We start from the raw sequence: 65,942 nt of genomic DNA, 5'->3' as shown, positions 1-65,942 counted from the left end.
ATGGTTAAATGACAATATTACACTTACATTCATTCACACTCCATGCAAACAAGCTTGTAATTTTTGCCAAATACAGTATTATTGACATTACATCTTGCATGAGAAACAGTATTTAGCGGTATTTAGCAGACAGAAAATGTAATCAATGTGCTTGTTCACTGATAATAGAGTGAGTGATGTAGTGAGTTAGCAGTTATTCCAGGATTAAAGGTGCACTATGAGTTTCTGCATGGTTTCAGCGCGATTTCATTTTTGTCTCAAATCGATGTCATCTCTCAACTTGATCCGCTAGCTGCCTGCCCCCTGAATTCACAGTGAAAAAGCCCGGTCTCGGGAGACAACACGGGTCGTAAACACTAGAGGCACAGGCTGTGCACCAAAATACAACAAACCATGTTCCAGCCAATCACAACAAGATGGTTGGGGGAGGGGGTGGGAGTTAGTGGCAGTCAGTTAGTCATGACAGTTACGGAAACATGAGGGGAGGGGTTTTGTTTGGTATTTACTTGGAACGTCAACAGAAGTGACGTCATGCAGGAACTCATAGTGCACCTTTAAAGCATTTAAGGTGAAGTCGAAGAATGTCAAGTGTTAGAATCCCTATAACTGTGGCTGTAGTCATTTTGAGGAAACCAAGCCTGGAACCTTGAAAGTGGGAATCAGAAATTAGAAACCATGCCATTATCAGTGTTTATTGTTGTTTTCAGTGTTCATTGTCCGTATTTATCAGCTTTGAAGATCCTCTCGCAGAGATAAAGGCAAATTTTTTTGGGTAGTTGGTGGGAGTGTTTTTCCCTCACTGAGGCCCGTACTCAAAGTAGATTGATCAGAAATACATTTTGACTGACTTTGTAACATCCTTCTGAAGACTGTGGGTGAGATAAGAGAGAACATTTTGGTGCGATTCAGTCTTCTGCTGGCAGTCATTTAATTCCAGATATCAGCGTTTTTATAAGTCAACATCCAAGTAAAAGACCCTCTCTCCATTCCTGTTAGGCACACGGAAAGTATAAGATATCATTTTTTCAATTCAACATATCACGTAACCGTCATTTCAAATTCTGTAAAGTTGTCAGAGGTGTTTTTGACTGAACTCCTGACAAACAAATCAACTTTACTAAGATTCATTTTCACAGTTTTATCGCAACAGCAGCAGTAGAAGGATTAATCTCAGACGCCAGCCAACGTCATGAGGAGGATCCCACACTGCAAATGTCCTGAGCCCAGATCAGGTCTTGGTCTGTTGTCCATTCCCTGATATGTTCAAAAAGGCCCGATGAGCTCATTTTAACTGGAAGCATCTTTTCTGTTGTTGGACCTTGTGGTGCCTGGAAGTCATTTTAAACATTTTAATTATTAAGGCTTTTTGAAACACATTCAAAATATGTTATTCTTTCCAATTTGCAGTTTTATAAGTGCACAATTTTACAGTCTGATAAATGTTTACACACACTGAGCCACTACAGTATGTATGTATTCAAATCAAACCGAAGTCATTTGTATTTGGTATGTGATCCTCAACCATGTTGTCATTTTGTGTGTGTGCTTTATTGTATGTTAGTACCTTTTTTTAATTCCTGTGCGATCCTTGTGACTGGAACATTTGCAAGAAATAAAATGGCATTTGTCGGGAAAAAAAAGTGTACTGTTGTTATTGATAAACAGCTTTAAGTGTGTTTGTGGGGTGTTTTTCTTTTTAGAAGTTGTTTAACTTATGATATCAACAAATGGAGTGAGAGGTCTGAAAGCAAGCAAAAGATTTTTCTGACATATTTCCCATCTCCAAAACTTTAGGGCGCTAACTAAGGAATATTTTCATTATTGATGAATCTGTTTGTCATTTTAAACACCAACATTCATTGATATTGAGTCTCTCTCATTTCACGGCAAGTCTAACTATAATGGAAGAAGTATCTGTCTGTCCTTTGATTTTCTTGGTAACTGTTTATCCAATCGACTTCACACTTGGCGAGTGTATTGCTGAGAACTCAAGGAAGTGCAGTGTGGAGTGTGAAGTTGTTTGGATGAGCGGTTCTCTAGAAAGCTGCAAGCAGCAACACCTGAGGCCAAGCAGTCGGCCCGTTCTGAACAGACACATTTTGAACAGGCATTGCACTGCTTGAATTGAATGAGTAATAATGTCTAACACTCCTTTTTGTGTGAGATAGAGATAACTGCTTTAGGCTGCACCTTTGGTGTCCCTCTCAGGAATTGCTTTTGAGAAAGTTTTGTGTTTATAAAACTACCTGCTGGTATTACCATCATACACTGCGAATGTAATAATGTGTAATGGTGAAAAACCCCACTTTCCCTCATCCACTTAAACCAAAAAAAGTTACAAAAACTACAACTCACAAGTGATGATGACATAACTTTAGGATAATCACAGACTGATGACGTCTGTGTGTAAAGTCTAGAGGAGGATCTCCCCACCCCTTCCGGATAAATGAACAACAGAATGGAGAAGTCGTGCATGTAATGCTCGCCTGAGTTTAAACTACTTGTGGCTCCGAGCCAGAAATTACGATTCTTACCGGAGTTTCCCGAGGACCGCCGACCTCAATGGTCCACGTAGCCTACCCGACATTAACCGAAACTCTTCAGCTCTGGACCCTATTGAAGTCTGTTGTTGTCGGGTAGCGGGTGATGGGGTCGACGAGATTAACGAAAAAAAAAATAAAAAAAAGATTTCCAGAGAGCCATCAGTCCTCGAGCCCCTCCCAGTTCTGTGATTTTCGGATTCGAGGACTGACGAAGGTAATTACCGTCATCCATTTATAATTATACATTACAACAATTGATGGGAAGGTAGTGGGTTAAGTAAGTTCTGCAGTTTTTCCTTCGCTGTTTGACTGTTGTAGTGTATGTGTTGAGCGGTCCCTTAAACGGCAGTAACGGTTGATTTAGGGCGTGTAGGCCTAACCAAAAGCAACAAAGCGAAGGCATGCAGGATGGCAGTAATCACACAAGAATAAAACAGTTAACGGTTTCTCAGCATTCCTGAATTTCTCGGCAAAAATTATGCAATTCGTTTTCAGACAGGAATCCAAACATTTCTCAGACGAGACATTAGTTAGGCAATAATTCCGTAAATTCATTAAAGGGGCGATAGAGTGCAAACCCGATTTTACCTTGTCATAGTTGAATAATGACAGTTTAGTGGGTAACTAGGACATACATAGAACCTCAAAATCCCATTGACACCTCTTTCCTCTGCAAATCTTACAATTTGAAACTGCCTCTGAAAATGGGCAAATCTCAATGAGCCAGCCTAGTTGAGTCAACTCGGCGTCTCCTCCTCATTTGGCTCTAGTCTCTCTCTTTGTCACGCCCCAACATTTACATAGGCTACACAACTGACCTGAGATCAGGTAGTCTTCTGAATCTAGGTTGTGCAGATCTCAGAAATTGTATACATTGTTCATCTGCTATTTTACCATTAAATTCACTTCTGAGACTTTTTTTATGCAAGAAATCAACAATGTAGAGGTCAAATATGGGCTGTTTTACAAAAATGTAGGCCTATGTCTAATTGCAAATTTTGTCCGACTGTGTGTCGGAGTTCAGCAGCCAGTGCTGCCTGTGTTGCTGCCTCGCCGCCCGGCCTGCCTTCCTTCACAGACCCCGGCCTGCTGTGAGGTAGATGGAGCTCCGTCACGGCTGTCAGCCCACGGCACTCCATACCCGCGCAAAGTCACTGTTTTTTGGGATAATGGACTACCAAACGCCGCTGCCCTGACAGAGCTCCAGGGCCTGCAGCTCCCCTCTTCCTGCTAAATGGCCGGTGTATGTGAGTGAGAGCGCGGTCAGCGAGCTTGTTACACCAGCAATCTCTTACCATAGGTTCCAGTTAATCTTATAATGTGTGTAATTATAATGTGTTGAGTTATTTAAACAAACGATCGGGGAAATAAACACCTCTTGTCCGCGAGTCTCATTGATAGAGCCTGCGGCTGGATGTAGCTCTATAAATGAGAGCTAGCTAGCTAGCCTCCTCTTAGAATTCCTCTGGAATTCACAACAAGTTAGATGTTATCTATATGGCGTGACAAAATTCAAACTGTAAATATATTCTAATTATGCCGAAAATGAAGCTAACTAGCCGCGATCTGTACACATAGGATTGAAGGGACAGTCGCAGCTAACAAAACCCCTAATGTTCACAAAAATTCATTAAATTGAAATCTGACACCATTGTTAGCTTTATAAGACCTTGGGGTAGATGTTACATAAGTGGTGTGACGAAATTCAAACTGTAAATATAGCTACTCTAGTTATGCCGGCAGCTGGCAGCCATCCAAATGTGTTTTAAGTTTGGTAGGCTACATAAGTTAACTTTCTTACTTAATGTTCCTAACGTAACATTCTTCACTACACTAATGTTAGCACTTTAACCCAAATACATTTTTTTACTAAACCGAACCAAGTCGTTTTGCTGCTTAAAACCTAAGTAATGTTCGTTTTGTTTGATTTCTCAACGGGGCCCTGATCAAGCTAACACAGTGGAAACACGAAGAGCCAAAACCATACTTAAAAGATTGTAACTTTGTAAGATACAGTAGGCTACATGTGAGTACTGTATTATATATGTACATGAAAAACAAGTTTTGTGGCAGAGAAAAGTATCTACTTGCAAAAGATACAATAGAGAAAATGTAGGAATGTCATTCTTGTGGCAAATAGTCATTTTGTTGTGGTCTTGTTGTTGTATTGGGAAATGCATCCATTGTCCATAATCCATAGTTTCTGCTCTGTAATTTCACACTTTCAGAACTAGTTGACCACGTTTTGGCAAGGATCCTTGTGTTGTTAGTAATGCTGTTTCCCATTCAAATCTCCTCTGTCCAGCTGTTTCTTTCTGTCTCTCCCACTATCTATCCATCTAATTATCCCACCTTAATAACTCTGTGCTACTGCTGTTTAGTCTAATCCAGTGCAGTAGACATGAAAGGTCAGAGTCACGGTCAGTGCCCAGGATGGGAACTGGCACCCCTCCAGCTACCAGTCCACACTCCATAACATGGTCCCCACCCTCCGGTTCCCAAGCCAAATCCCTACGGACGGAGCTGCATGCATATCACTCCTAGTCAGGGGTGTCGGACTGGGGGTTAAAAGCAGACTGAGTACCCAGGGTCCAAACAAATGAAAATGAATGCCAGAATGAATAGCTGTTGATGCGGAGAGGGGCCCATAGAGAATGCCTTTCTACAAGGCCCAGAATTTTGTGCTACGCCCCTGCTCCTACTCTCTCTGTACTCTCTGGTCTCTTCCATCACTGTTTCTGTTTTCTTCTTTCCTCTCTTTACCGCTCCTCTTCCTGCTTAATGTCTCTCTCTGGTTTGTGGTCATGTGTCGTGAGTGGAGATCTGATCGACAGGAGACGAAGAAAGCTGCTCTTCAGCTCACACACACAGGGCAGGGCCATGTCTCTGACTCACACACACATGACTCTCTTTGCTTTGAAGAGACTTTATAAAACTTGGCTCAATAGTTTTATTTTACTTTAAAGCAGCGCTATAGCTTTTCTTGTCATGGACTTTTTACAGTGCTCTCCCTTAGTATTTCATTTGTAGTAGGTAGTAATTTGGGAAATGCTATAAAGTGTAGCCAGGTGGTGCAGAGCAGGAGGCTGGAGGGGACTTCTCTTCCATTTTTTGGACACAGATTGAAATTGGCATATTCCTACTTCGCCGAGGTGTTTTTCAATTAAACACCCAAATTAGCAACACATCTTTACCTTAAGTAAGTTAACCTATTCTTAAGTCAAATAAAAATAATGATTATTACGGCAGATATATCTCTTTCTAGAAAGCCGTGATCATGCCATAATCATGCTATGAAATGCTTTTTTAATTTGATCTGTAATGTGTGTGGGTTCCTTTTTTCTTCCAGAGACCGACCATTCAAGATGAAAGTAATCAGCGCTGCAGTGCTTAGCGCCCTGTTCTGCACCGGTAAGCACATACTTAATCAGTCACTTGGGGGAGTGGGTTTGGATAAATGAATGGCTGAAACGAACGTCCTGCAAAGCTTGTTTCAACTGAATGATTAGCACAGATCCTGTGAAAACCACACCAAAGGAAGCTGTTTCAATTATTTTTGTGATCTATTAATTTCCACTAATTTGCTTTTCTTTCCTGTCTGATGAGAACCTCCGATTGTATTTACATATGGTCTATTTCTATCTGCATTTAGCGCTTTCATACTTTTTTGGGGAAGTGTTTTTTAATAAGAACAAAGTAACTGATTTATTAAGATCTTTGTTTTTTTACAAATCAGCTGACACAAAAAGATGTATTTTAAAATAAACTCCTATCTTTTATTTCACAGTTGTGTCAGCATCTTTGAAAGGTAAAATGGCATGCTTGTTTGGATTTCAATGCATGTCTAGGAATGCTTTTTGAGAATTAACAGATTAATAGATAGATAACAGTACAGGCCAAAAGTTTGGACACACCTTCTCATTCAATGCGTTTCCTTCATTTTCATGACTATTTACATTGTAGATTCTCACTGAAGGCATCAAAACTATGAATGAACACATATGGAATTATGTATTTAACAAAAAAGTGTGAAATAACTGAAAACATGTCTTATATTTTAGATTCTTCAAAGTAGCCACCCTTTGCTTTTTTATTAATAAGGGAAATCATTCCACTAATTAACCCTGACAAAGCACACCTGTGAAGTGAAAACCATTTCAGGTGACTACCTCATGAAGCTCATTGAGAGAACACCAAGGGTTTGCAGAGTTGTCAAAAAAAGCAAAGGGTGGCTACTTTGAACTATAGGGCACTTAACATCTACAACAGGTCTACACTTAGAACGGACCCACCGAGGTGACGTTTTTGGTGGAGCTGTTCGTTTAATAGTCGACTCGGAAGAAAGCGAACGTTTTGACAATAAACTACATCAACGCAACAGTATGTGGCGTTAAACTGGACGGGCCCAATAACCTCTGAATAGTTCTACTCGTTAAATTGCAATGTGAGGTAATAATGGAGGATAATTTAAAAGGCAACCGCGACAACATTTTTTGTACAGTCCTATTTCTGATACCGTGGTGGCAGAAATTTTGCCATGGTGGGCCGCCACTACAAAATCAACATAGAGGAAACACTGGTAGCTATAGCAACTGAATGCTTAGCAAATATGCTGTAGCAAATGGAATATTTACGACACACAAAGGACTACAAGAATGTTAAATAACGTGTTACTGTATATCAGGGGGGTCAAACTCATTTTCACTAAGGGCCACACTGGAAAAAGAGAATCACACCAAGGGCCAGACATGTATAGAGTTTATTGACGTGCTTTTGTTACTGCATGTCCCTTTTTTTAACATTTTGGTAGTTTTTTTTCCTCATTTTTGTTGTATTTGTTCTGACTTTTTTGTGGCTTTTTCAGACATTTGTCACCTTTTTGTAAATTTGTTGCTTGACATTTTTGTACGCTTTTTGTCGCATTTTTGTTGGCATGAAGTCCTACAAAAGTCAGCAAAAGAGTTCCTCAGCCATCATAGAATTTAGCAAATCAAGCAAAGCAGCCTTTTTCACAGCCTGAATATGAAAACTCTCTGCTTCTGGGGGAATTTCTGATTCTCAGAGTCGGCAAATCTGCCATATTCTGCTTTGAATGACAGGTAATTGCAGTTTAAAAAACACTTTCCTGTGTTTTTGGTTTGGCGCACAACTAGGCGGGCCAAAATCTATGGGGAACCCAAATTGACATACGGGCCGGATGTAAATCTGCAACGGGCCGGATTTGGCCCGCGGGCCTTGAGTTTGACACGTGCTGTATATTGTCATTAAAAAAAGTTAGCTATTTGCTATATCACAAAAGTCACGTATAATTGAGCAAATCGTATGTTGTTTAAGGGTTAGTATTTGTATCACACAAGTTATCAAATATTAGATTCTCTTAAGGTCTGAAGATAAGGAACAAAACAACCAACCATAAAAACCATTTCACCATTGATACTCTGCTCAACAAGTCAAGGTCAAGGTAAACTTTATTATCCCAAAATACAGAAATTCAGGTGGTCAAGGTGCATAACAAATAATATAATAATAATAAAAACAGATACAAATATAAATAATTATATAAATAAAAATAAATATTCCATATGCCATTCCCCCCCTTTCATCCACCTAACACACACATACCCATATACACACTTACACAGGGAGAGAATTTTCAAATACCCTCACTCTGACAAACTGTACACTCCCACACACACACACACACACACACACACACACACACACACACACACACACACACACACACACACACACACACACACACACACACACACACACACACACACACAGAGCACTTCCAGCTACCCTCAGCACACACACACACACACACACACACACACACACACACACACACACACACACACACACACACACACACACACACACACACACACAGAGCACTTCCAGCTACCCTCAGCACACACACACACACACACACACACACACACACACGCTCACACATTGACTTTCATCACATGATGACAAAGTTGCAGGCTCTTTGACAGATGTCCTGCTTATTTCCTCTGGTGTGTTGATCAGATTGCTCAAGTGGTGAAGTACGGAGAAACTTACTACATCCATCTCAACCAGGTGGAAGGCCCCATCACTCTGGAGTTCAGGTACTGTCAGTTAAACAGAAAAAAGTAATCTTTATTCATTATTATATTAAATATAATCAATATTCAACATGGAGTCATTTTTATTACAGATTACTTAGCTGTTTTGATTGAAATGTAAAGCCAAGACGCCCTATATTCAATACATCTGTTGCATTGTAATGTAACAATATTTTTATGTGTGGTCTTAGGACAGACAAATGCTGTTGCTCTGCTGACAATTCAGACCTCTGACCACACCCCAATCAGTGATGTCACAACAGGCGTTTTCAATCAGCAATTAGAGGTAAAACACCTGCTGTGACTCACTGTCACTGATTGGGTTTAATAGGATGTACACTCTCTGCTAATGTGTTAGTTTAAGTAACATTTTATTCTCTTCTCTTGTATTCTAAGGCCCGGTCTGGTTCAGGCCAATCACAGTGAGATACATGGTACAACAGAGCCTCCGCCCATGGTGCTGTACAACCAGACGGCGGTGCTGCCAGATTACGTGGGCCGTCTCAGCGTGTCAGAGAAGCGGGTGACGCTGCACTCAGTCAGGATGACGGACGAGGGGAGCTTTACAGTGCTGGACCGTGAGGGCAAAGTCAAGAGGAGGAACTGTCTGAATGTCAGAGGTGACGAGAGATTTGAGCTTTGCTGCCACCTCTCCACTTTAATTGACTGAATTGTCTGTGTATGCTGGTGTTTGATGCATCTGAGAGGGACTGATTTAAGTGCAGTGTTGATGTACTTAAATTAGAAAGAAAATGTCCCTTTGATATAAGCCTACACAGTTGTCACTAAGTGTTAGTTGTTTATACCTTTGTCATCAAAATGCAAACAGCGTTAGGCTTTTTGAGTTTCTCACATTGCACATTTATTATCTTGGCCTAGTGTTACTACCTACATTATTGATTCTTGAGTGTATTACCTTTTAAATATATTAATGCTTTAATCTCAGAGAAGGTCATACGGCTTTATTTCATGTATTTAAAATGAGGTTAAACCTGCCTGCAGGTATACTTGGCCACTGCAGCATAAAAGATAAAAATATATCAAAAACACATTTCCTTTAATGGAGGTTAGGCAACACAATATTATCACTAATACTGATAACTGAGATACAATGGTTTCTGTAAGCTAAAAAATAACTTGACTTTAAACAAGACTTGTGGCGGTGGTTTAAACTAAATGTTATATTCAATAGAACCAACATGCCTAAATATGGTACATATGGACCTAATTAATAATACATCTGCAAGGTGTGAAAATGCGCATCATGACCTGTCCACATTATTAGGGTGGCGGTGCAACTTTATGTGGATTTTTCGAGCAATTTATGCTATTGTCGCTAAAACTCGGATATTTTGCTATTAGCTGTTTACTGTAACCGTTACTCATGTGCCACACTCTGGGAAATAAGGGTTCAAAAAGGCTTAAATCAAAGGAAACCCTAGAAACATGTCAACATTAGCATAACCACATTGCTAGGCTAGCTATTGTATACTGTGTACATCTGTTTCTATTTCTCTCCGCAGAACACCAGAACTTCCTGCATCCCTCCCATGGAGAAAACCTGAAGGTGAAACTCTACCGGCCCCATGCCAATGTTAACATTGTCTACAGGCCCAAATCAGGCAATCAGGACCGGGTCATCCTGGACCAGGGGTTCTGTGGGACGCCGCTGGACCCTCTGCTGGAGGGCAGGCTGACTGTGGAGGGATCGGAGCTCAGCATAAAGAAGGTCCAAGTGGCAGACTCAGGTGTCTTCAAAGTGACAGACCTGGATGGGTTTCCCGTGGCTCATGTCTACATCGAGGTAGAAGGTAGGAATCAAATACACATTTAATTGATCGACGTACTGTATTTAGTTCTGATCTTGCTTTATTATGAGCTAATGCATTGTATGTTCTCATGCCTTTTTAACCCAACAACCGTCTAACAACTGTTACACAAACTAACCTACATCAGCTGCATTTCTCATGTAAAGAGCCTCTAATCAGCTGTAGATTGTTTAATAAAGGTGTTTCTATCAAAAGGAACATGTGGTGCCAGTCAGAGTATTGCACCTGCAATAAAGCATGTAATAAAGTACAGCTACATTCAGGCTGGAACATCCTGTGTGAGTGCCAACCAGAGCTTATGTACATTCAGAGCCTTTCTGAGGCAAATGAGATCACGAGTGTCGGTGAACAAAGAGCAGAAACATCTTTTAGCTTTTCACTCATATAAAATTGTTGGATAATAGACAATATCAAAATCAATGCAGCAGAACCAGATATATTGTCTTAACTTTTAACTCCACACCCAACCAAAGGCTTTATACAACTTAGTGGCAATTACTTGATATAATATGTAACAAAAGATGGAGCAATGTACACAGTTTAGTGCTTTACGATATTGCTTTTTTTTATAGAGTGATTTATTTGAACTTTGCAGCTAAACTTTACGGTAGTCATAAATGGAAATAATGAAACTGTGCCATGATGGCAATAGCACACTGAAGGATTTTGACTGACTTTGTCACATCCTTCTGAAGACTGTGGGTGAGATCAGAGAGAACATTCTGGTGCGATTCAGTCTTCTGCTGGCAGTCATTTAATTCCAGATATCAGGGTTTTTATAAGGAAACATCCAAGTAAAAGACCCTCTCTCCATTCCTGTTAGACACACGGAAAGAGAGTTCATTCATGACATTAACTTTTATGGAGAAGAAGAAAATGTGTCTCAATCAGCTGAAGGCACCTATCACAACTTCACATTATCTGTGTCATAGATATAATTAAGACAAGTTTTTTTCTGTTGCAGAGCCTGCAGCCTGTAGCCCATTCAACATATTGTGGTGGATGTTTTCTTGTTAGCAGCAGGAGTGCGTGTCAAAAAACACAAGATAAAACTAATAAAGACTATTTGAGAAATAAACCAAAGTTTGGTCTTTGAGTATTTATTTACATTTGCAAATGCAGGAAAATAATTTCACAGGTACCAAAGCACAACTGAAAGAGTCTTCTCCAAAAATAAAGTTCAGCACCTCTTTATAGTAGAAAACCCAGTTAAAGCCACCCCTCTTTAGGATGTCTTTAGCAGGGACAATTAGTTGCATCAACATAAACAGTCAAATCATTTTACAACCTTCCCTTCTGGTCCTGTTCCTAACATTAGTCACAACACCTCTTAATCTCAGCTGCCAGGAACAGGATGGATCCATCTTAAGAGACACAGTTCACATTTGTTTATGGCCTATTTCACCCTTATCTGCTAAAATTAAAATAGAATGAGAGACGGAGGTCCTCTAATGAAAATAACTTCAAATGGGCTCAAGGTTTACGATTTCAGCTGTTTCACTTGGAGACTCTGAGTCTACCAAAATGTAGGAATATAAAGGAAATCAAGTATAATAATCATGTTAAAATAACCTTTTGCCATTACAATATCACGCAACCGTAATTTCGAATTCTGTAAAGTTGTCAGAGGTGTGTTTGATTGAACTCCTGACAAACAAATCAACTTTACCAAGATGCATTTTCAAAGTTTTATCGCAACAGCAGCAGGAGAAGGATTAATCTCAGACGCCAGCCAACGTCATGAGGAGGATCCCACACTGCAAATGTCCTGAGCCCAGATCAGGTCTTGGTCTGTTGCCCATTCCCTGATATGTTCGACTCAAAAAGGCCCGATGAGCTCATCTTCACTAGAAGCATCTTTTTCTTTCTAATTATTAAGGCTTTTTGAAACACATTCCAAAAATAAAAATGCTGGGTGCTTTTATTCCTTCCAATTTGCAGTTTTATAAGTGCACAATTTAACAGTCTGATAAATGTTTACACACATTGAGCCACTACAGTATGTATGTATTCAAATCAAACCAAAGTCATTTGTGTTTAGTATGTGATCCTCAACCATGTTGTCATTTTGTGTGTGTGCTTTATTCTATGTTAGTTCCTTTTTTAATTCCTGTGCGATCCTTGTGACTATGAAACATTTGCAAGAAATAAAATGTCATTTGTCGGAAAAAAATACACGTGTACTGTTATTGATAAACAGCTTTAAGTGTGTTTTTTTTTTTTTTAGTATGAGCTTACAAAGAAGTCGCTAAACTTCTTATGATATCAACAAATGGAGTGAGAGGTCTGAAAGCAAGCAAAAGATTTTTCTGACATATTTCCCATCTCCAAAACTTTAGGGCGCTAACTAAGGATTATTTTCATTATTGATGAATCTGTTTGGCATTTTAAACACCAACATTCATTGATATTGAGTCTCTCTCATTTCATGGCAAGTCTAACTATAATGGAAGAAGTATCTGTCTGTCCTTTGATTTTCTTGGTAACTGTTTATCCAATCGACTTCACACTTGGCGAGTGTATTGCTGAGAACTCAAGGAAGTGCAGTGTGGAGTGTGAAGTTGTTTGGATGAGCGGTTCTCTAGAAAGCTGCAAGTAGCAAACACCTCAGGCCAAGCAGTCGTCCCGTTCTGAACAGACACATTTTGAACAGGCATTGCACTGCTTGAATTGAATGAGTAATAATGTCTAAGACTCCTTTTTGTGTGAGATAGAGATAACTGCTTTAGGCTGCACCTTTGGTGTCCCTCTCAGGAATTGCTTTTGAGAAAGTTTTGTGTTTATTGAGGAGGAGGAGGAGGGAAGAAGAGGAAGAAGGAAAGCCATCTCTGACACCCGCCCCGACACACAAGCACGCACAAACACACACACACACACACACACACACACTCTCTCTCTCTCTCTCTCTCTCTCTCTCTCTCTCTCTCTCTCTTTACAGTTTTTTCCAACTACTTACACACAAAATATTTTCATGTCACACGATTTTTGAAACCTCTCACTCAACGTGCAAAACTACACAGCAAATCTCCAAAACTATAAGCTATTTCTCAGCCTTTCACTCAGTTTTCGATTGCAAACACTTTTTCAACACTACTATTTCAGCATTACAAATCAATCAGACTTTGTTTTGCCCAAAGTGCACGTGCACGCACACACACACACACACACACACACACACACACACACACACACACACACACACATATTCTTTATTCTAAAAATGATACCTTTGGTTTACACATGCTATTCTTACAAACTTAATGTTTTGCCCAATCAATATTTTCTGTTTTACTGTAACATTACATTATTTTTTACAGTGCACTTTTCAACCACTTTAAGCAGATGACTTTCTCTCTAGAACATTGTAAATGTAGATATAAGCCTATGAAAGACAAAAGAGCTTTAGATTTAGAACAACCGTGTATACATGGTATATCCAAAAATTTACTATTATGAAAAAAGTGTTTGCCATTTGATGCAAATGCTTCATTTTGACATGTGTTTATGGTATTTTGAAGGAGATGTGAGGTATTTAGCATTTTGTGTGTGCAGTTTTGGGAATTGTGTGTAGAGTTTTGAAAAAAAGGAGACATAGTTTTGAAAGCGTGTGTAAGCAGTTGGAAAAAAAACTGTGGCGGAGACCTTGACCTTGGACAGCGTCAGCAGCACAAACTGAGAAGTAGGACTGAAAGTGTAAAAGAAATCAGGACCTTGGACAGCAGCCATAAAGGGCAGGGAAAGATTAGGACCTCGGTTATAAGTAGGAAAACTACCTGCTGATATTGCCATCATACACTGCGGATGTAAAAATATGTAATGGTGCAAAAAAACGGACCGGTCACTTTCCCTCATCCACTTTAACAAAAAAAAGTTACAAAAACTACAACTCACAAGTGATGATGACACAACTCTGGGATAATCACAGACTAATGACGTCCGTGTGTAAAGTCTAGAGGGGGACACCGTCACCCCCCCTCCCTCTGTTTCACCGGATAAATGTAGCCTACAACAGAATGGAGGAGTCGTGCATATGTAATGCTCGTCTGAGTTTCAACTGCAGAGCGGCTACTTGTGGCTCCGAGCCAGAAATGACGATTCTTACCGGAGCTTCCCGAGGACCGCCGAAACTACTCCCGATCTGGACCCTATTGAAGTCTGTTGTTGTCGGGTAGGGGGGTGATGGGGTGGACGACATTAGCGAAATAAAGAAGAAGAAAAAAAGGAGATTTCCAGAGAGCCATCAGTCCTGAGCCCCTCCCAGTTCTGTGATTTTCGGATTCGAGGACTGACGAAGGTAATTACCATCATCCAATTATAATTATATATTACAACAACTGATCTTTTTTTTTTCTCAATATTTCGTTCAAGCGGGGAAGGTAGTGGGTTAAGTTCTGCAGTTTTTCCATTGCTGTTTGACTGTTGTAGTGCTTGTGTTGAGCGGTCCCTTAAACGGCAGTAACGGCTGATTTAGGGCGTGTAACCAACAGCAACGAAGCGAAGGCATGCAGGATGGCAGCAATCACACAAGAATAAAACAGTTAACGGTTTCTCAGCATTCCTGAATTGCTCGGCAAAAATGATGCAATTCACAGTTTTCAGACAGGAATCCAAGCATTGCTCAGACGAGACATTAGTTAATGAGGTATTTGTGGACCGCATGGCCTCCTTCCTTCTCCCAATTGTGTTAATTCCGTAAATCCATTCATCTTTCTGCTGCTATGTAGGAGACGACTCACATTAACACAGTATTTGCAATCTGATGCTGTTAATCGCATCACCAAGTGGTTTTAAAGCACGATATTGAAATGATTGCATGAATGTTCCCCAGGCTGTGGTGCATTATCACGTCTTGTGTTCGGGATATACCCGTCTGACTTGAGGGCTATTTTCTGGTCCATCCCATTGGAAATGGTTACGCAATGTACTGGCACACATTAGAGCTGCTGACTAAGTATTTGTCACCTAAGAGTCTTAAGAGAGTATTGAATGAGGGCGGTTCCTGATATCTTATGACAAATTAATAAACCAAGTCATCTCAGAGGGAAAGATAGGTAAGATAATATGCCATTTGTTTTGTAACATATCTCGTCCACCTCGATATGTAATGTTTTTTTGTTTAATCTTCAGCTAAAACTGCATTTTGTAGGCTGGTGGTATGGCAAGTGTCCAAACCGTCACAACTGATGTCTGTGAAAGCATGAAACAAAGACAGAGAGAGAACACATGCTTTATTCCTAGACGTAAAAACCAAGTATGTTATGCTCAGACTGTGGCATTAGAGTGTCGGACTGTGGTTATAAATCCACAGTCAACTTCTCTTTCATTCTTCATTCATTCACTCTCATTTCCCCCCCATCTATCATCTGGACATCCCCACTGGGACAGTCCCCATTCATGCCAGTCGTGACACACCCTGGGCTGCACCAGCAGCTGCTCCTGGCTTTATGGGCTGCGTAAAAAGGTGGGGAGGGGGAGTGGGGGTGGAGCATATGCATGGCCTGGGTGAAGGGGCAGAAGAGGAAAGGGCAGGGGACAAGCAGGTCTAGGGAGGGGACCCACTTTTAAGGTGCATTGATCTCAGTATAAGTATTTTAGATACTATCTAAAATACTGATACTATCAGTATTTAGATTAGGTTCTATTGAAATAGCCTAAGTTCATTTGACTATTTTCTTGTTAAAAATGGATAAATAGACACATGAGAGAGCCTCTGAATTAGCATTTTTAACTAGACACAAGGCTCTTAAACTCTGGCTAATGAAGTTAGTCGATAGCAGCAATGGTGGAGAGAGCTTTTGAATAATAAAAGCTCAAGAACAAGGAGAAACCATCATATACATTTGAAGGATATTTAAGGAGAATATAATAAAGGGAAGACAAGGCAGAACAAGACAGAAGTGTTTCAAAGGAGAGAAAGGAGAGCAGAGACACTTTCTTGAAACTTGAGCAAATGAAGTACACGGTTAGAGCAAACACTGACAAGTGTTTTCATATATGGCAGCCTTTTCTATCATATTTCGCAGACTTGTGTGGTGTATTTTGTCAAGTCTTACCAGACTAAGTTCTGTTATATTTTGTATATATGCATATGATTCCAACTAAGCCAGGGTGGGGTGGGTGGTTTGTGTGCTTTTTTTTCGTTCGTATGATTTGTTGTGCTCTGTCATTTTGTGTACAGTACAAAATGTCTATTTTCAAAACTTGATTCTGTTTTCAATACAATATGTTTAAAAAAAGAGAGCGGCACAGGGAAGCAGAAAGCTAAGAGAGATAATACTGTAACAAGAGGAGGATGGAGGCATGATGCTACCGCCTTCCTGGCTTGTGTGGGAGAGGAGAGATGAGGACAAAAAAAAAGGCTCTTTAAAGTCCGTCAGGCAGGATGGATGTCAGGCTGATGAGATCAGCCTGAAAGATGTAACCTCCGCTCGTCTCACTACGGGGAGGCTGCTGGATGAGTCACACACAGTTCAGTCAGCGCTGTGACTCCTACAGGAAGATTGATCTAACTGGTTAGAACAGGTGACAGGAGAGCAGTGACCCCATTTAGAGTCCGTCAGACTTTTAAAATGGACATCACACCCTCAGACAAAGGACAATGTTTACATCCTTATCTCGGGCTTCCTAGCAGACGCTTTCAGTTAGGACACCCAGTGGCGTAACATTAGTGACTCAGAATGGTCTTCTTTAATTACAGCCTGTGTAATGTTTATGAATACGAAAACACTTAATCATCGTCATCAACCCTTCAGTTTTGATCAAATTCAAAAAATCAAATCATGTCTTAATTTGTGTTGTGTTTACTCATAGTAACCCCCCCCCCCCACCTCCCCATAGGGACAGCAGAACTTTTCTTCTTGGGTTGTAATGGGGGAAAGTTTGTCAATGATAGGCCAACTCATGGCTTTCAGTTGTATTCTTTAAATACATACTATCGCTAACTCTGATCTACACTTAATCCATTTTTCACATGGCAGTTTATGAATATATGCGTGCAGTATGACCTTTCCTGTATATAATCAGCAGCACCCTCTAATTTTCTCATCCAATGTACGGTATAGTTCTTAGTATTAAAAGAAAAAAACTCTGCATGAGGGTTCTGAGTGGTGGATAAGTCAAACAAACAGGACTTTAACCCTGGGGACTGAGTTTGTGTCACGTGTGAAACCAAATGTCAACATTATAAGTTTTTAAAGTTTCCCATAGGGACAGCAGAACTTTTCTTCTTGGGTTGTAATGGGGGAAAGTTTGTCAATGATAGGCCAACTCATGGCTTTCAGTTGTATTCTTTAAATACATAATCGCTACTCTGACTGCACTTTGCTCAATCCATTTTTCACATGTCAGTTTTTGTGACTCATGTGTGCAGTATGACCTTTCGTGTATATAATCAGCAGCAACCTCTAATTTTCTCACCAGATGTATATTTCTCTCCATCAGTGAATCCAACCTGTGATTTATTTCTTCCTAGCACTCCGGCATGAACACTCACACATATATATAGGCGGATGGCACTGTAGGAGGGGTTTGAAACCGGCTTCATAGGGCACCGATTAGAAAATATGCTGTGATTACTGTGTTCTGCTAAGGGACTGGAAGTCTCTGGTGCAGTTTTTCTGCCAACTTTAATGCTAGGGCGTCGTTTGGAAAGTCACTTTGCGTCTGATAGCAGTGGGAGTACATGGGCTTTCTTCTTTAAATAGCACTCTAATCCCCCATCTGAAGAAGCTGGCAGAAATTCAATGGCTTTTTGATATTGTTCTCTCTTTCAGTCTAAAGATGCAGTGATTCACTCTATTCTATAATGCTGAAGTGAATACAATCAGGAAAATAACTCATATTCATTTGCTAACTTTCTTGCAGGATGAAATCTATAATACAGCACATATTAAGATGGAGGTGATCTCATTTTAGTGAAAACATATAATCAACAGGCCTTTGGTAGCCTATATATACTATATATAAAAGGTTCAGAAAATCTAAGCATTAAAAAGGGTTGTTTCGCTCAGTCGCTCATGACTCTTCCCTAAATTGCTTAACAGGCTTTTTGAATTTAGTCCAATCAGCTGTATAGTTGTCGTTGAGACTGCAATGATGTCGGAAAACTCTGATTTGTTAGTTTTCACCCAAGTGGCAGTCTTATACTAAGAGTAGTATCAGAGATGGCTTAGAACATAATCATTTGTCATACTAAATATGGCTTTTAGCTGTGTAAATAATGTAGCAAAAGAAAATGTGAAACACATTATGCAAATACAGCATAACTATTGATCCATACACATGATGTTCATTACACTTACAAATAAGGTCGCGCCCACTTAGGAGACAGGAAGGGTGTACTGTTTCATACCGTTTTATACAGTTGGGGCAGCGTGTAATGCGCTATCTTTAGTTATAGAACATCTTAGTATTAAAAGAAAAAAAAACCTGCATGAGGGTTCTGAGTGGTGGATAAGTCAAACAAACAGGACTTTAACCCTGGGGACTGTAGTTTGTGTCACGTGCCAAACCAAATGTCAACCAAATGTGTTTTAAGTTTGGTAGGCTACATAAGTTAACTTTCTTACTTAACGTTCCTAACGTAACATTCTTCACTACACTAATGTTAGCACTTTAACCCAAATCACGTCTTTTACTAAACCGATAATATTACATGAAAAACAAGTTTTGTTGCAGAGAAAAGTATCTACTTGCAAAAGATACAATAGAGAAAATGTAGGAATGTCATTCTTGTGGCAAATAGTCATTTTGTTGTGGTCTTGTTGTTGTATTGGGAAATGCATCCATTGTCCATAATCCATAGTTTCTGCTCTGTAATTTCACACTTTCAGAACTAGTTGACCACGTTTGGCAAGGATCCTTGTGTTGTTAGTAATGCTGTTTCCCATTCAAATCTTCTCTCTTTCTTTCTGTCTCTCCCACTATCTATCCATCTAATTATCCCACCTTAATAACTCTGTGCTACTGCTGTTTAGTCTAATCCAGTGCAGTAGACATGAAAGGTCAGAGTCACTTCATGTCAGCTGGCCGCTGTCCATCTCATCGTCCCAATGGGATTACCGTGCACTCTTAGGGAGAAAGACTTTATTAATCCTTCTTGGGGATATTCAATGTTTTCATTCCGTTAATACAAAACACACATGCACATGCATTGGAGAGATACCAGAGCGATCGGACTGCTGTAATCTGCGCTCCAAGCAGTTGGGGCTTCAGTGTCTTGCTCAAAGCCCCCTTGGCAGTGCCCAGGAGGTGAACTGGCACCCCTCCAGCTACCAGTCCACACTCCATAACATGGTCCCCACCCTCCGCTTCCCAAGCCGAATCCCTACGGACGGAGCTGCATGCATATCACTCCTAGTCAGGGGTGTCGGACTGGGGGTGAAAAGCAGACTGAGTACCCAGGGTCCAAACAAATGAGAATGAATGCCAGAATGAATAGCTGTTGATGCGGAGAGGGGCCCATAGAGAATGCCTTTCTACAGGGCCCAGAATTTTGTGCTACGCCCCTGCTCCTACTCTCTCTTGTACTCTCTGGTGCACAGTCTCTTCCATCACTGTTTCTGTTTTCTTCTTTCCTCTCTTTACCGCTCCTCTTCCTGCTTAATGTCTCTCTCTGGTTTGTGGTCATGTGTCGTGAGTGGAGATCTGATCGACAGGAGACGAAGAAAGCTGCTCTTCAGCTCACACACACAGGGCAGGGCCATGTCTCTGACTCACACACACATGACTCTCTTTGCTTTGAAGAGACTTTATAAAACTTGGCTTAATAGTTTTATTTTATAGCTTTTCTTGTCATTGACTTTTTACAGTGCTCTCCCTTAGTATTTCATTTGTAGTAGGTAGTTCATTTGGGAAATATATGCTATAAAGTGTAGCCAGGTGGTGCAGAGCAGGAGGCTGGAGGGGACTTCTCTTCCATTTTTTGGACACAGATTGAAATTGGCATATTCCTACTTCGCCGAGGTGTTTTTCAATTAAACACCCAAATTAGCAACACATCTTTACCTTAAGTAAGTTAACCTATTCTTAAGTCAAATAAAAATAATGATTATTACGGCAGATATATCTCTTTCTAGAAAGCCGTGATCATGCCATAATCATGCTATGAAATGCTTTTTTAATTTGATCTGTAATGTGTGTGGGTTCCTTTTTTCTTCCAGAGACCGACCATTCAAGATGAAAGTAATCAGCGCTGCAGTGCTTAGCGCCCTGTTCTGCACCGGTAAGCACATACTTAATCAGTCACTTGGGGGAGCGGGTTTGGATAAATGAATGGCTGAAACAAACGTCCTGCAAAGCTTGTTTCAACTGAATGATTAGCACAGATCCTGTGAAAACCACACCAAAGGAAGCTGTTTCAATTATTTTTGTGATCTATTAATTTCCACTAATTTGCTTTTCTTTCCTGTCTGATGAGAACCTCCGATTGTATTTACATATGGTCTATTTTTATCGGCATTTACATTTCAAATGCTTTCATACTTTTTTGGGGAAGGGGTTTTTAATAAGAACTGATTTATTAAGATCTTTGTTTTTTTTACAAATCAGCTGACACTTACAAAAAGATGTATTTTAAAATAAACTCCTATCTTTTATTTCACAGTTGTGTCAGCATCTTTGAAAGGTAAAATGGCATGCTTGTTTGGATTTCAATGCATGTCTAGGAATGCTTTTTGAGAATTAACAGATTAATAGATAGATTATATGCATCTGGAAAGATAGCGATAATGTGATCAGGTTCAAATCCGGCCAGAGAAAGCGAATAAGGAAGAGCAGGCCGTCTGTGGTATCTAATGAAACATTTCTATCAGTTAAAAAGGAAGAAAAGACAGCCTTCTTCGGAGAGGACATTCACATCGACGTCCCGCCTGGGAACCTCGGTGAGGTTGTGTTCATACCCAGGACCAACCGGTCGTCTGAGGTGGTTCTGCTGCGAGCGGGCGTGGTGGTGACCCCCCGGGGCCATCTCAACTCTCTGGGCCACCTGGTGCTGGAGGACATGCAGGAGGAGGACGAGGGGGAGTACATCATTAAGAACACCAACAACCCCAACGCAGCCAAGCACCTCACCCTCGTTGTCAGGGGTAAGACGTCTGCTGTACTTTTATCCAGAGGTGGGGCGAGCGTTAGAAAGTGTGGTTACACTTTACTTGAAGGTATCTACATAAGAGTGACATGACACTGTCATGAACGTGTCATAAACATTATAAACAAGTCATAAACGCTTATGACATAACGCTTCTTTTAGTGTCATTCGGTTTTTGTCATGACAGTGTCATGTCACTCTTATGTAGATACCTTCAAGCAAAGTGTTACCCAAAGTGTTTTCCCCACCTAGCGGTTGTCTGTCAGTTCAATTTAATCCCATTTTATTTATAGTGTCATATTTTTTGTATCAGAAAAATTGGTTTCTTTCAGCCAAATGGCCCAAAAAATTACATGGATGCATGCATGTATGTTTCACATTCTTCGCAGGTAACATTAATGATTACTTTCATTCAATTTTGGGTGTTTTATTCCATTTTATAGCATTTATATCAAACAAATGGTTTCAAAACAGTATCCTGACTAAACTTAGAAAATGAACCAGTCTGTGATCCACTCAACATCCTCTGATCTTAACTATTAGTCGAATTAGTGTTTTTAACTCAAAAACTAGGTATAATGTAATTTAAATGAGGCTTATTGACCATGAATTTTGACCCGGAAGGACAAGTTCTAGACAGGAAGACAACACGATGGTTAACCGATAGAGTCGGTCTAGACCACACTCTATAATTTACAGAGACTCAACAATTCACAGTCACAGTTTTGGCACTGGATAGTAGTACATCTTTAAAAAAAACTGCTCTGGTGGGGGAGGGACAACATGTACAAAGACTTTGGTGTCTTCTCTGGAGAAATACCGAAAAGAAAGGTATACAGAACTGTGGAAAGAATTACAAACCTATTTATCATAAATTTTGTATGTACTAATTTGATGAACTGGCCCTAATCTTAGCTATGGAAAATACAGTAACATGCTAGTTAGTAAACTAGCTTAATTCTGTTCTGGATCAACAGCATGAAGTCTACTTAGCCTAGCAATAGCAACTGAATGCTTAGCAAATATGCTGTATCAAATGGAATATTCAGGACACACAAAGGACTACAAGAATGTCATGTAACGTGTTACTGAAAAAGTTAGCTATTTGCTATATCGCAAAAGTCACGTATAATTGAGCAAATCATTTGTTGTCAAGGGTTAGTTTTTGTCACACAAGTTATCAAAGATTAGATTCTGTTAAAAAGGTCTGAAGATAAGGAACAAAACAACCAACCATAAAAACCATTTCACCATTGATACTCTGCAAAAACACAAAACAGTTATAAAAACAGATACAAATATAAATAGTGATATACATGAAAATAAACATGCCGCCACACACACACACACACACACACACACACACACACACACACACACACACACACACACACACACACACACACACACACACACACACGCAGCACTTCCAGGTACCCTAAGCACACACACACACACACACACACACACACACAGACACAAACACACACACACACACACACACAGACACACACACACAGACACACACACACACACACACACACACACACACACACACACACACACACACACACACACACACACACACACAATGTGTACACATTGACTTTCATCACATGATGACAAAGTTGCAGGCTCTTTGACAGATGTCCCGCTTATTTCCTCTGGTGTGTTGATCAGATTGCTCTTTGGAGCAAGTGGTGAAGTACGGAGAAACTTACTACATCCATCTCAACCAGGTGGAAGGCCCCATCACTCTGGAGTTCAGGTACTGTCCGTTAAACAGAAAAAAGTAATCTTTATTCATTATTATATTAAATATAATATATAATGTATAATTCTTTAATTGAAATGTAAAGCCAAGATGCCCTATATTCAATACATCTGTTGCATTGTAATGTAACAATATTTTTATGTGTGGTCTTAAAATGAATAAATAGGACAGACAAATGCTGTTGCTCTGCTGACAATTCAGACCTCTGACCACACCCCAATCAGTGATGTCACAACAGGCGTTTTCAATCAGCAATTAGAGGTAAAACACCTGCTGTGACTCACTGTCACTGATTGGGTTTAATAGGATGTACACTCTCTGCTAATGTGTTAGTTTAAGTAACATTTTATTCTCTTCTCTTGTATTCTAAGGCCCGGTCTGGTTCAGGCCAATCACAGTGAGATACATGGTACAACAGAGCCTCCGCCCGTGGTGCTGTACAACCAGACGGCGGTGCTGCCAGATTACGCGGGCCGTCTCAGCGTGTCAGAGAAGCGGGTGACGCTGCACTCGGTCAGGATGACGGACGAGGGGAGCTTTACAGTGCTGGACCGTGAGGGCAAAGTCAAGAGGAGGAACTGTCTGAATGTCAGAGGTGACAAGAGATTTGAGCTTTGCTGCCACCTCTCCACTTTAAAGTGCCCATATTATGCTCATTTTCGGGTTCATAATTGTATTTAGAGGTTGTACCAGAATAGGTTTACATGGTTTAATTTTCAAAAAACACCATATTTATGTGTTGTACTGCACAATGCTTTTAGGTCCTCTTTTCACCCTGTGTGTTCAGGTCTCTATTTCAGCTACAGAGTGAGACATCCTACTTCTGTAGTATTTTTGTTGGGATTCGCACATGCTCAGTAGCTAGGCAAGGCTCACATCAGCTAGCTAGCTGTTTCTCCAACTTCGGTCAGGGCAAGGCAGGATTAGCCAGGAGACTTCTTCTAAATGAGGGCGCACTTCCAACTTTCAGGAATACCTGCAGAACAGGGACATGGAAGTAGTTCTTTTGTAGATTATGGTGAACTTGTATGTGTTGTAGCAGTGTTTTGCCATTGAGAACGAGGGTTTTGGCTAGTGACGTAGAAAACCGTGCCGATTTTAAACAGCTCACCCGGAGACTGAAGGCAGGTTACATTCAGAAACCCGTATCTCACTCAAAACAGCCTGGATGTTTTTTTTTTTTCAAGTTTGTATGCGTGTGGAAGCACCAGAGACACAAAATAACACCCCAAATCCCAGAAAAAGTGATTTTTTTTTTCATAATATGGGCACTTTAATTGTGACTGAATTGTCTGTGTATGCTGGTGTTTGATGCATCTGAGAGTGACTGATTTAAGTGCAGTGTTGATGTACTTACATTTGAAAGAAAATGTCCCTTTGATATAAGCCTACACAGTTCTCACTAAGTGTTAGTTGTCTATACCTTTATCATCAAAATGCAAACAGCGTTAGGCTTTTTGTGTTTCTCACATTGCACATTTATTATCTTGGCCTAGTGTTACTGCCTACATGATTGATTATGCTTAATTATCTTAATGCTTTAATCTAAGAGAAGGTCATACGGCTTTATTTCATTTATTTAAAATGAGGTTACACCTGCCTGCAGGCATACTTGGCCACTGCAGCATAAAAGATAAAAACATATCAAGAACACATTTACTTTAATGGAGGTTAGGCAACACAATATTATCACTAATACTGATAACTGAGATACAATGGTTTCTGTAAGCTAAAAAATAACTTGGCATTAAACAAGACTCAGGCTTACGGCAGTGGTTTAAACTAAATGTTATATTCAATACAACCAACGTGCCTAAAAATGGTACATATGGACCTAATTAATAATACATCTGCAAGGTGTGAAAATGCGCATCATGACCTGTCCACATTATTAGGGTGGCGGTGCAACTTTATGTGGATTTTTCGAGCAATTATTGTCGCTAAAACTCGGATATTTTGCTATTAGCTGTTTACTGTAACCGTTACACATGTGCCACACTCTGGGAAATAAGGGTTCAAAAAGGCTTAAATCAAAGGAAACCATATAAACATGTCAACATTAGCATAACCACATTGCTAGGCTAGCTATTGTATACTGTGTACATCTGTTTCTATTTCTCTCCGCAGAACACCAGAACTTCCTGCATCCCTCCCATGGAGAAAACCTGAAGGTGAAACTCTACCGGCCCCATGCCAATGTTAACATTGTCTACAGGCCCAAATCAGGCAATCAGGACCGGGTCATCCTGGACCAGGGGGTTCTGGCGACGCCGCTGGACCCTCTGCTGGAGGGCAGGCTGACTGTGGAGGGATCGGAGCTCAGCATAAAGAAGGTCCAAGTGGCAGACTCAGGTGTCTTCAAAGTGACAGACCTGGATGGGTTTCCCGTGGCTCATGTCTACATCGAGGTAGAAGGTAGGAATCAAATACACATTTAATTGATCGACGTACTGTATTTAGTTCTGATCTTGCTTTATTGAGCTAATGCATTGTATGTTCTCATGCCTTTTTAACCCAACAACCGTCTAACAACTGCTACACAAACTAACCTACATCAGCTGCATTTCTCATGTAAAGAGCCTCTAATCAGCTGTAGATTGTTTAATAAAGGTGTTTCTATCAAAAGGAACATGTGGTGCCAGTCAGAGTAATGCACCTGCAATAAAGCATGTAATAAAGTACAGCTACATTCAGGCTGGAACATCCTGTGTGAGTGCCAACCAGAGCTTATGTACATTCAGAGCCTTTCTGAGGCAAATGAGATAATGAGTATTGGTGAACAAAGAGCAGAAACATCTTTTAAAATGGTACTCCACTGATTTAGCTTTTCACTCATATAAAATTGTTGGACAATAGACGATATCAAAATCTATGCAGCAGAACCAGATATATTGTCTTTTAACTTTTAACTCCACACCCAACCAAAGGCTTTATACAACTTAGTGGCAATTACTTGATATAATATGTAACAAAAGATGGAGCAATGTACAGTGCTTTACAATATTGCCTTTTTTATAGAGCGATTTATTTGAACTAAACTTTAAGGTAGTCATAAATGAAAATAATGAAACCATGTGCCATTATAGCAATAACACACTGAAGGATGTGCAACACCATGAGATGTTGACACGTAATGTGCTGTGTGCCATAGAGCTGTTTCTATTTTTACCTTTGCCATGTAAAAGAAAAAAAAAAAATCTGCAAGAATTGAACTCATTTAAATACAAAAATTATATACCCAACCTTAGAAATACACACAAGTAAAAGCCATAGTTCTGCTTTATATTTTAAATGGTTGGCATCAGGCTGCCAATGAATGAGGGTTAACAAAATAAAAGGGACTTAAACCAGTGGTTCCCAAACTCTTTCATGTCAAGGAACCGTAAACTGACAAAAAAATGTGATAAGATTTCATCCCATGGTCCCTCATATGATAGGATTATTTGCTTTTAGATGTTTTATTACAGAAAGTGTATGAAACCCATGACCAAAATAGCCATACATTCTGTCATTGATTTACTTATGGATGGTATTATAGTTAAAATATATTATTCCCCTTTTTGCTGGGGACCCCTGGAACCCCTGGAACCCCTGGAACCCCTTAGGAACCCTTAAGGGTCCCTGAACCCCACTTTGGAAACCACTGACTTAGACAATGGAATCGGTCTAATGTAAGATTGTCATGCTATAGATATCTTTGGAGCTGCACGGGGAAAAAAACGTAGTCTTTAACTAGATAATAACCAATATTTTAATGCAAATTAACATTAACTATGAAACTACTAATTTAAACAAGATTCAGTCTTAACAAGAAACGTAGATAAAACATGGGTTCTGCAGTCACAGAAGGCTTATTATGTGTCTCTGTTTGTCTCTGTCTCAGCCTATAAGCTGCCTCCCCTGACAGTAGCCATCCTCTCCCTGCTGAGCGTGATCGCCTTCATGCTGCTGGTGTGCCTGCTGTCCTGTGTCTATAGAATGCACAAGAGGAACGAGAAGAACAAGAAGCTGATCCTCATTGCTCAGCAGGCCGGCAAGGGAGACGGCGAGGCTTTCAGACAGGTAACATCCACTTATAGGGCACTGCCATCATTTCTCATTTCTCTGTGATGGGGGAATATTGTAGAGTCACTGCGCTAGGAATAGGAAAAGGCTCTGGTGGAACGGTGGGCTTGTAGGCAAAATTAGTAGATGTGACTCATGGGAAGAGTGAGGTGTGTGTTTGGTGGCTTGGAAATGATCAAAAGGGCGAGGAGGGTTATGTTCCTGCTGTGGTCATCTGCTCCACTTCCTTCCTTACAGTGCTGGACCTGACACACATAGTTACAGCCAAAATAAAGAGAGCAACATGGCAGAGGATCATTATTTTTATTAGGTCACTACGTGGTGTTATGGCCAAAAGCTTCTATCCCGATATACAGTAGGTAATTTCATGTCTTGGTAACGATATATATATGTATATATATATATATATATATATATATATATATATATATATATATATATATATATATATATATATATATTTATATATATATATATATATAAATAAAACACGCTATATTGTGATATATATATATCACAATATAGCGTGTTTTCTCGTAATTTAATATATAGTCTATATAAAATGACCACATGCATGTGTGAATGAAATACTTGACAAATAAAAAAGTATTAAATCATTTTTTCATTTTATTAAGCTCTTTAGTGCAAAATGAACCCAACGTGCGAGGATCAGAATGTAAAGCGTTCTCCAAATGATGTAAATATTGCCGTAGCGCAGTTCTGTTCCGTTTTTCGACATTGCAATAAAAAGAAAAAAGAAAAATATATACCCCATCGCCAAGCCCTACATTGCGTTAGTTAAGTAAGTCAAAGTTGACTTTTGCTTTCAGACGGGACACGAACAGCGGCCTCCTGGGTCAACGCATTCTCACAAACGGGTCTGTATGATATGATGATTACAGTGCTTAACTTCTCGTAGCTTTTTGAACGAATGGTTCATGAGGACAGGCTGGTTTTGTTTGACCATCCCTCCTCCCTCACAGATCTTTTGAGCCCTGCTCGTCCTGGCTCACGATGACGTGGTTTATATACAAATACTAGGAGTGCATTACGTACAAACAGTGAATGAGAGCAGCCTGATTAAAGTAAACCACTATAACTCTTGCACTGCTTATTAACATGACTGTATGCTGGATACATAAGCCTGTAACATAAGGCCACAAGTGTGGAAGCTTTGAGCTACAGTAAGCAATTTTCACACATTTTGACCTTGTCACATTTTTCATTTTTTAATAAAGTATAAGCGCAAGTTACAGTCTCAAGCCCGGCAGTGAGGGATGCTATCTGTCGCAGACAATAACAAGATTTTGGTACCAGATATGTTTGAGACTGACATTGCAGTGTGCCTTTACACAGGAAACTCATGAGTAGTTGACAAATGAAAATGCGTCTTATCAATTTGTGTAATACAAATCACTGAATGTTTCTAGAATATAGAGCAGCACCCTGTGTTGTCACACAAAGACTCATGATTTATTGTAATTTTTTAAATGGTTGATTTACTACAAAAGCCTTTTGAAGAGCCATCATTACCATTTCTCTCATTCTTACAATGTCAATTTTGAATACTCTTCATTAAGAATGAATTGTGACGGCCCTCAAAGGTTGTTCTGAGCATAAGATGAAATGAAAAAAACTTTGATCGTTTTTTAATTTGCAATTTAAAATCATTGCTCTCCCTCTATTCACCTGCTCAATACTGGCTGATTAACTGGCCGAGTGGATGATTTAGAGGAGATGACTGTTCACCCTTCTGTCAACACAACCCTCCACTCTGCATCCCCAGTTGGGGATTTGTTAACCAACTGAATTTATGGACCAATTAAAAACCCATTACAAACAGATGACTCACCTATAGAAAACACCTAAACATCAGGCTCTGAAATGGATCGCTTCACCCAGGGATAGTTATTTAATACAAGCACCAAATGGTGTAAGAAATATGTCCAGATCAATTGCATGAGGGTTTAATAAAAACACCGTCTGTCAGGTCTGTCGTATCTTATCAAAGAAATCATTTTGATGTAATTAAATGGTGGGACTGATTTATCAATGGTTATTTTAGACTTCTTTAATTTGGAATCAGATTAGACAAACTCCATTATCTTTTATATTGCTTTTGCTAAACTAATAATCAGAGCATTGTTTCCCAAAGGAATGACTTGATGAATTATTGGATCCTTTAAAATAGCTGACAGCATCCACAGTAAATAATCTTTAAAACCGGTTTAATGAAAAACCCACTGCAGATAGATGAGTCACTCATTGCAAATAACCCAGAGACTGATTGCATTGCAGAGACTCAACGTGTTTAGACATTATGTCATGTTACTAACTTAGAATATTAAAGCTCTCTTTGAGTCCAGAGTTGTTGAAAGGCCATTCGCAGTATTACGAACTGGGTGTCTGTGGCGACATTCCACGAAAAAAACAAGCGGAGCTCCCTTTAGTGACGTGTTTTCTGTCAGCCAGCAGTGGTTGGTCCGCCAGAAAGGGTAGGCGGAGCTAACTCACTTTTCAACTCACTTGTGTGTGTAAAGTGGCGTACTGTTTCTTTCCGTTCTCTGCTAGCGTTGCAAGTTACCGGTCACTATGGCCGACTAAACAAAGAAAGGGCGACGACCACAAACGACAAAAAACACACCCTGCAATTATCGCTTATCGTCACAGGTGCTGCCAAAGAAGACAAAACAGAGATCGTCGTGATTGTCACTTTAAGGTTTTGAACAAATTTGTCTGATGTAAAATTTGTGTGTGATGTCACATTAATGTTACTTATGTTTGTCTCTGCTCTCTCCCTCTTCCCTGTCAAAAACATTCAGGGAATAGAAACACATTCAGGTATTTTGCAGCATACAGCTGTTAGACACAATATTCCTTATTCTCACGATTGCATGAAATTTACAATTACATTACATGTTGCAACACAAAAACAATTTGTTGAATTTGTAGGATTTATTTAATTATCCATACAGCTATATACCTCATCCAGGGTTGTGTGGTATTTGTTTTTAATATTATATTTGATAAGTGTGTGGTGTTTTAATGATGTGCATTTTGGTTCAGTTTGAGTGAATTGAAAATACAGCTGTGGAAATGAGGCCTTACAGCTCACAGCTGGATGTCTCTGATTGGGTGGCCCAGCTAACGCTGTTGCCTGTGCGTTACGTTTCTCCCTCTTACTTTAAGGAGCCTCAAACGGAGCCTCTTCTTGGTGAGAGAATTGTGTTCTGGCCTCTTTATCTGTTTCTACTCTACCTTTTGGTGTCTAGCGAAATGTACTTTGCTCTTTTGGCAAACAAGTTCCTTGATCAACTTGCTGTTGTATGAGAAGATTATTGGTGACAGTTTCAGAAATGTGTGTTCAGTATTTTGTAAATTGTGGTGCTTTTTAGATTATACAAATCCATTAAAGGAGATTGAGCACCGTCACACTAAATAAATCCTGGACACTGAGGAGAAACTGCTATCAATCTTAATGAACAGGCCGAAGTTGATTGAAGACCTAATTTGACAAAAACTCAATGAATTACCTGAAGTGGATCTGGCACCACAACTTGGGACAACCTGTCTCTGGGATCCTTACAGACTTTTCAATATTCAAATGATTTTTATGTAGACTATAAGTATGTATCAGTATATTTTAGTATACAGTATGTGAGGGTCAGATAGCTCCATTTCTTTCATGAAGTGGATATCATGTAAACCGTGTGGGACTAGAAACCAAGAGCGGCCAGAAACGTATAAAACCAATCTAAAAATATATTGTATACTTTGAAAATGATTGGCAGTAGCCTGTGTAAGAAGAAAAAAATCAACATCTTGGCAAACGCGCTTTCTGAATGGAGGTTAGACGTAAAGATCCATATCAATGGCAAAGAGCATAGGAGGCCAGTTATATGTCAGTACTTAATTCGACAAAACTGTGTTGGTTTGACAAGCTCGGTCAACAGTGCGGTCTGTCTTCCAGGATTTTAGATATGGTTTTGAACCAGGTCGGGGTGCACACTGCAAAAATGTCCATTTTAACAAGTAATTCAATCCAATATTTACTACTAAAATCTTGTGTTTCTCAAAACAAGTGATAATCAGTTTGGCTCCCTGACAGTTTGTGAAACTAGAGAAGGGAGACCAGAGCTTTTCACTTGCTTTAAGAAAATTAGATTTTAAACTTAAGTGTAGAGACTAAATGTTGCTGTTGAGATGGTTTAGCTCTCCTGTATGTATTGGTGTGTGTAACTGCAGCTGAACAATGGTATTAGAGAAAGTCACACTAATGTCATGTGTGCCACCAATGCTTTGCCTTTTTTTGCTTTCCCTCCTTGTTTCTCTTTCTTTCTATCTCTCTCCGCTGATAAACGGCTCAGATGTAGACCTGCAGTTACTCATAAACAATCTAGTTATAAGTGCCGACATGTAGCGTCACTGCTGTACTTAACATACAGTATGTGGCGATTCAGCTAGCAACGCACACACATGCACATATTCCTTACTTCGATGTTTTATTGCGTAGGCTGATTATAAGGTAAATATCCGATGTGTATGTGTGGGTGTCTGTGCTAGTTTTGCGTGTGTTGTATGTGTTAAGGGCAGTAGTGATTAACCTGTAGGAGTAGGCTTTATTAAACCGTCCATGATACACAGTAGATGTGTCCTTCTGGAGAATTGTTACTGCGTAATCACCTACTTGCCCAAAAAGTGGTTTTGTGTGCTGTCAGTGTTTTTGTGTCTGTCTAGTTTCTTAGATGTTTTGTGTTCATATTCTAGTTTTGAAGCGATAGATTCACATGTGACATGACATTGAGACTCTTCCCCTTCTGGCGTGCTGTTTTTACATTTATTCCCAAATGTCCGAAGCCAAAGACACAATTACTTACCTTTTAGTGACTAATAACTAATCTTCAGGTTATTAGTTGGCCTACTTTTTCTTTTTTTACATTAGTAAAGTCTATTTTTCAAGGGACGACAAGTCAGTAGGATTCATCTTCTGTAAACCATGAATGTCTGTATAAAATGTACTCTTTAGAGCCATGTTGCATGGCTAAAAAAGTACATTTTTACTATTACATATAAATGGTATAAATACCTTTTTAGTTATTAGTTTTTTAGTACTCAATAGTAGCTGTTATTTAACACAAAAAGACCATTTCTTTCTTTCATATCAATACTTTACTATTAGCTAATGAATAGTGATGGGCTAGTATTTAAATAAAATGTACTCTTTATTCCCTGCCAAGACTAGTCGTTTCTATTTTACACTATATTAAAATGAAAACATTAAAATAAGACTTAATTTGAATAGTATTAGTGTTTCTTTAAAAGTTAAAAATGATACCAGTAAAAGTGAAATTGTTAAGATTTATTTATTTTTATAATTTTTTGGGCATTTTAGCCTTTAATAAACCAGACAGCTGTAGACAGGAAAGGGGGGAGAGAGAGGGGGAAGACATGCAGCAAACGGCCGCAGGTCAGACTCGAACCATGAGCCGCTGCGTCGAGGATTGAGCCTCTGCATATGGGCGCCTGCTCTACCAGGTGAGCTACCTATGTGCCCGTTAAGATTTTAAACTATTTCACCTACTGGAGTCACTATAAATACGTACTAGTGAACAGTATACAATACATGTAAAATCAGCAGGTCATACTCCCTCGTTTATCTCATTTATTGTATGTGTACTGTACATGTATTGTTCGGGTTTGTGTTTCTGTATCCTTATGTGTTCCTGAATATGCTTACATAACTCTGTGTGTGTGTGTGTGTGTGTGTGTGTGTGTGTGTGTGTGTGTGTGTGTGTGTGTGTGTGTGTGTGTGTGTGTGTGTGTGTAAACGCTTATAATGTGCCTCTAAATTTCCATGTGTGTATGGGAACTTCTTATGTGTGTTTGTGTATCGACAGTGGAGGTTGAGATGACAGCAGCTGGATTTCCTCGTAGATCAGAGAACAGAGAACACGTGTGAGACAATGTCCACGGCCTTTAGGGACTTAACCCAAGAGACATCACACTCAAATCAAAAATGAAAAGAAAGCGGGTATAGCTAATAAATGGAGATCACTAAAAATGGTAAAGTGTTGGCATTGATCACCAGACATGCAGCTGACTAAATGTCAGGTCCTCCTGAATGTATTGGAGTGTTAAACGCCTTCCCTTCCCAGCTTCCTCACTTTATCTTTTACACTCATTCTCTCAAACCTGTCTCTATTCACTCCCATTTTTCCTCCGACTTGCTCAACCTCATCTTCAACATATCCATCTTGGTCTTCCCTCTGCTCCTCTCTAACTTTTAGTGCATCTTTTCTCCATCTATCTTTTACCCTCCCTCGTGCCGTCTTTTTTGCAGTTCAATGGAACCAACTTTTTTTTAAAGATTACAGCCCCTTTGGCTCTGTGTCCTCTCAACCTCTAGCCCCAGAAGAATAATTCAGCCTCTCAGTCATGTCACACAAGCTTCCCCTTCAATATCTTATACGTGTAATAGTATTGTGTGTGTGTGTGTGTGTGTGTGTGTGTGTGTGTGTGTGTGTGTGTGTCTTCTCTAGCAGTGTCTGTGATGTATTTCTCATGACTAGTTGCTGCTGGGACATTACATTGTTGTGGCCACATTTTGACATGTCTCCTGTGTGTGGGTCTGCAGGTGGTCCATGAGGCTTACAACAGGTTCGCCGAGGAATCTCTGATGCACTCTGTAAGTGAGAGGCCCACGGAGAGCACCGAGGTAACCATAAAGGTCAGTGGTGGAACCAAGAAGATGTTTTTTTTCACAGAGGCATTAAAAATACATTCAAATACATTATCGTATTAAACGTACTGCAACAATTACAAAAAAATACAACTTAAAGTGCCACTTTGGTAAAAACAGCAGCAAAACGTACATACAGGATACAAGAAGTCTTCTTCTGGAATAATGTCTAACCTAATTAAAAAAACACTATATATATATACACATACACACACACACACCCCCCACATCAATGCCAAGTGTAATTAAAAGGCAATCAACCTTAGACTCTAGACTCAGTAGTGGAACAGATTAGATTAAAGTTTATAGGAAGGAGCTTTTGTGTAACTGAAATAAAGAGGAGTAAAGAAAGTAAAGTGGTCAAGGTTCAGGGAGTTGTCAGAGCTGTTTGATTAGATATTCAGCAGGCATCATGTGCACTCATGGAAGACCAGAATGAAACTACAGAAGCTCCCCCAGATTTGTTGATTTAAACATCCAAAAATGTCTAGACATCTAGGTTATAATTGGACACATTTTATTTACATGTTTTAGCAGGTTTTAAATTACTATCTATTCTGTCTCACTAATGACACTGGGTGTCCATATTTAATGGAGAAGTCTGGTAAACATTTTATAGTCTGTATCTTTGGTACAAGTTCATTCCTGCAGATTTGTACTGTACAGTTTTGTTCTCAGTGTTCAGCTTTATTGTCATTTTACAGTGTAGCACAATGAAATGCAGTCGTAGCCCCCTACATGCTATACACACACACACACACACACACACACACACACACACACACACACACACACACACACACAGAAAATGTATAAATGGGAAGATATACAGTTACGTATATACATATCCACACAGAAAATATATTGAATATGTGCAATATTATAATAATAATAATAATAATAATACGTTTATTTGATATAGCACCTTTTACAGACAAAGTCACAAAGTGCTTCACATGATAAACATTTATAAAAATACAGTTAGATCCAACAGAAAATAAGCACGGAAAAAATAATTGAAAGACCAATGAAAATCCTGTTAGTAGTGTACGGATGGAGCAAGTCTGAAATATAAACAGGTGCCTTACCATGCAAAACTTTATAAGTCAGAACCAGAACTTTAAATTGGATCCTTGATCAGAAGCCAATGTAATGAGTATTTAATTGGAGTGATGTGCGACATCCTGCTGGACCTGGTCAACAGCCTTCCAGCAGAGTTCTGGACCAGTTGTAGACGGTCCTGGGAAGACTTGCTGAGACAGGTGAAAATGGAGTGGCCGGGATGATATAAAACCACGAATGATCACCTCAAGCTCAGATCAAATATAACTCCAAGATTTCTCAGTTTGGACTGTACCGCTGAAGAAAGGGATCCCAAAAGCTCCCCGTGCTACCAACCCAGTGTTTAAGTCTTTCAAGCAAGATGTTGTAATCCACTGTATCAAAAGCTGCGCTAAGGTCCAGCAGCACCAAAACCGAGCATTCACCCATGCCAGAGGACATTAATAAATCGTTGGACACTCTAAGAAGAGTGGTTTCTGTTGAGTGTTTCTGACGGAAGCCAGATTGCAAAAAGGACTAGGTGTTGAGTGGGAATGAGGGTAGTGCAAAGATAATGGTATGGTAATGTGCAAGAGAAAACCAGCGCAACAAAATAGCTCCATGAAAAATTCACCGATGCGATGCATCGTGTCTCCATGTAACACGGAAAATACGTAGTGCTGGTACATGCGAGTGGAAGGTAAATCTATAAATATGGTCCTAGAAACTTAAATTATTCACATTGCTTTTTCCTGACCTCAATTTTACCACCTCTTTAACTTCCCTTCCTCCATCCTTCTCCACCACTTCCACTCTGTTGGGAGAATCTGTTTTGTACTCATCTTGACCCATCCCTCTCTCTTTTCTTGGGCCTCCCCTCACTATCCTCCTCCCTCCTTTTCCTACTTGTCCTGGCTTGTCTTTATACCTCCTCTACTCTCTCCTGTTTTCTTCCTTTTCTCCTTCCTCTTGTCCTTGCCTTTTGTAATCTCATATTCCCTGTGCCTTTCATCTCCTTTGACCCTCACTCTCTTCTCTCTTCTCCTGTCTTCTCCCCTTACGTCTCTCCTCTCCTGTGTTTCCCCCTCCCCCTTTCTCTGTAGGGCCTCGAGGTGTCCAAACCGGGCCGCTACCACACTCTCTCCTCAGACAATTTTCTGGAGATGAGTGACTCTGGAGTGGAGTTCACCAGCTCTGGCCTCCCACTGGACAGTGACACCGATGCGATGACCTACGCCTCCCACAAGCCCCTCCTGAATGCCGTCTTCCCTACAGCCATGACCGAAGAAGTTCACATCGACAGCCCGGAGGCCACCCTGGCCCCCCACGGCGACCTCAGTGCCAGCCGGACCCCTGACTCCGCCATGAGTGCCAGCCCCGCCTCCAATCCTCGCTCACTTGCAGCTGCCACCCCCGATGGCAGCCTGCACGGTGCTGTCTCACCGGGAGCGGCCTCCAGGGGCACAGCTGGGTCGGATTTAGCCAAAACGGAGGGAGGGGCTGATTGCGAAGAAGCTGGGCAGAAGGAGGAATCGGCTCAGAGCACCTGAGAGGATGCACCAGGGTGTATTTTTTTTTTTTAACTCATTGTCCTCATACAGTAATGACATCCACAATAATCTGGCTCTGTATATCACATCCAAACACCAACGAGTCCTTGAACACTGCATTTGAAACATCATAGACAAAATATTCATGCTTGGATTCAAATGTCAGTTTAGCCTAAAAGAAAATAAAAATAAAAAAGGCAGTTGCACAAAATGCACAATACAAAATGTCATGCACTTAGCACTGAAAAAAATGGATGCGAAAGGTCAACCTTTAGCTCTATCAAAAGAAGAACAAAGTCATTCTGTGCATATGGAAAATGCATGCATTTAAATTAAACATTAAGGTAGATATAGTTCAGATCTACAGGAAGATGCTGACGTTAGAGTAGACTGACTGCATGCAAGCTTCAATGGGCCGAAGACGCACCGGCTCAAAGGGAAGTTACGATGATGTGAAAAGGGAAAGTGCTCTCAGCACTTTCAGGAAAACACCTAAATGGGATCAGATTTCACCACCTGTTGAACGTTGTCAAAAATAATTACAGGAGCCTGACAGCTTTGACAGCTGGAGTCAGCACGCTCCAAGTAATCAGACAATAATTTCTAAGACCAAGGCTACTGACAACAGCAGCTAAGAGCTTCTCCTGTATGGAGTCGAATCTCAGCATGTTGCCTCTGACAGCACTTTTGTCTGCTCTCACAGCATCAGACAAACACTGCAATGATTGCATTTCATCCCACCCACACACAGACTCTATTAACAATACGAGTATATCAGAAGGCGTCTCTGCCTCTCAGACACAATTCCTTGTCTCAGCACTCATTCCTTCCGATATCCATGAGAAAAACGTATTCTTTCTGAAAAACCTGTAAACTGAAGCAAGCTTTGTAGATTGAATAACACCACTCCTACTCCAGTGGTTGTTTCCCTTTCTCTCATATATTTTGTGTCACATCTCCCACATTTGAAGGCATAATCTAAAGAAACCTGTCGAAACGTCCGCCTCATGTCACTCACACTAATGATCAATTCCAGATAAAACACCCGCAAGAACGACGGCTAACTGTAGAAACTATCCTCATCTGTTTTTGTTGTTGTTGTTTTTTTTCCCCCCAGTGGAGTTGTCACAAGCCCTATCATTGCAAAATAAAATTAAGAGAAGACTGTGCATCACTCCAGGGACTTTTGGAACAGCTCCCGAGAACATAATTGGATTCTTGGTCTCTTTTCAGAAGGACCGATTCACGGACACCATAGAGTGAGGAGCGGTGATAAAAGAGACGACAGAGATGGAACAGGCGACTATTCGGGGAACAGATAAATGACTTGCATGATTTAAAGCGTCCTATTTTCATCTCAGCTCCCATCCATCGGACGGAGCTCTGATTATTGTAGTCCAGTTGTTTGCCAAAATGAAGTGACTGGAACGCAGTCGGATCAATCTGAGATAACGAAGCAGCCTACAGCCCCAACGGAATGAGACTGAATAACAGTGATTATGAAAGGGGTGTGTGTGTGTGTGTGTGTGTGTGTGTGTGTGTGTGTGTAGATGTTTCATACAAAGCAACCAACACTATTAGACATCCAATGCTCTGCATGGAGACGTGATTCCTTCCAGCTCAGGAAAAATAGGAAATGAGAAAGAGGCGGTCATTCTGAGCATACAAAATTCTGAATGAATGGCTACTATCAATAACGCAAACAAAATGGTAAGCCCTTACATTTGCTGTGTGCTCTATGAATTCAACCCCACCAACTGTGCAACATACAATTCAGTCATGCAACTATTGACTTTACCAGTAATAGTGTGTAATATGTATGGTATAGGAAGGTCAAATGTTTACAACCACTCCAGTTTAAATGCACAGTATTCAGCTATTCTGTGACCATGTTACACCTTGTATATTTGTTAGTGTAAAGAGCTCTAAAGCATGTGTGGGTTTGAAAAAGGACAGAGGATGGTGGTGCAGATGTACCACAGGTAGCTCTTAAATGTCATCCTTGGATAATATCTGTAGTCACGGTTTTTGTTCATCTTTAATTACACACTTAACAACTATGAACACATTTCGTCACAGAAAGACAAGACGAGTAATACCACAAAAATACAGATGAGAGAGAGTGGAAAGTTCAAAGATATTTAAAGAGAAGCATGAACAGTGAATTAAATTAAGCTCTCGCAGCCATTACAACTGCTTTTGACTAATTGGTTCCCTTTCCTTGCTGTGGAAGAAGCCTGTGGGCTAATTCAGGTCACAGGAAACTGATTTACATGAAAGACCTTTCACACTGCTGAGGAAACTTTGTCCAAACTATGTCCTCCCCTCCACGGGCCGAACAGTCTGTGCTAGCTGCACACTAAAGTGCAACACTTTTACACCTTTGGGGGACTTCACCAACTGAAACACACCAAAAAATCTGTTATCTTTATCAGAACCAACAAGTCCTCCAAACCATACGATCGTAAAGGGTTGTTCATTTAAACCTTCTAATAGGACACAAAGGAGTGTTTTATAACTTAGCGCCCATAGCAGTGGCAGGAAATAAGACACACAGGAGCGTTTTCCGTCGTATCTAAACGTAACAGTTTGGTTATTTGAAGCAACAAAAATCCCCATTTTCACAGATAAACTCCAGACAATGTCTGAGGTATCAGGTCCAAACATAGTCAGGAGTAACCCTTTCGCACATGTAGCACACAGCAGGAGATTGTCCATGTCAAATGCATTCTCACTTACTGGAAACCACCACCCCAACCTTTCTTCTTATGGGGAATTTGGTGCTCTTATATGTCCTGCTTAGCTCCCATCGCAATTACTATGGCCACTAGAGGGTGATGCTGCCTAACAATAAAACGTAAATAAGGATTGTAATTGCGATTGTACTAACAAATTATGGAGTCAATTTTCAGGGCAGGACAGTCTCATCATTACACGGCTCACTGTCCCTAAAATCCCTTTCAGATGTCCCTGATATTGTTGCCATTGACAGCTGTCAGCAGTATGGCTACCTCAACAAGCTGTCAGACAGACACAGGTGTTTGGTGTCTGGATAAGAAAAGCACAACATTTAACATGTGATCCTTTTGAAACAAGAAAAAAAAGTTCACATTGTAATTAAAAAAGGGTCAAAAATAAGTAGCAGCAATTATAAATGCAATATATGGATCTGCTCAAAATGACTATAGTTCCCTTCTTATTAGGCCAATATAGTTTGGTTGGAGTCTTTATTGACTGCAGAAGTAAAATGTTATATATATATGAGTGTGTAAAATGACTTACATACCCTACTTGTCATTTTATTACTGATTTTGTATGGCTGTTTTGCTTGTGCAGGGACTTCACTTGATCAGGTATACAGTATATATGAATACAAAGAGGCAACAGTAAGGCTCCCAAAATAGACTTTGTGTATGATGTAAATACAGGTTGATTCAAATAAGCTCTCATAAGAATTTTAAGTGGATTAATGACAAATTGATAGTCAAAGGATTGAGGGACTTTTAATTAAATCTAAGCAATATTCATTATAATGGCACTGAGATATCACTAACATCCACCGGGAAGGAAAGAAGAATCAGTCACTCCTAACAGTTTTTTTCCACTGTTGTAAATATAAAGATATGGGATCTGCATGTGTAAAAAAAAAAATAGTGTGAACATACTATGTTTCTTATTGCAAGGCTTATGCAAGATTTTATACTATCAAAATGCTGCTTTGATCCTTTAACCACACGTCCACAGCGGATAGAAAACAAATCCATAGTGCTGGAGACGCCTTCAGCTGTGAAGACTCTTCCAGCTCACGTTTGTCATGTTTACACATTTGGGTCACAGTGAGGCTGTGTGAAATCCTTTCATCAACACCTGCTTCAGCAGCGTTGGAGTATCTGTAGTCGCCTCAGGGGTGCACTGTTTGACACCGTAACAGCGTTGTTGCATTGAAAACCAGGTTGTCGTATAGCAGGACCAAGACAGACAAAAGTGCAGAAAACCAACATGTTGCATGGGTGAAAAGATTAAGCTCCACATTTCATCCATTGAGATGCATGGAGCAACACAGACATTTAAGAAATTCAGGCCTCTGTAAAGCCAGATATCACACATAAGTCAAATAATATCCACAAAAATGCTTATAGTGTTGGCTTTAATCTTCCTAGAAAAGATGTCAACAGAGCAACTTTGATAAATGAATTCATGATTTCAGTGGAATGTGAAGTTTTCACATTTAAGTACACTGACACTGTATTTTAGAAGCCGGCGATGCTGCTCGTCTCAGATCTTTTGTGAATATATCGAGTTGTTTTGAGTGAAGACGAAATGTTTCATTATTAATATACATCGCAAAGCCTCTGTTGGAGGACACTTGAGCATTGTGCAGGGTGAAGGGGCAAGAGCCTCCTTTGGATTTCAGCATGTGCCTGTTGGAATATTAACAGCTGATGAAGGCTTAATGAAAGGATTTCACTTTCCGTCATTCAACCTTGTCAGTGGTTTTCTGTTTCATTACACATCAGAGCCGCTATTCACAAAGCCTGTCAGAACAGAAGTGCTGATCCGTGTGTGGGTAGGGCGAGATTTAATACAACGTCCTTTCAATTCTGGTGGATTCAATCTTCTGTTAATCTACTATTCTCTGAAATTCCAAAGAATGTAATGAAAAAGCATGAAATGATGTCTGCGGTGTCGCAGTTTGCTGATACCTCTGATCATAATAGAAATTTGCTTTAGCGCAAAAATATCAGAAGTACTGTCAACTGCAATTCCTGACACAGAGAACAATTAATTTGAATTCAGTCCAGTGCAGCTCAGTGGCTCGTACTGTGATTGAATTTAGTCTTATCTTTGATTCGTGACAGATATTTGGAGAAAATAACTGAAAAAACCACTGATGTTTGGCACTCTTAAGCTGAAATACAGTAAGAAACACACAGCAGCACTCCTCCTCTGGGCTACATGGAGAATTAATCAGAAATGCATTGCACGCTGTCTGCTTGAAAATTACTTCGTAGTCACACGTCTGTTGCCAACGTGATACTCCCAACACATGTTTTTTTGCAAGAAAAAACAAAACATATTCCTAAAAATACTTTTCATATAGTCAGTGTGTTTACTTTGGGACAAACGTAGCTCATCCTAAACTAGTGCATTTACTGGAGAGGGAAACAAATGGCACCTCTTTTGAATGAACATGCTTGAATACATGTCTTTGTCAGAGTTTTTTGTAGCATCACTTTAGCACCATAAAGACGACACTCACTACTAATGTGCTCACTGTTTCTCCATACTCTGATATTATAGCCTATATCTGCGGTCCCAGTGTATACCTAAGAGTTAGTGTAACTGCAGCATGCTGACCTGTAGATTGCATGTGGGACAGCAGCCGTGATGCCGATAGCTAATATTGATATTAGTCATAATATAGTCTATAAAAATAATAATAATAATATGAATTGCACTTTTCTGTACAGCTGGCCTCCTGAGTCCATCCTGATTTTGTCACTGAGGTCTGGTCCTGGTTTCCCATGATCCTCCTGACTCAATATCACCTCTCAGAGTGATAGTTAAAGGAGAATACTGGTGTGTTTTTTTATTTTTTATTTTGCTGCCAATTATCTACAGATTTTTTCAGATATTATCTTTATGTCTTGTATTTGCTGCCATTCATATTTTGCAATTTAAAAAAAATGTATGATTTGCCTTGAAGTCTCCATTTGGCTTTTAGTTGTATTTCATTGTATCTGAGTATTGCTCTTAGTGTTTTATGGTATACTCTTAATTCTGGAGGAAATAAAAGTCTCCACCTAAAAATAATCACTGTAAACATTTTGGCTCACTATGTCACATCATTCATGTTTAGCTTTATTCATCAAAGGCATCTTTGCTGGGACAAACTAATCTTTACTGTAAAACCAATCAAATGGCATGTATGTGGCACTAGTACTCTCCTTTAACGTCACTTCTGGTATAATGTGCACAGATTTGATGCTGATGTTTATTCAATAATTTCAACAAACATTTATCATTCTAATCATCATTAAAGTTTGCATTGCAGGTTTATTTTATGTGGATTTGGTATTACGTTCACATGTTGAATGCCATGCTATTTGCATCTATAGTGATTTACACTTTACATAATCTTTCTCCACAGAACATACACTCTCGTAGTTGTAAAATAATTTTGGGAAACCCCGGAGTCAGGATGGCTCTTGAGGCTAAACTAGATCCTATTAGTTGTTTTAGCTCATAACTCAGGCAGGTGAAGTATTATCACTGTCAATATTACTGCTGTTGCTTGTGCAAAAAAGGCAACATAAACCACTTTTTCATTTTTTTCCTCCCATTCATTTGTGTGGTTGATTTTCAGCCCAACAATAACTCTTTATTTAGCTAGTATTCTGCATGCTTGGATAAAAGTCTTCTGTGTTGTGTTCGAGGTTTGATTGACTTAGTGGAATCCAGATTTATTCAGTTTATATTTCATCACTGATCAAACAAGTACATTACACATCAAAAACATTGAAGTGTGAATGTCTCAGGATGTGCAAGTGCAAGTTTAGGTTGTAAATGAAAAAAGAAAAGTTGAAAGGAGACATTACAGTATGATTTTTGATACTAGAAATTCTGGTCACTGGTTTGTCTGCATGTTGTTACTGGTTGTTGCTTTCAATTTGAAAGAAATTACGTGAATGCTTCATATCTAAGAGTTCAGGTCTCATTTGATGTGTTTCCAGGTAATCATTGACTTTAACGATACTTCACTGCACTGCCACGAACAAACATCCACACCCCCTTGTTTGCTTGAAGAATAAATCAATGATTATTTATATACCGGTACTATATAAGACCTTTTGGCATCCTACAAAGAATTTTATAAAGCTTGTCTTTTTTTTCTGTAATGAATGAATAATTCCAATTAAAAGGATTTTCAACAGAGTGTGGATTGAAATGTTTATTTTTATTTCGTGTGTATCTGCTTTTGATGCTCTTTCCATTTCATTAATACAAACTCAAGTATTTTTCATTTGAATTTCAGTGACGGATTAGCAAGCGTGCCAGGACTGCCTTTTTTTAAATTAATAAATAGTCAAGAGAAGATCTCAGTCTTCAACCATTTTTCAGACAAATTTCAGCTCTGTAAGTACAGTCATGTGAAAAAATTAGGACACCCATGCTAAAGTTGACTAAAAAGAGGAAAACAAAATCATCTTTTGCAAATTGATCTTAATGCCTTAATTTAAAAAATGAGGAAAAATCCAATCTTTAAGGACACCAATTTTCTTTGTGAACGAATAATGTATCGTAAATAAATAAATGTTCTTCCTTAAAATACAGGGGGCATAAGTAAGTACATCCCTATGTTAAATTCCCATAGAGGCAGGCAGATGTTTATTTTTAAAGGCCAGTTATTTCATGGATCCAGGATACTATGCCTCCTGATAAAGTTCCCCTGGCCTTTGGAATTAAAATAGCCCCACATCATCACATACCCTTCACCATACCCCCACATCATCACATACCCTTCACCATACCTAGAGATTGGCATGGTTTTATGTCAGTTAGCCTAATAGATGGTTTGATTTGCATTGAGAGATGATTTTATGGAAAGTTGCCCATACCAATCTCTAGGTATGGTGAAGGGTATGTGATGATGTGGGGCTATTTTAATTTCAAAGGCCAAGGGAACTTTATCAGGATGCATAGTATCCTGGATCCATGAAATAACTGGCCTTTAAAAATAAAAATCTGCCCTTAACATAGGGATGTACTTACTTATGCCCCCTGTATTTTAAGGAAGAACATTTATTTATTTACGATACATTATTCATTCACAAAGAAAATTGGTGTCCTTAAAGGTTGGATTTTTCCTCACTTTTTTAATCAAGGCATTAAGATCAATTTCCAAAAGATGATTTTTGTATTCCTCTTTTTAGTCAACTTTAGCATGGGTGTCCTAATGTTTTCACATGACTGTATGCCCAGAGGTGCTAGCTAGCTAGTAGCATTTTTTCACAAGTAGAGAATAGATTTGTACAGTATAAACTCCCCTGTCTGTGGCCAAAGTGGGGGTTGCAGCAAACCTAACATTGCCTTAGTGCTTTTACTTTAGAGTAGACAGCTGGTGATAGTGAAGAGGGAGTTTTCAGAAATGTTGCCCAGAGAGTGGCACCCCTGCCAGTGAATGATAAACAGACACCAATAGGAACAATAACCAAAACAGTATATTTTAAGAGAAACTTCAATGTATGGTTTCCCCTCTCATTATAACAACACAACTAATATATATGATAAAATAATAAACAAACAATGATATGATAATAAACGCCCCTCCTCAAATACACTAACAACAAGTTAGTAATGCCAGTATAGTTTTTGTTATTACGGTGCACAATCCACCGTCTGTAGCCAATCCAGAGCCCATTTAAAATACAATGAAGTAAACATAATACATATAACTTATAAGGACTTGTCAAATATAGTTTATACTGTCAGCATGAACTAGCATGCTGCTATTCTGCTCATATTGTTTTAAAAAGTTTTTTTATTTTTTTTATTGGAATCCAAATATTGAGGTCCCCCTCCACTCAAGAATGTGTTTTTCTTGTTAATTCATCCACCTTGGCATGTGGGCAGAACTAAGAGTGATATAAATTCAATTTTATTTATAGTGTCAAATCACAACAGTGTCAATTCCCCCTATATTCATAGATTCCTGATTCTTCAACGAGTAGATGTCATTTTAAGACTTTTTAAACTGTATCAATTTACTAACATTTATTCCAAATCTGAATATTTTCATTGTGAAACTGTTTGTGTGATACTGCCTTCAATGAACCAGGCTGCTACATCAATTCCAGCAGCAGCTGTCTGCAGCTCTCTAACACTTGTGCCCATGGATGTAGCCTATTGTGTGCCCCACTTTCCCTCACACAGGCCTGCTCCCGCTGAAGGCGCCCTGGCCCTGAGCCAATCGGGGCGGAGCAGGACATGACGTAGATTCTCGCGCAAGGAAGCCCCAGGACTGACGCGCCAAATTTCAAAGGACTTCCTCCAGGAAAGAAGGCTGAAAAGCTGCACCGACGCCTGGCTGAACAAATGGCGATAAAATCCTGCAGAAACAGTGCGTTTTGTTAGAAGTGTAGTTGCTGAACCCGCTGGTGGAGCTGTCGACGCCGTTTCATTGGCGGCAGTTTGAGGAATAATTCGCATAAAGTCGGCGTGTCATTGTTGTAAGTGGCAGCTTTGACTTTCATTCTGTCCTACAAGGAACTAACGTCAGCTAGCTTAATCCTGTTTCTGTCTGACAAGCTAAAAAGCCACACCGCGATATTCCATTGCTCTTTTAAAAAAGAAAAAATCTTATTTCAACGTCAATTCATGCACATGTAAGTAAATAAGTAGATTACATGCGCATATATGCAGTTAGTGTTGCTAAAACGAGTTTTTACATGACAAGCCATTCAGTTGTATGGGTTATTGTCTGGCTTTGTGCGGTGATCCCATGATATGTCTGTATATGCAGCTGATGCACGGCATGCGGTGCGCACTGCAGCCAGCCAGCCAAGTTCTTAGTGAAGTTGACAGTTTTGAAGTTCTGTTGTAGTTTTTAGCATCTGTATGTTTCTGCTTTATTGTGACATTATATTAATTTTACGCGAGCTCGTAATGAGACGTGGTTTTGTGCTTTCGTGTCGTCTGAAGTGTCAAGTAGATTACATTTATAAAGGCTGAGCTGTTTTTCAGACCCTAAGTAAAGCGATTAAGAAAAATTTATTTATTTTTATTTGAAGGATTTTTCGTTTGGTTTCTTTCAGATCAGGCAGACCTCAACCGTTCCACCCTGTCAGGCTTCCCACCTGTGAGACGGCTGATGTCAGGAGCCTGGGATTTTAATCTCTATCACACACACACACACTCCCCACACACACACACATACACTCCCACACACATGCTCAGGTGACAACTGTTCAAACCTCAATATTAGATGTCAGAACTCCGGCTAAAAGTCACGGCTGTCAAGTCTTTTGGCAGGTTTGCTTCGCCACGGTTTCAATGTTTACTGCACCTTTCGATTTAGCAGCACTGTAACACACAGGCTGTCTACATTACTGAAGCTCTTTATTCTCAAATCCATCTTCTTATTGCCTCTACTCTATGGAGGATTGAGCTCATAACCGAGTGCAGAAGCTAATTTCCACACTTCGCCAGCTTATACAGTGCTTCATATCCTCATTATTTATTCATGTATTCACAGCAGTGCACAAAGGGTCATCAGCTTTCCATACTAATGCAAACACCTGTTGCTGCACATGCCAGTTACCAACACACTCTCAGGCCTATGTTTAGAACAGTTTAGCTTTATGTAAGCAGTCAGCACTGTCTAGGCAAATGGCTTCCATTTAACCTCTGTCCGCTAGCAAAGAATTGTATCCCAAAATGCATCGCAGCCTCCTGTAACTCAGGGGCCTGTCACAGATACGGTCTGGCCTCTGGGTGGGCTGCAGGTGAGGGCTTAGCGGTGGCAGACAATCAAACCCTTCAGTCATGCTGTCCGGGGTGCAGCCATGCTTCCAGTTGCTTCGCATCGGTTCGTCGGCCTCCGACTCGGCGCGGGACCTGTACACGTTCAGGCCGGTGCAGAGCCAGTCTGTGTTCCGACTGGGCCGGGCGGCGGAGCTGTGTGACGTCACGCTGGACTCGTCGTCTGTGTCACGGATCCACGCCGAGCTGCATGCGGAGAGGGAGGCAGGCGACGGTGACGCGGCGCCGCAGGAGGAGGGCTGGAGTGTCCACATCAAGGACAGGAGCAGTCATGGTGAGAGGCTGACACACACACACACACTAGGGCTGGGCGATATGGAGAAAATCAAATATCACAATATTTTTGACCAAATACCTTGATATCGATACTGCAACGATATTGTAGTGTTGACTATTGGTGCTTTCACAAAATATTAACACAATGAGATTTAAGATAAATAATCATCAGTAATGTGGATATAATGACTAAGTGGGTAAAGGCAATTAATAGAACAGTTACAACAGTCTGGTAAGTTCCAAAAATGACATCACTTTACTGTAATGCAGCCTTTAAAACCAGGAAAAGACAACACTTATGCCATATAACAATATTACGATATCCAAAATCTGAGACGATATCTAGTCTCATATCACAATATTGATATAATATCGATATATTGCCCAGCTCTAACACACACACACACACACACACACACACACACACACACACACACACACACACACACACACACACACACACACACACACACACACACACACCCCCTAACCACTCTACAGTCATTGTGGAAGAGAGAAAGAGGCAAAGTTACCCTCTTACAGGAAATATCAATACTTCTACGGGGAAATCCATTATCAGAAACGCTGCTCACACGCACTTTAATTTAGTGTTTGGAAAGACACCGATGAACATGGCCATTTTTTTGTGTGAGAGAAATAAAATGCAGATTTAAAGCAAAACTGAGCCCACACACATTTTAAATTGACAGGAATACAGATACTAAATATTGTGGACATGTGATACACACAATCTCACACAATATTTGATGTGAGGGAGGGATACACACACACACACACACACACACACACACTTGCTGTCTTCTGCTGAATTACAACACCTGCAGCCTGACAGCAGCTGAGCCCCACAAACCAACACATACACGGCTATTAACTGCCAAAACACAGCTGTAGACGCTACAGACCAGGTGAAGCCTCAGATGCACACAAACTCACATTAGGAGCTAAATGCGCCTCTGAAACCTCAACTTTCAAAACTCTTTCAATTATACTCTCCCACCAGGACTTATTTTATCTAAATGGTTTCGAGCTGCAGAATGTACAGCCTATTGAGAAGCCTGTAATACTCCCACCGAGATTTTCTTATGTCAAAGTCAGAGTTTGATAGTGATGACGCGATCATTGGCTGTTACCTTTTATGTTCTGTGTGAATTGAAGCATAAATCATGATACCAGCTCCAAATGGGTTATATAGAAATTCTAATGTATTTAACCCTACAGATGGGTGAAAAATGAAAGGAAAACCAAATAAAATAGTGAATAGAGAGGTGTTTGGGCCTCCTGAGAAGCTTCAATGGTCCTTGTGATAAATTCCTCGAGTCTGTGAATCTGCTCTGGAGGGATGAACGTCATTCTTTCAAAACCTATTCCCTCATTTGGTTGTTGGACAGTACTGTCGAACACATCTGTTTAAAATCTCCCATAGGTGCTCCGTTGGGTTGAATTCAGGTAATTGTGAAGGCCACAGCAGCAAGATTCATGCAGGGTTTCCTCTAGTGTATTGCAAGCCTGTTTTCGACAGTCAATATATTAGTTAGGGAAATCATTAGTTGCCTTGTGTAAAATAGTCCGTGATATCTTCCTGCCTCAGACTGCTCATAGTCTTTAGTGAAACCTGAAGAGCACAGGTACGAGGTGAGGACGAGATTGAAAGGAGAGTTGTGTCTTCGCTTAAGGCCGATTGACTGTGTCTGACAGGCTCTGAATCTAAAGTGTGCTCTTACTACCTAATTTTTCAAGTAATTTCACAGTCTGTTACACTAATTTTTCATTTCTGCTATTAAAATTACATCTCAGTATTCACTGTGCATTTCTCATTTTGTGCTGTGCTGCCGTGGCCATGTGATTGCCTTGTAGCCTTCCAGCTCCTCTATTCTGGGTCTGTTTCACAAACCTTTTTAGATTTCCCCGCAGCTCTGGAAGCTGTAAACACATTGATAAGTCAACAAATGACCGATTTTGAGACTCAGCTCGCTTGGTTTATTCGCTCTTGTTTGTCAAATGTTCATATATTAATAGGTTTTTGTGATGATCTGGCACCAGGTAACATCGCCCCCCAGACTGTTGCTTATTTGGGCCGATCGTGCCAGTGTGGCCGAATGAGAGTCTCCAAGGAACAAAATTCAGTGCCAGCTGTATATTTCATGTATTGCTCTTGTGTTGCTAGGCACCTGGGTCAATGAGGTCCGCCTCCAGCCTGGCATCCAGTGGGAGCTCTCAGATGGCGACACGCTGACCTTCGGTGGCCAGTCGGCTCCAGGGAGCCCCGAGTTCTACTTCCTCTTCCAGAAGGTCAAAGTTCGTCCGCTAGACTTCGATGCCATCACAATTCCAAAGGTAATTTGTTGTCATTGCTAAGGACAGATTCTGTGCAGTTTCAGTTCAACCACACAGACTTACAATGATGCTTCATGTACTGCAACAAACACAGATAAAGTCTATAGATTGCACTCTTCTGTCGCCGGTCTGTGTATCTCACTAAGTTAAAAAAAAGTCTGGACTTTTTCTGCTGTCGCAAGGTTAGGATCAGTCAGTATAACTATATTCCAATATTACCACGATGACAAACGGTCACATAGTCCACCTAAGGTCATAAATTAATTACAATTCATTATTAACAAACTTGCATGCTACGCAAGCTGATTACAAGCAATTGAAATGTGTTAATCCTCTAAGATTTTAGTTGATTGCACATATTATGGTTTATCTCGCTGCCGTAAATACCACTTAAAGTGCTCATATTATGCCTTTTGGCTTTTTCCCTTTCCTTTATTGTGTTATATATCTTGTTTGTGCACATTATAGGTTTATAAAGTGAAAACGGCCAAAGTCCACCCCAAAGGGACTTACCATCTCCAACAGAAAACACTGTTCACAAACTAGAGGTGTGAATCTTCACTGATCTCCCGATGCGATTACGATTATCATGTCAGCGATTCAATTTGATTCGATATCACGATGCGTCAAATACATTTTTCTATTAAAGCCATGTAGGATATTTAATTCATAGCTTTTGAAGCTTCAAAAACAAAACATTCTGCAGTGCTCTAATACTAAATAAACTGGATACATAAAACTACAGCACTGAGCACATGGCACTCCCTGAATGTGCAAAACGTAACGGAATATGTGAACAGATGATGTTAGGCCTACATTAAATTATAAACAGAAATAATCTATTTTGAGCCTGCCGATTATTGATGCAGCATCGTCCATGTCCACGATTCGATGCATCGATTATTTGATTAATTTCAACACCTCTATCACAAACTGCTCCAAACAGCTCTATTGTAGTCCAGCCTTTACTTCAGAGACGAGCGTACGTCACTTTGTAACACACGTTATAATGCTCGCCTAGCTGCTAGCATGGCACTCCCTCATACTCTGCTTCTGACTGGCTAGTAGTGCTGACCTAGGTAATGCACATGTGCGACTCCCACCAAAGATGGTACAGAAGTGAGAGGTCTCACTCTGTAGCTAAAACAGAGAGCTCAACACACAGGGTGAAAAGAGGAGCACAACAATGTGCAGTACAACAAAAATATGGTGTTTTTTTTTTTTTTGAAAATTAAACCATGTAAACCTATTCTGGAACCTCTGAATACAATTATGAACCTGAAAATGAGCATAATATGAGCACTTTAAGTACTAAACGAGTATTAATCCTGCAACAAATGGTCCCCAACAAATGCACTATTACTTGAGTAATGTTGGCTAAAAACAGTAACCAGGGGTTTAAGGAAATTATTATGCCCTTTTTTCTTGTTTTTTTTTATTGATTTTTTTTATTAAGAGAAAATATTTATATTTGTGAGCAGTTTTAAAAGATCTACGTCTTCAGTAGAAACAAATGGACTGGCCGTGTGCCTGGGTAGGAAAGAATTGAGGTTTTGGTCTTTTTAATGGGATTGATTGATGAGAAAAAGATAGAATGATGCCATCCTTTTCCTTTAATTTCCCTCCCACTCAGGCTTCACACATGGGTGTGTGCAGGCATTGTGACAATGAGACTTTTGGTGAAGGAGTCCTGGAGGAACATGAATATTTAATATGTCGTGGACAAAATTGTTAGGGAAGAAAAGGTCGACTTTCTGTTCCATTTCAAAGATGGAATCCGGTGCTCTCATATTTTGTACTTTAACTAAAACATGCTCATTCACGTGTAGAATTAGAAAATGTATATTAAAATTTGCTGTGACGTTTAAAAAGAAGGGGGGGAAAAAAACAGCCAAAGAAATGATACATTCATCTAAAGGATATTTACGTTTTGCATAAAATTCTAATTTATATACTTATACCCTTGTCTCCTAGGCGGGCACCTTCTCCTCCGACTTAAAGAACCGGATCAGAACTAACCTGGACCGCAAGGCGGCCGCCAACATGGACCGGTCTAATCTGCCCATCAACCGGGCCACCGTCATCCTCAACTCCATCGGCAGCCTGAGTAAGATGAAGGGCAGCGCCTGGACCTTCCAGAGGAGCCACAGCCACGAGGGCACCGCCTCGGACCCCGGCTCCTCCTCCTCGCCGCCTCTGACTGTGGCCTTAACCTCTCTGCTCCCGCCCTCCACGCCGCCATCCTTCTCCTCCTCCGCAGCCTTGGTGCCTTCGACAAAGTTCCACCAGCCGACGTCGAGGAGCAGGAGGAAGTCGGCGCACACGGTGCTCCTCGAGGACGACAGCTCGGACGAACCCAGAAGTCGAGCAGGTGAGGCCCAGCGTGAGACTCACTGAGCTTTCTGCAAACATTGGAGGCGCCAGATTTTTTTATAAGGAAATGTGTTTTTTAACACTAAACCCAGGTCAGTTATTGAAGGCGCGTATAGGATTAGTTTTTATTCAGATCGAGAAACTCTCTGAAGCAAAAACCTTGACGTGGCAAATGTTGACATCTTTAAAGTCGTGCTGTCAGTTAAACGCTTTCTTAACGGCGTTAACGCAAACCCATTTTAACGGCATACTTTTTTTTTTTTATCGCAAGATTAACGTTCTTTTTGGCCTAGCAAACTTTAGGTTTTATCACATGCTGTTGCAACAACTAGTAACGTTAGAAAAACCACAACACCACACCGGATCTAGCTAGACCGAAAACACTTGTTTGGGCTTGCGAGCCGCCCAAAGAGTAGCAGGCTAACGTTACGTTTTGAGTGGATGGCGAGCGCGAGATGCCGAAATGGATGCCAATGAGATTCTGAATGGAAGGTTTACTTGTTGCCAAATGGTTCCATTGACCAGACCAAAGTGATCTGTGTGTTTTGTCGTTGTGAACTGAGCTATCATCGCAGCACGTCCAGTCTGAAATACCACCTGATGGCCGAGCACACAGCTGATGCCAATTCTCCGCCCCCTCGTCAAAGCCAGGCGACAAAAGCACAAAGCAAGCCGATGTTCCATGTTGATAAGAAAATTAAAATGAGAGAAAAAATAATGGGACAAAAATAAATCAAGGGACATTTAGAATAGATAAAAATGTGCGAGTTAACTATGACATTAATCGCGATTGAAATATTTTAATCGTTTGACAGCACTACTTCAAAGTCAAAAGTTCTGGTTAGCTATTTGGCAGTTCAGACACATACCTGCTCCTAAACATGTGCTGGAAAAGTGAATTTCACCGGAAACGGGTGTCTGTCGCCGCTCCTGTTCCAATATTCTCCTTTTCGATGTTGTTCAGCTCCGGCAGGAGTTGTTGACGACGGACCGAGGTCAAGGGGGAAGAAGAGGCGGCGGCTCTACAAATCCGAGTCGGAGAGCGTCAGCCCCCCCCCTCCTCTGCCGCTGCAGCCCAAGAGCCACAGCGACATCCGGCGGCCGCTGGAGGCCAAGCCCTTCCCCGTCGGCATCCGGACCATCGGCAGCTTCCACGGCGCCATGACCAACAGCCGACTCAACCACCACCTCCTGCAGGCGTCGCTCGCCAACCCCGCGGTCCGCAAGCAGGAAGTGCAGACGATGCACCGGGTCCAGACGACGGTGCACACCAACATCGCAGCTTTCCGCCAACAGAAACCCGCCCACAGTTCTCCGACGGCGCAGAGAGGCAGGCGGAGGGCTCACAGCTCTCCGGTTTTCTCCCCTCTGGTCGTCGGAGGGGAGAACTACAGTCTGGCCTCGCCGTCAGTGAGGATCCGCACAGAGGAGAGAGGCAGGGTGCAGTTCAACCGATTTCACCATCCGACAAGGTGAGATGTTTATGGAGCTTTGCAGAAATCTGTCTCTTTGCTACCAACCAAGGGCCCCCTTTTTAACCATAAAAGGGATAACCTCTCTTCTTTCTTTGTCCTACCTCCACACACACACACACACACACACACACACACACACACACACACACACACACACACACACACACACACACACACACACACACTCTAGAGGTTTATTTTTTTTTTTTTTTTTTTTTTTAAACCTTACACCAAAGGAGCTTTACATTTTCAGGAAGCTTTCATGATGCAGTGTTTCCCACACATAGAGTAATGTGTGGCGGTCCGCCTCACTATCAACGCCCGGCCGCCGCACAATGCGTTTTTTATTTATTTTATTTTTTTTAACCGCTATTTAAAACCATGTTCCGCTCCATTTCCTTTCCCTGCTCTCCGCCGTCTCTCTGTCACTTGTGTCTCGCCACACACACACACACACACACACACACACACACACACACACACACACACACACACAGGGCTCCTCTCACCGTGCACACAGCGTCTGTCTCCATAAAGGAGAGAAGACGGCTGGCGAAATTCATAAGTTCACGAAAGGTTGGTATCTATCTCGTGAACACCTTTACACAATCACACATTCACCATCACCGACCTGACTCTTAGAAAACAAGCGATTGCGCCCGCTTTAGAAAGTTAACTAGTCGCAAGTTTGCGGTAAAATGCAGTTGGGTTGTCGAGGACAAAACACTAGGCCTATATGTAGCAGCTGTGAATCAAATAAACATATTAGAAATAATGTTATGTCATGTTTTACTCTTACACTGAATGTTTGCTGCTTCAATCCAGATGAAAACATTTAAAAGTATTTTCCGCGACTGAAAAAGGCCCGTGTTGAGGATGAGGACCAGCCTGAACCGGAGCTATCAGTCTGAAACAGAGCTCAACAGTCTGACCAGTGGAATTAGTTAGGTTATTAATTTGTTTACAACATTTTCAGGCTTCAACCGGTTAAAGACAGGGTCAGGGAGAGAGAGATTTGTTAGGCATTGAAGTAGGAGAGGAGGACTGCATCCAACAGCCCCACACACACACACACACACACACACACACACACACACACACACACACACACACACACACACACACACACACACACACACACAGGTTTATAATCTGTGGGAAACACTGAGTTATGCTAATAAATGAAAGTCACAGGTGTCAAATCTATCTATTAATCTGTCTGTTAATAATTAGGTAAATTGTGAACTAATTATTGATAGAACAGAATGTAACAGGACACAAAGTAAGCCATTCAATTTAAAATTTAGTTCACATTTTATTGTCCAATTAAATACAAAGGAGCAAAAAGTGTATCAAACAAAGACCTTTTAATCTATTTATAAAAGTGAATCTGTAGCAAATGTGATGAACGTAAACATGCTAGAACATCCTTAAACACAAGCTTGTCCCTTCCTTTTTTGCTGACCCCACGGTCGTCCTCCTCCTCCTCCTCCTTCATTCTTTCCGTCTTTCTTTCTTTCTTTTCTCCTCGCAGTAAGCGGCGAGGCCGCCCCAGGAAACACCCGCTGCCCCCCCGGCCTTCCCTGCCCTCGCCATCCTCCTCGTCCTCCTCTTCCACCTCCTCCGCCTCCTCCTCCTCCGGCTCCTCGTCGTCCTCCTCCTCTGACGAAGATGACGACGACGAGGAGGAGGAGGAGGGCGGGGCGACGGGCGGGGCGGTGGAGCCGTGCGCGGCGCCGCGCTGCCGGCTGCCCCAGCAGGACACGGTGCAGTGGATCCAGTGCGACGTGTGCGACGCCTGGTACCACTTGGACTGTCTGCACGTCGACCGCAAGAAGCTCCTGAAGGACCCCAACGCCGACTTCCACTGCGGATGTTGCTGAGACGAGAGAGACCCAAGTTTGTGACAAGGAAACGTAATGCTTTCAAGACTAGAAAGTTCCCACAATTTCCCCCCCCCCCTTAAATGTTTATTTTCATTCAGCCCCACTCGTGCAAAATCAACAGACCTGTTTCTGTGAAGATGCTCCTTCTTCTTCTAATGGCCACGGACCGTGCACAGCTTTTCTCTCCCCCCTGTCAGCAGCTGGCGAGGGCAGGAAAAGAATTTTCTTTGATTATTATTATTTTATTTTTTTTTACATCCTGATCTTCCCAACAGTCACACCGCTGCTTCATAAACCGCTCGCCCACCCCTGTTTCAGGCTTTTGGGAGAAGGAGGCGAACCTGTAATGAAATGTCTCCGGTTGGATTTTTGTTTACGGCTGTGACTGCCTGGAGAGGTGCGGCCAGGGCGGGAAAACGTGATGAAATGTTTCCCCGACTACGCTCTGCGCCCCCCGCCCCCCACGGTGGCGGTCGCTGACCACGAGACTGGCAACATTCAGGAAGATTTAATGAAATGGCTCCGATCGGGCTGCCGCAGCACGAGTCTATAAAAGGCACTTCAACTTTCTCGGATGTCTCGGTGCAGCCGCCGTCACTCTTTTTAGCCACTGGGCCAATTTGTCGGGGCAGAATGGAACCTTCAGTGAACATGATGTGGTTTGCATGGCCAACAAAGCCTCAACACCCTTCCTCTCAAAATAAGACAGCGCCGGGCTGGCGTCTTCTCACCTCGAAATTGAATGAATTGTTTCAGTGCAGCTCGTGTGCCTGTGTGGCGGCGGCAGCAGCTGTCTAGGAGTGGGCGTGTGATGTTCCAAGACAATTGAACGCCAGGAAATGTGTCACCAGGCTTCCATCGTCGCTGCTGATGAGAGGCGCTTGAGGGATGATAATCCGATGAGTGCAGTGGGACTGTCGTGATAAGACGTCTGAGTGCAGGCTGACGGCGTGGCTGCTGCTGCCGCGGCCGCTTTGAGAGGACTCCTTACCAGTGAAATGTCATGAAATCTCATCCGCTGATGTAACGGGAGAAACAGAATTCAGAAAATCCTCGTCTCTGACTGGTGGGTTAAGTAGCGGATGCTTTTAAGATCTTATCTTTATCTCCACCTTTCTTTTTCTTTTTCTTTTTAAAAAAAAAAAAAAAAAAAAAAAAATAACAAAAAAAAAAAAAACCCCCACCACACACCCCCCATTTTCCCCCCCCCCCCCCCTCCCCCACAAAAAAAAATTTTTATAAAATATCTTCCCCCCCTTCCTGCTAAAAAAAAAAAAAAAAAAAAAAAAAAAAAAAAAAAAAAATTTTTTTTTATAATTTAATATTTATTTTTTAAACACAACAAACTCTTTTTAAAAGTTTGGGAGAAGTATACCACTTGTATAACTTGTATAATAGTTCTGATTCAGAGCTATTCAGATAGTGGTGGTGTAAAAAAGGCTTATTTTGCTTTGATCATACCACTTTGGCAGTCCTGCAGTTTTTTTGAAGTGGGAGGAAAAAGTAGAAAACTTGATTCTTGAGCAATAAAATAAGAGGAAAAAAACAACCTCAAATGTAATTTTTTTAACTTGTTAAAGGCCGAATTAAGACTAATGATGGGTTACAGCACAGTCAAAGCTGATTTTCTCCTTTGGCTTTTGGCTTCCTGGACGCCTGATTACAGTGACTCTCGTGCTACTTCGCTGCCGTCTGCTCAGCAGGACGGAGCCTGGAAGGAGAGAGCAGAGTTGAGCAAAACAATATCTAATACCTGGTTTGGGGTCGGTTGATTTTCCAAATTCACTGGATTCATTTGAAAATCCCAAAATTAAATAAATAAAAAAAAGTGGTGTTTTGTGAGATCCATAAACTTGTGTTTAATGGAAACAATAAATGTAGTGTTACTCGTTTCACTTAAAATACTTTCATTGACACTGTGGTTTCGACAACATATTACTATGATAATAACCAACATTTTTTTTTTAATAATGTGAGGTTACATCACCTCGCTGCAGTAATGCAATATCAAAAATATATATATCTATATATATATGACTTATAATAATAGCCTCATACTGTAAAAAGATTTGAAGGGCCTGTTTGGTCCTCTTGAGCAGTGGTTACTCAAATGTAAAAAGAAAAAAAAAGGTTTTCTCTGTTGGTCTTCAGTCAGTTATATTTTGCTTTTGTATGTTTCATCTGCCAGTAAAGACGTCAGCGTTGCATATTATTTTTGTCTTTTTGATTTTGAGCTCTAAAGATATTTAAATACCTGTTTTTTATGTCTTTCCGAGCTTCCCTCACACAGAAATGTGCCATCTTCACCACATCTCTCTTTGTCATTCAGTGTTACATTGCTGTGTTCACGCTCCTCATCGTGCACCGGTGTTTTTTTTTGTTTTTTTGTTTTGTTTTTTTTTGCTTTCATGTGGCCTGCCAAACCATTTTAACGATCCTTGAAATACTGATGTTTTCCCTTAACTACACTTAGAAATGTGCTGACACATGAAATGCAGCTGAGAGCGTTGCTTTTTAATTAGCAGTGTGACAAACTGTAAGAACCCCAAAAAAGCGAGCGAAACCCCCTCTGCGATATCAAACGGAGAAATATCAGTATTCAGTGCAAAGTACTCTGATCACTACTACAAAGAAGCTCATTCAACGCGTCTCCCTGCTGTTGGTGCCTTTTTTAAGATCTGAGACGGTCAACATTTGGAAGCGCTGCACAGCTTTCTTAACCTGCGGTCGACAGCCGAGCTGGTCAATTCACAGATCGGCCAGAAAACTAATCGCAGACTATATCGATAATCGATTAATCATTTTAAGTAATTTATCAAGCAAAATGGCCACAACTATGCAGGCTGGAGAATGTGCTGCTTCTCTTTCTCATATTGTTGTAAACGTAATCTTTTTGGGGGGTTTTAAACGGGTTGTCTGTCAAAACAAGCGATTTGAAGGTGTCACCTGAGGCTGTGGATAATTGAAATGGGCCTTTTTTATTTTCTGACTTTCTGACATTTAAACTAGTCATCTGTTGATCACACAAGTCTATTTGACAAATCAGCCTTACATATCGCTAACCACATCACTAACGAGCTCTTTGCAGCTCTGCAACATTTCCCATTTGCATCGCCTCGAAGACAAACAACTTAGTAATATTATATCAAGTTTGTGGTAAATACTTTGGATCGTTAAAACGGTCGTGGCAGCCTCATTGTGTCAGTATTCCATGTGTGCCATCTGCTGAATGTACAGCACGCTCCAGCGTTGACATTTTTACACTGTTGATTATTCTGTTTACTGTTAAATCCTTAAATAACACAAACTCTAAGGTGGAAGCACCTCAGGTGATGAGTTCCAAAAGGACGTTGACCCAAAGGGATTGCTTTGTAAATCGGCGCACGTTTCATCAGTCGGTCTCTCCCCGAGCTCTGAAGCAGAAGTTAACAGGACTTTTTCTTTTTTTCTTCACACTGCTTTCACTTTAATTATCACATTGAAATGCAGAAACTCTTTGTTGGTTTTGCAGGCTTGTACAGAATTAAAACCAATTGTCAAAATTCTCTGAGATGCCATCAGCTCCAAAAGTTATCAGGGAAGAAATAAAGAATATTCAGAAAAACCTATCTTTACATTGTATGTTTTATCTTCTTTATCTGCTCTACTTTTTTTTTTTTTCTCCTTCTGTTGTACCCAAATAGACTGATCTTAAAAAAAAAAAAAAAACACATTTAAGTTATTATGGATTCTTCTTATGCATCCAGCTCAAGTCAGGATTGATGAAACTTTGATATTAGAAATTTACATTTTGTTTTCCTCGGGTCTTTAAAAAAAAAAAGAGGCTGATCCCAGACAGAGATGTGATATATATAATAATATCTGGTTGTTATTATTATTCATTGTTTTCTTTGGCATGATCACAGCAGAGTGTGAGTCAACAAGCAAAGAGAGCATCCTCATCATTGCAGCCCATTATCTTGCATCTTTTTTTTCTCCATTACCGTCTTATCTGGGTTCTCCATGCGTGAATCCACATTTAATCACAGAATTACTTCTCACAGCATTTCTGTGAGGTTTGCACATAAACCGACTGGTGTGTGTTATCAGTCAGCCTGCCTGTGATACTTACGAGAAAAATGACGCATGGCGGTAACTCGGCGTGAGTTGTTTTGGCGCAGAAGCGCGCAAACCGAAACCACAGACGGGGAAGAGGCTGAAAGGATTTCACTGCAGGAGTTCACACCGACCCCCTGTGGAGTCTGACAGGTTAGACACATGGTCATGTAAAAGTTATTTAAAGTGACTATATGTGACTTTTTAATGTTTCTGAAACTGTTTAATTTCCCATCTGATGATCATAAATGACCTGTAACAGTAAACAAGACTAACAGTGAAAAGAACGCTATTTTAATATAGTTTTCAATAATTCCTTTGCCCAGGTCCGATTTTTCCGCAAAGTTCCAAAATGATTTACGGCAGGTAGACGTTCTGACGGGTCACAGATTTCTTTGTAACACCGGAAAAGCCTGCGTTTGAGTATCCAGCTACGTAAAAGGTAGCAGGATATTTCTTTATATAGGCCTAATTGTATTTTACTTTTTAGAAGCAGTTACTGGGGCAGGACCATCACAGAAAAGAAGGAAATTAATCAAGGAACAACTGAAAGCTGAAAGGGAAAGTCACACACGACTGGTGAAAAAGCAGAGTCACACTCGGTCGGGCTTCCAACAGAGGGAGACAATTAATGGATTGTAAATGATTTAACACTGACCCCAAATTGGCCCTCAGGTACGTATATCTATTATATTCATAAAATAACTTTACAATGCGCGATTTGGTTGTAAGCCAGTAGCCAACATTAAATTATATCCCCCTTCCATTCCTTTTAGTCCGCGTTTGTGTTGGCTTACTATTTTCTTTTCCCTTGTCCCCCTGTAACGTTACTTGTCTAAAGTGGCCTTGGGTTTAGCTCACGATACATCCAAAGTAGGCTGAGTTACCGTATGCAACACTAGAAATGCAACAATGCACCTGTAACTTATTTTCTTATTGTAAATGAATGATTTTCTGTCTGAGCAAAATATTCATTGCGACTATAAGACCTCCCGGTAACTCGGTAATCTCAGAGAATGTCTAATAAGGGGAGAACTTCCACTCTCGGGAAAATTCCGGGTTGGTACAATGGGGCTAATAGGGAGTGAGATAGGGAGTGAACAGGCTCTCCGTAGACAGGCTCTGGTCATCTACAGTGGGCAATACAGCACCGTAAAGAAAAGAGCTTTGCGACAGCACGTGTGGTAAAAAACACTACCGCTTTTGTCCAAAGTCGAAAGGGGGAGCTAGGGGGAGCTCGGCTCCCCACATGGGCTCCCCTGAGAACGTGATTTGGGAAATCTGTGGGGGGGTGGGGCTCTAACAATATTAACAGTGTGTCATTTTGATGTGCAATTTCAGTTTTGTGTAATTGTGATCATCGTGGATTATTATGTGTAAAATTGCAAAAAAATATAATTCATTCATGCATGACGGCGATTTAAACCTAATTCACTTCAATAAAGATAACTATACATGCTATTCTCGTCATGAGCATCAAGGCGTGGCGGCGCTGCGGTGCAAATTCATTTCATGTTTAGTACATGTTAACTCAAAGATTCGTAGAAAAAATATAAACGTTGGAGGCCATTAATCGGCGCGCAGAGTCCTTGAAATCCATTCTGCAGTTAGCATCATATAGCCATGGCAAAAAGAAAACAAGGCAGTTTAATTCATTTTTGGTTTTACTAAGAAATTGTGTAGCGATGACGTTAATAGCACGACCGATTCACCTGCTGCAAGCCCTGTTGGCACACCTCCCACTGGGGTGACAACGCAAGAAGAAGCTGAAGAAATAATGTCCTCTCTGGCTGAAGATGGTGGTGGTAACAGCTCGTCAGAGGCCCGGTCAGCATCCTAACCCGTCTCGCTCCTCTCTCTTCCGTTAAACTGGAACAGCCAGCACTGGAGAGACTGGAAGAGCCCATACACATGGCTGTTTGTTAACCCTTGTGTCGTCCTTGAGAGAGATTATCTATTGATTGATGGAATAGCTGATGGTATTTTTAGCAAAGTCACACTTGGCCATCGGCTGCATCCTTTGGTTTTATTCAGAATAGATACAAGTAACAGCTGCATGTTTTTTTACTTCACCTTTTCACATTTTAATAGCAGAGTTATTGTTGTCTAGTTTCAGGCTGCAGGCAATTCCAGGCGCAACTCCCAATACACTTTTGTTTGCAGAGTAAAGTTGAAGCTCAAACGGTACGTGTCAGAGGCCGTTTCCCCTGCAGGGAGATCACGAACTAAAACCTAAGTGTTGCTCCTCCAAGAGGCCTCAGGCAATACTGTAACAACAGTCTGCACGCACAGTGGACACACAGCACGTTGTTCAAACGCTAACACGCTGCTGGCAAAACGGTTAAGGATGGAAGCTTGGGGTGCGTCGCTAAGGCCTAATTGAACGGAGGAATTATGGTATTCTTGGGTAGCCTGAGTAACTTTAACCGTTGTTCGTGTGAAACCTCAAAGACAGCCCGATGCTTTGTTTATAGACTATTTGTGGCTGGCTGTTTGCTGTTTGACCTATCAATTCCTGTCGATAAAGTATAATAGGGTAAATCCTGTATAGTGCATACACTTGTAGCTGTTGTGTATCTTTGTAAGCCATTGTAAGTCGCAAGAGCACTAACCAAAGGCCATGGTAGGCTATAGTTCAAACCATAGACAGTATATAGACTGGACCAACAGATCCCGTTGGTCTGGACGGAGACCGGTGAAGGATATTAGAAGCACTTTTCCAGTGAGCGCTGAGCGTTACTGCGCAGCCTCCAACTGAGAGAGACGACGTAAATGTGACGTGAGCAAACGTGTCTGAAAGTTGTAAGTCTTCTGGTAGCTGTGCCAAGAGAAATCTCAATCATTCTCAATCTTACAGAGACAGAGAACGTAGGTATATGTAAGGAGATAACATGGGCACAGGCTAATTATTGCTAACTAAAATGCTAGTTAACATTAGTAATTAAACTTAAACAGCTAATGTAAGTCGAAAATGCCTGCGAGCTTCTCCTGTATTATACGGTAATTCCTCTACTATGCGACAGTAAGTCGCGTGGTTATGACACAATTGTTAGCTTATTTTTACAAAAACATCTGCTACGGAGCCATAACGTGAGGTACAAGGTAATGGAGCCTTTTATACATTGTCGTGTTTCTTTAGAAATAAACAATGGACAAATAGAGTCTTTAAACGCTTCAGATGTAAAGTTATTCGCTGTCAAAGTGACGTCAAAATGAATGGCAGTCAATTTCAATTTTCAATTTCAATTTTATTTATAGTATCAAATCATAACAGAGTTATCTCGAGACACTTTACAGATAGAGTAGGTCTAGACCACACTATAAATTCCAAAACCCCAACAATTACAGTAATTCCCTCAAGAGCAAGCATTAGCAGCGGCTATTGCGACAGTGGCGAGGAAAAACTCCCTTTTAGGAAGAAACCTCGGCAGACCCAGACTCTTGGTAGGCGGTGTCTGACGGGCCGGTTGGGGGTGTGATGAACAGTGGCGTAATAGTCACAATAAAGATAATGGAACAGTGACTTCGAAGGTCATTGTGGAAGTTCATGTCATAGCAGGGCACATTGTGTCATACAGAGTAGTGCAGTCTCCTATACCGGATCCTGACTACTCTGTGCGCAACGTTAAGGATGTAACAGGGCGCTGCAGAGGGCTACGGGTGGATGCGCTACGGGCGCAGCAGGGCGCAGCAGGACGCAGCAGGACGCAGCAGGACGGGACGGCGGAATTGCAGAGAATCGCAGAGCATAGCTCTGCGAAGAAGAAACATAAGGACTCCGGGGAGTAAACTCCCCAGACCTAGGTTAGTAACAAGCATTTCTGGGACAGGATGCATACAAAAGGAAACAAGTAGAGATGAGAGAGCAGCTCAGTGTGTCATAGGAAGGAAGGAACTTCCCCGGCAGTCTAGAATTATAATAGCATAACTAAGAGAGGCAGGTTAGCTTAGAGAGAGGTGCCTGGTCGGGCTAGAACTCTCCCAACCGGATCGGGCTGTACTGGCCTGCCTCCCTCTACTCTCGCTATATTATTGATTATATGATAAATAAAACTGATGACTACGAAGAGAAGCAGATGGGCCGGGTCAGGCGGACGCTGCAACTCCTCACTCCTTAACTATAAGCTTTATCAAAGAGGAGGGTTTTCAGTTTACTCTTAAATGTGGTGATGGGGTCTGCCCCTCGAACCCAAATTGGGAGCTGGTTCCACAGGAGCGGAGCCTGATAGCTGAAGGCTCTGGCCCCCAGTCTACTTTTAGAGACTCTAGGAACCACAAGTAGCTCTGCATTCTGGGAGCGTAGTGCTCTACTAGGACAATAAAGTACTAGGAGCTCTTCTAAGTATGATGGTGCTTGACCATTTAGAGCTTTGTAGGTCAGCAGGAGGATTTTAAATTCGATCCTAGATTTTACAGGAAGCCAGTGCAGAGAACAGTCAATGGGAAAACGGCAGGTGAGTGCTTGTTAGCATCAAAATGGCGCCATAGGAGCTGTTGTTGACAGACGCTTACCCTCTTGGTTCGAACACTGTCCAAAGCGGGCGCTAGAATCAACACAAACTGAGCGTTACATATAGTCACTTTAACTAAATGTTTCTTTGTTGCACTTCTCACTTATTTATTGCTTATGAAGCTGTTCTGAACTTATAGTTTCTGTCAGTTTCACCAAAAAGTTCACAGATGAATTTTCTGTAGTGCTAAAGCTGTAGCTGTAAACTCTACATGTATAAAATCCATCATAAATCTTAAAAGGGAATTATTCACATAATAAAAAAAAAATCATTTTCAAATACCCCTGGCTATGCTGAAGAAAATACGTACAATACATTCATATTTGAAGCCAATAAGAGACATTGAGAGGCACTGAAGTACTTAAGTACAAACAAGCAGTAAACTTTTGTTTGTCCTAATAAAATGTGCAAAATGTTAGGGGTCTTGAGTGTATTTTTGGCTTGTGCTGGTGTTGGATGGATGACAAAAGTAAAATATAAAAGGTTTCATTCCAAAACTGTAAGAATAAGGCTTTGTCTTTTTCTCCAGAGTTGTAAAAATGCAGTTTCTCATTTTAGAGCAAGATAAGATGTGAACACATACACACATAGCTCACACACACACACACACACACACACAGGTTATGTAATCAGCCTATACATCATGCAGCACATTGTAGCTCTGAACTCCAGGAAACCTATTCTACACTGATAGACCAGCGGGGAGATATAGAGGAGACGGAGAGATCATGGAGCTGAAATGCCCGCTGCCTTGACCTGCAAAGGTGGAGGGAGACAATTACATTTGTCCGAACTGTTTCCATAGCAACATATCTATCTCTCCTCTCTCTGTCTTTTTTTGTGTGTTTTGTTTTAGGCACTGGGGGGGGCTGCAAGACGCCCCTCAGAGCTCTATTGTGTAATAACAGCCGGCACCTTCTTTCCCCTGATGATGCATGGAATGAGAAAGAGAGAGGGCGAAAAGATGATTCTGTTAATTTGAAACGGAGGTGGAGAGAGTAAAGGTGTCCTTGCGTGTGTGTGTGAACACATACTTGCGTGTGTGTGTGTGTGTGTGTGTGTGAGATACAGGATTCCAGTTATACGTGAGGGTGTTTCTATCGTGTCTTGATGGTGGTAAGGGAGGCCACAGTGAGATGAAAGCAGAGACCTGAAAACTGGAACAACCCATACTACGCACGCACGCACGCAAGCACGCACGCAGGGCACCCGCGGCGCTACCATTGGGCCCGGGTGGGCCTGGGCCAACCCATTTTGACCCAGGCCTATAATAAATCAATCAACGTTTTTATTCCAGACTCAAGGTCCATTCAAAAGACACAGACATGACATACAACATACCTTAAAAACAAATAAAAACATATACAAAGAAATAAAAGCCAGAAGAAACAACAATACTCCATTTCTATAAAAGACACTTATACCAGTGTTTCCATGTAGTCACTATAGTGAGTAGTGAGTGATTTTCATTCTAGCAGTTCATCCAATAAGCAGCCCGAGGAAAGCTTTGAGTGAAAGCTTCTCAGCCAATCAGCGGCTTCTACCCCACATGTGGACTATTAAGCCCGCCCACAGGCTACATCTTCACCAGCAAGCGATCCAATGAAATGAATGACGTTTGTGCGCAAGCTTTTCAAGCAAGCTCAACGAGACAGACAGACAGTGTAGCTATTAGCTAATATGAAA

At 40.8% G+C, this 65,942-nt stretch overlaps 2 protein-coding genes and 1 long non-coding RNA gene across 8 annotated transcripts; all 3 read left to right on the top strand.

The window, feature by feature from the left end:
* Positions 1-10,327: 10,327 nt before the first annotated feature.
* LOC120571635 lies at positions 10,328-12,304 on the top strand. Its single transcript, XR_005641251.1, has 2 exons — positions 10,328-10,470; positions 11,453-12,304. It is a non-coding gene; the product is annotated as an uncharacterized LOC120571635 (long non-coding RNA).
* Positions 12,305-14,548: 2,244 nt separating this feature from the next.
* On the top strand, positions 14,549-43,659 carry LOC120571488. 5 transcript variants are annotated; one of them, XR_005641237.1, is made up of 12 exons: positions 14,550-14,782; positions 20,649-20,710; positions 21,092-21,112; positions 21,300-21,572; positions 23,255-23,342; positions 23,720-23,943; positions 25,476-25,763; positions 27,232-27,410; positions 30,236-30,254; positions 30,603-30,627; positions 34,048-34,140; positions 36,297-36,429. XR_005641237.1 is itself a non-coding variant. In XM_039820453.1 (10 exons), the coding sequence occupies exons 2-10, from the start codon at positions 20,665-20,667 to the stop codon at positions 36,741-36,743; spliced, it is 1,659 nt and encodes a 552-aa protein (XP_039676387.1). In that variant the 5' UTR covers positions 14,549-14,782; positions 20,649-20,664; the 3' UTR covers positions 36,744-43,659. The 5 variants fall into 5 exon arrangements, 4 of the variants coding, with proteins under 4 accessions (XP_039676387.1, XP_039676389.1, XP_039676390.1 ...); XM_039820453.1 differs by lacking the exons at positions 30,236-30,254; positions 30,603-30,627 and having other exon boundaries at positions 14,549-14,782; positions 36,297-43,659; XM_039820456.1 differs by lacking the exons at positions 30,236-30,254; positions 30,603-30,627; positions 36,297-36,429 and adding an exon at positions 37,977-43,659 and having other exon boundaries at positions 14,551-14,782.
* A 2,125-nt stretch (positions 43,660-45,784) lies between these two features.
* tcf19l (transcription factor 19 (SC1), like) lies at positions 45,785-56,778 on the top strand. 2 transcript variants are annotated; one of them, XM_039820451.1, is made up of 6 exons: positions 45,785-45,973; positions 46,559-47,559; positions 49,747-49,916; positions 51,891-52,287; positions 53,254-53,761; positions 55,299-56,778. In XM_039820451.1, exons 2-6 carry the CDS (start codon positions 47,289-47,291, stop codon positions 55,645-55,647), a joined length of 1,695 nt encoding a protein of 564 aa, XP_039676385.1. In that variant the 5' UTR covers positions 45,785-45,973; positions 46,559-47,288; the 3' UTR covers positions 55,648-56,778. The 2 variants fall into 2 exon arrangements, with proteins under 2 accessions (XP_039676385.1, XP_039676386.1); XM_039820452.1 differs by lacking the exon at positions 45,785-45,973 and adding an exon at positions 45,992-46,129.
* Positions 56,779-65,942: the final 9,164 nt, after the last annotated feature.

This window comes from Perca fluviatilis, chromosome 13 (assembly GCF_010015445.1).
Source record: "Perca fluviatilis chromosome 13, GENO_Pfluv_1.0, whole genome shotgun sequence".
In the NCBI taxonomy this organism is placed as follows: Eukaryota; Metazoa; Chordata; class Actinopteri; order Perciformes; family Percidae; genus Perca; species Perca fluviatilis.
The sequence above is the reverse complement of the archived record's forward strand: the minus strand, read 5'-3'. Positions and strand labels throughout refer to the sequence as shown.

Excerpts from the sequence above, each read along its gene's own strand:
- LOC120571488 (XM_039820453.1), top strand. The coding sequence starts at position 20,665 with ATGAAAGTAATCAGCGCTGCAGTGCTTAGCGCCCTGTTCTGCACCG. Across the intron at positions 21,113-21,299 it reads TGTGTCAGCATCTTTGAAAG|TTAAAAAGGAAGAAAAGACA; the intron begins GTAAAATGGCAT and ends CATTTCTATCAG. Across the intron at positions 27,411-34,047 it reads ACGGCGAGGCTTTCAGACAG|GTGGTCCATGAGGCTTACAA; the intron begins GTAACATCCACT and ends GTGGGTCTGCAG.
- tcf19l (XM_039820451.1), top strand. The coding sequence starts at position 47,289 with ATGCTGTCCGGGGTGCAGCCATGCTTCCAGTTGCTTCGCATCGGTTCG. Across the intron at positions 49,917-51,890 it reads ATGCCATCACAATTCCAAAG|GCGGGCACCTTCTCCTCCGA; the intron begins GTAATTTGTTGT and ends CTTGTCTCCTAG. Across the intron at positions 52,288-53,253 it reads CGAACCCAGAAGTCGAGCAG|CTCCGGCAGGAGTTGTTGAC; the intron begins GTGAGGCCCAGC and ends GATGTTGTTCAG.